The 70,399-nt window shown below is 50.0% G+C and overlaps 2 protein-coding genes across 5 annotated transcripts in view; one reads left to right on the top strand and one right to left on the bottom strand.

Annotated features, from left to right (window-relative positions):
• The first annotated feature begins 26,186 nt into the window (after window positions 1-26,186).
• GOSR2 (golgi SNAP receptor complex member 2) lies at window positions 26,187-46,587 on the top strand. Of its 4 annotated transcripts, none has more exons than XM_029212756.1 (6): window positions 26,187-26,279; window positions 34,701-34,765; window positions 36,380-36,488; window positions 37,494-37,626; window positions 40,106-40,246; window positions 43,362-43,667. In XM_029212756.1, the coding sequence occupies exons 1-6, from the start codon at window positions 26,251-26,253 to the stop codon at window positions 43,521-43,523; spliced, it is 639 nt and encodes a 212-aa protein (XP_029068589.1). In that variant the 5' UTR covers window positions 26,187-26,250; the 3' UTR covers window positions 43,524-43,667. The 4 variants fall into 4 exon arrangements, with proteins under 4 accessions (XP_029068589.1, XP_029068591.1, XP_029068592.1 ...); XM_029212758.1 differs by having other exon boundaries at window positions 26,258-26,279; window positions 34,705-34,765; window positions 43,362-46,587; XM_029212759.1 differs by lacking the exon at window positions 26,187-26,279 and adding an exon at window positions 26,345-26,362 and having other exon boundaries at window positions 43,362-46,587.
• A 22,720-nt stretch (window positions 46,588-69,307) lies between these two features.
• Window positions 69,308-70,399, bottom strand: part of RPRML (reprimo like) — a 1,118-nt gene continuing 26 nt past the window's right edge. Inside the window, exon 1 of the mRNA XM_029213039.1 lies at window positions 69,308-70,399. This exon is cut by the window's right edge and continues 26 nt beyond it. Coding sequence (XP_029068872.1) covers window positions 69,815-70,180 — 366 coding nt within the window. The 5' untranslated portion in view covers window positions 70,181-70,399 and the 3' untranslated portion in view covers window positions 69,308-69,814.

Genomic DNA, 70,399 nt, shown 5'->3' with positions numbered 1-70,399 from the left:
TGCCTTCTAGAATCTTCTCCAATTCCTGGGTTTCTTCTCTGATGACTTAGCTCTGAGCAGGGGGGAGAAGCCATGCCTTCTCCTGATGGAATTCCTGTAGCAGGTGGGGAAGGCGTTTAGAGTAGCACTCGTGGGGGGTCAGGAAGGGAGATTTCCATTCTTGCAATCATGAGACAGCCTTGCTCCAGCCTCCCTGACCCGCCTTCCACCTTAGAGGCTCAGCAGTGCCTCAGCCTCCCTCTTTGCTGCCCCTGTGGGCCCCTCACCCCTGCCAGCCCCGCTCTGTCCTTGCTGGGTTCCCGGAGCTGTGGAACATGACTGTGGTGACCCCAAGTCCTGCAGCTCCTCAGATGGGCCCAAGGTTGATGACTGCCCAATGATCCCCTACGTCCGGTTTCCTTTGGGGAGATGCGGTCACCGTCCGGCCAGCAAGCACGTCCTGCCTAAGCTCTGCTCTAGAAGAAAGGCCAGAGGGATGACCTGTGGTCGGAGTGGGGACATTCTGGAGGGACAGTGGCAGTGGGGTCCCCTGCCTACCCCAACCCTCCCCTTTCACTTATTTTATTTTTAAAAAAGAAGTTTATTTACTTTATTTTTGGCTGCGTTGGGTCTTCGTTGCTGCACGCGGGCTTTCTCTAGTTGTGGCGAGTGGGGGCTACTCTTCGTTGCGGTGCTCGGGCTTCTCATCGCGGAGGCTTCTCTTGCTGTGGGGCACGGGCTCTAGGCACGTGGGCTTCAGAAGTTGTGGCTCGCGGGCCCTAGAGTGCAGGCTCAGTAGTTGTGGCGCACGGGCTTAGTTGCTCCGCGGCATGTGGGAATCTTCCCGATGAGGGATCGAACCTGTGTTCCCTGCATTTGCAGGCGGACTGTTAACCACTGCGCCACCAGGGAAGCCCCGACCCTCCCCCCCTTTCATTTCCCACTCTTTACTTACACATCTCACACCTGGTCCCTTCATGGAAATGCTCACTCAGCGAACACTGACTGGCCACCTAAAGAGTGTGCCAGGAACGTGCCGGGGTGCCGTGGTGACAAGACTTAGGCCCGGCCTTCACGGAGTCACAGACAAAGAGACAGACAAGGAGTGAGATCCCTAGTGGTTAAGCACTGTGACAGGCGCCCGACTACACCGAAACCCTTGCGCCATCTCCATGTATTATCTCATTTAACTGATATGGCAACTCTAGGGGTACATACAACCACGACCCCATTTTATGGAGGAGGAAACTAAAGCTCAGAGAGGCTCCCTGCCACGCCCAAAGCCCTACAATAAATAGCAGGGCTGAAAATTAAACGGCCTCTTCATGCATCTTCTCCCACAGTGTAGAGCACAGTTTGCGCTAAGGCCTGGACACCAGGGAGCAGGCGGCATGGGGGAATTGCAAGGATTCAGCCTGGCCGGTGGCATCTTCCTGCCTCTCCCTCGGGCCGCCTGCTTCTCATCTTCCTCTCCTTCCCTCTCCCTCTCTCTCCTCCCTGCATACCTGCAGAGCTGAGGCTGACAGCCTCTTGGGTGTCTTATCCCCTCTACTCCCATCCGTCCTCGAGTCCTCAGGGGCTGTGGGGCCCACATTCCTCCCTGGCTCTCTCGGGCCCATTAGAGTGTTTACGCTGGAGCCATCCCAGGGGAGCAGAGCCCGGGCACTCCCACCCCGCCCCCCACCATGGAGAGCAGACAGTTGCGAGGTGGTGGCTGGTCAGAGCCGCAGGAGAACCTGACCCAGTGTCCGAATTCCTGCCCCCCTGTCCGAACAAATCCCGGGTGGCCAACGGTAGCCCCTGGGGTCCCCGCACCCCTTCCCGCACAGCCCCTCCCCTGGCTGACAGGCCCTAATCTCAGCTGTCTTCGTGCAGCCAGCCCTCCAAGCCTGGGGTCACCTGACGCCGACACATTTTAATTCAGAAGCTGATTTCTGCTTGTTGGCAACATGTCATTTCTGAAATTGCTTTCTCTGCCCAGAGGCAGGAGATGTCAGAGCTGTGCAGGTGTTACAGTGGTACCGCCCCCCACCCCGCACCCAACCCCCCCAAGTTCAGGAAGGATTAAGGGGCGTGGGGGGCACACATTAGATCCTCAAGCTCTGCTTCTCATATTTCCCCAAGGGCCAGGGGGGCCAGGGATGGGGGATGATGGGAACAGCCTCTGCTTTCCTCTCCGCCCAAAGACAGAGGCCCAGACTTGGGGGAATGAAGTTGCTGCCACTGCTGATACTGACAATATCAACAGCAGATCATTCTGAGCATGTGCTATACAGGGGCCAGGCACCCTTCAAAGTGCCTCTCACGCACTGTCATATTTGAATCTCACGACTACCCTCTAAGTCGGCGGCGTCCCTACTTTACAGCTGAGAAAATGGAGGTTCAGAGAGGTTAGATCACTTCCTTGAGGTCACACAACAAGCACGTAGCAGAGCTCAGACTCAAACCCAGTGAGGGCAACAGCTGGACTGGGATTTGGAGGTCTGGGAAGAGCTGGGCCACAGAGCCGGGGAGGACTTGGGGCCTGATTTCTCCTTTGCTTGCTTCATGGCTTGACCTAAATATCTTCAGTGAAATCTGCCTGCTCCCCTAACTTTCCCACTCCTGCAACCCCCCAAAGAGTTATTTGCTCCTTCTTTAAATTTTCATAGCATTTTGCATATACCTGTATCTTGATTAGCAATTATCACAACACTGGCATCCTTCGTTTTACTGGATGAATGAAGGAAAAGATGAACAAATGAATTTATGACTCTTGCTCTCTGTCCTGTTGCCCCTTCTCCATTTCCCTCCCCAGCAGCACCTTACCATAACAGGCTTCCTGGAACCGTGTCCCTCCCTGACACACTGACTCCTCTCTAGCCACGCTCCCTGCTCTTTTCTCTTCTCCCTTTCCTTCCCCTCACTCCCTCTTTCCTCCCCTACCCAATCCCCAGAATCCCTGACTGCCTCAACAACCAGGAACAAGGCCCTGCAGAAGCCTGAACCTGGAGTTTCCACAAGATGCGGGCTGCTTGCTGAATCCCCAGGCAGGGGATGAGCTAATCTAGCTGGAAAGCAGCCCACTGGTCCCCTGGTAAAGATGGTGCATGGGCCAACCCACCTTCCCCAACGTGGTCCTCACCACTCAGCTCTACCTGCTTCCCCAGGATGAATTTCTCCCTCCTGCCTCTCCCTCCAGCTCTTCAGAGGACCTATAGCTGTGTGTGCTTGACCCTTGACCGGGGCCAGAGCTAGGAACATGGCCAGATTGGCTGACGAGGAGAAAACTGTCCTGACCCACATCAAGCATTTGTTCCCTTGGTATCAAATATTAGCTTTAATCAAAAGACTTTCACAGCTATCATTTCATTTAGTGCTGGCATAAAACAGCATCAGCTGGAAGGGGTAAAGACAGAGAAGACGTAAAAGATCCATAGAACTTCAGACCTAATGGGTCCCTTCCCATTTTACAGAAGAGGAGACTGAGGCCCAAGGTAAGCAGCCACAGCAGCAATAACATCCTGGGGCTACAACACTGGGACCGGGATTGGGCAGGACCAGGGAGACTTCTGAAATATGATGATGCCCTGTTTCCTGAAACATGGCTCTTTGTTCTGTGATAACCTATCAAGGGGTACTATTTCTGTTCCAATTAAAAAATTGAACTTAAAAAATGAAATCATTTCACAGGACGGTCAAAAGTCCAAGGAGGGACAGGTGGCCTCTAAAAGTCAGATAAACAGGGAATTCCCTGGAGGTCCAGTGGTTAGGGACTCCGTGCTCTCACTGCCGAGAGCCCGGCTTCGATCCCTGGTCTGGGAACTAAAATCCCGTAAGCCGCACGGCGAGGCCCAAAAACAAAAGTCAGATAAACAGAATCCCTGGGTGAGCACTGTCTTGGGAGTTAGAGCCAAGCAGCCAAGTTAACTTTCTTCTCTGAGCCTCATTCATGAAAACAAAGCAAAACAACAAAAAAGTCTGTATAGATATCTCTCAGAGAGAAAGAGCGATTATATACATAGAACTTCTACTATATGCCAGGCACTGTGCTGGGCCCTGGGAACGAAGCAGTTAACAAGACAGGCCTAGCCCCTGGTCCTAAAGGACAGAAGACAGATAAACAAGTCATCACTGTTTGGTGTGATGAAACTGACAGCCCTGGGCCTCAGGCGGCTGAACTCAGTGGCTGGGGAACAGGAGTAGGAGAGCAGGACGACTTTCCACGGTATCCCTTGTTGTGGCTTTTGGATTTCGAATCATGTGAATGCATTGCTTACCCCCAAATAAATAAAACTAAAAACGGAATAAAAATAAAGTGTAATGAGGGTTAACAAAGGGTAAGAACAGGCTGCTGATGGGACCCCTGAGTCGGGGTTGTGAGCAGACCTGGCCAAGGGGAAGTGAGACAAGGCTTCCCAAAGGAGTGATAGCCCAGCTCCAGCCTGAAGCTTAATGGGGTCTTGGCCAGGTGAGGAGTTTGAGAGGGAGGGGGATGCAGGTGTCAGCGGGAAGGTTACGGCATGGGGTGATAAAAACAAACTTGCAGGGTCATTAGGAGCATTAGAGGGCGTCTCTAGAAAGTGACTGGCACGCAGGACGTGCTTAATGCATGGTAGCCACTGCTATTATTATTCCCCAATTATAGTTGCTACCGTTGGCAGGGGCTAGGGAGAGGGGCCCTCATGCTGCCGCTGACTCTGACATATTCCTGGGCATCTAGGGGTCCCATGGTGGCAGGAACTCCTGGCACTGCTGCAGCATGTTACGGTTTACATGCACCCAGCCCTGGGGCAGGAAGGCAGAGAGAAGGCCTAAACTCAGGGCACATGGTGCAGGGGGAGGCCTTGGATCTTCTGGAATCCGCCCCGACTAAGACACAGCACCCAAACAAGCCCAGACTGTCTGACGCAGGGGACAGCTGCCCAGGTTGTTTCATTTCACGTCACAGACCAAGAAACCTCCCCAGGCTGGGAAGAGAAGGGACGGAATCCCCTCCCAGCCTCAGGCTCAAGGCGGTACATAGCATAGCAAATGAGAACCAGTGCTATGAGCACGGATAACGCGCTAACAACCATCCTCCCAGGAGCGAGGTACTAAGATTACTACCCCCATTTTCCAGATGAGGACGCTGAGGCCTGCAAGGGTTAAGGAGCCTTCATGAGGTCACATGATCAGGCTTTGACCCCGCCCCCCCCCCCGGCGGCCTCTTAGCCCCTTACAGGCCCTGAAGCAGAGCTCCCATATCTCAAATGTTCTCTGCTTGTCTGCTTAGCGCGTCCCTGCCACAGGAGGAAGACCATTTCCTCCAACTCAGTGAGCCCACTAAGCATGACTGAAACCTTCTTTGTGTCCTGGATGTAGAACCCATGATGACATCAATAAAATTGTGAACATCTGATTCCCGGGGAGGCCAGATGGTCAGGAGCTGACTCCATCTAGAGGCAGGATGGCGGGGGTGGGGGTGGGGGGTGGTACGCTGCTCATTTAGAGGTGTTCCCTTCCGAATCAGGCCCCGTGGGGCAGGACGGCCTCAGCCCAACAGGAAGTGTGTCCCTCAGGAGGGGGCTCAGCATGTCTCCCCCGGTGGCTGGGGGCCAGAGAGGAAGAGCCTTGACCCCAGGGAAGCCACGCTGGTGACCATGTCCCCTCTTTCCACGGTAGAAAGTGGGAGTCACATCTTGACCCACCGCTTCGACATGGCCTTGTCAGAGTTCAGCCACCCGTCACTGGTCATGGCCTCCAGCCCCTGATTGGCTACATGGACCTCTGACCTCTGACTCCTAAGGGCTAATGAAGACCTCTGACCTCTGTGTTCCTGGTCCCTCCTCTCCCTGGCACTCACTTGGCCCGCATCATTCAGGCCTGGGTGGTGGTTATGAGTGCGTGTCCTTTCTTCTGTTCCAGACCCTGGGCAGAAGGGTCCCACACAGCTAGCATCTCACTGACTCCTGAGCTCGGCCTTTGACATTTGACCTTTAGACGGAAGAAGAAGGCCTCTGTGAGCAGCCAGACGCCAGCCTTGCGATTAGGATGGGTGTTCTTTATTGATGATGGACCTCCCTGTTCCATCATTTTTACACTGTCAAAACAGGGCAGTAATACTAACACCTACATCGTGAGGATTACATGCGTTGATATGAGAGCTTGGAACGGAGTCTGGCTCATTGCAGCTCTAAAGAAGCAATAGCTGCTATTATTATTATTATCATCGTCACCACCATTGCTATTGCTAAGGCTGTGCCCCAGTCTCCTGGGCAGCCCCTCTCACACCTCCTCAGCCCCGCTGGAGTCTCCATCCCTGCGGTCCTGCCTGTGTCTGCTGTCTGTCTTTTGTCCCCGTTCCTCCTCTCTCTCCCCTCCCCTCGCTGCTATCCCGCTGCTCCCGCAGCCCTTGGCTGGCTAATAACACTACTGTCAACTCAGATTAGAGCCCGTTACGTCCCTTCATCTCGGCTTAACATTTTTGTGGTTTCCCAGCTCTGCCTAAAGTGCTCCACGAGAGGCAAGGGCTGCCCAGCTGGAGGAAGCTTTGGGAGGAAGAATGCAGGTCTGTGAGTTGCCCAGGTGGGCTTTCCCAGATTCCTGCCGATCAGAGATGCGGCTGGAGTTGGCAGGGGTTGGGGGTGGGGTGCCCAGGAGGAGCGACTCCTCTGTGGTCTGCGCTCAGGACACCAGGGAACTGGATGTCTTAGAATCTTGGCCCCATTGCCCTGGGGTAGACTCCCAGCCCAGTGTCCCGTGACAGATAGAACCACACTGAGGACTGTGTCTTGGTCACTCAGTCTGAGAAGTGTCCCAGAGTTGCGAAATTCTGCACCTGGGAGGTTCCCAGCAAAACCACTGGGCCCGGCCCTCACTCTGGGGTCCAGCTCCTTCGGCCACTGGTGTGGCTTCTCCGCTCAGACCTTCTCAGACCTCACCACTGCCTTCCTCAGGCCCAAGCTCCGGGGGTCTGACCGGCCACAGGGAACACTAGGGAGGTTCCCAGGAAGTGACAAAAGTGGGCACAGAGGAATGGGAGGGGGCTGAGCATGATGAGGAGGATAAGAGGACAAACAACCACTCTGGTGAGTGCTTTCAGAGCCTGCAGTCTGGCCACGGCCCTTAATTCCCACAACCGCCCCTTGGGGTAGACACTCCTGTCACAGCTGTACAGGTGAGGAAACAGAGGCACAGAGATAGGAAGTGCCTTGCCCAAGGTCACACGGCTAGAAGGGGAAAAGCAGAATGGGAACTCAGGTTGGTCGGTCTCCATTGCAGAGCATCTGACGACGAGAGACAGAAGGAGGGCCCCCAGTGGAGTCCGGGGCTCTCTGTGGCTAGGCCCAGCCCCTAGCAGATCTGGGTGCAGAGCCCTGACCTTCCATGTCTGGGCTGTCCCTGCTCTGTGACTCAGGTGTGACATGTTCACGATCACAGCTGGCTTTTGTGTAGGGCGTTCCCACTTACAAAGCATCTCCCATGGCCCTTCTTCCTTTGTTGGCCCCGCCCCCCCCACCGTAGTTCGCAGGGTAGATGGAGGCTTATCGTCCCCTTTCGCAGATGAGGAAACCAAGGCTCAGAGAGGTGAGGACCACCTTGCCAAGGTCACAGGTGGAAGGTGACTGAACCAGAACTCAATCCAATGTGCAGAGTGGAGACACTGCGCTCTGATTTCCCCACCCTCTGCAGAGTTCCCAGCTGTGCTGCCCCAAGAGCTGAGAGGCTTCCCGTGGGTACCCGAGCAAGGGTGGGATCTCATCTGGGGCCCTCAAACCTTCTCCTGTCCCAGTCCGTCAGTCCAGTCGGGAAGACCTCAGCTTGCATGTAGAGAACACCAGGGGGAAAATTGCCAGGAAATAGCTCCCATTCCACTCATCCCAACAGCCTTCCCGCTGGAAACGTCCTCACAGGTGGCCCCATCTCGCCCTGCCACCAGGTCCCAGTCCTTCTTTGTGCTCTGCTCCCATGGGCCAGAGGGCCGCTCTCTGCAGGGGCTTCAGGGACCCCAGAGCTTTCTTGGCTCTAAATGAAATGGTCTCTGTTTTTAGTGAAGGTTCATTCCAGTCCTCAGGGTTTCTTGGTAGGTGGACATTTCACACCCCTGCTTGAAAACCTTGGCTGTTTATCTCCAGGCGAGCACCTCAGCCCTTCCCCGCCCTCCCAGTCCAGGCCTCTGGGCCCTGCTCAAAGTGCCCCACACCCCATTCAGCTGAGCCACTTCACCTCTCCCTGAATGTGGCCCATTTTCCCACCTCTGTTCCTTTGCCATCCAGTCCTGCTGAGAATGACTCTCCTACCTGTGTCCACCTGACTCAGTCCTGCTCGGCCCTAAAGACTCAATTATAAACTTCCAACGCTCCCCAGAGTGAATCACTCTCTCCTCTTAGCCCCCCACCCCCCACCATCAGACTTCTTTTCCATTTGCACCAATCACCCTTCACTGTGAGCAACTGTGTGTCCACCTCTCTCTTTCTCTCCCCCACTGGACTGTGAGCTCCTTGTAAACAAGGCCTGACTCTCATCCATCTCAATCCCTGAAAAAGTTCTTCCCTTTCTTCCTTCCTTCTTCTCTCCCTCTGTCTTCCCCTCTGTCCTTCAATACACATTTTTCAGTCTTGCAATGTGCCAAGCCAGGTGCTGGGGGTTCAGAGGTGAACAAAAAGACACAGTCCTAGTAGTCATGGAGTTTACAGTTTAGTGGAGGCTGTAGATAGATAATCAAATACGCATACAATTAATCAAAAGATTGATTATCAAATACGCATACAATTAATCAAAAGATTGATTAGCACTGTGGTAAGTGGTCTGTTGAAGACGCATGCAGGGTTATATGGGCCAGGACTACCTGAGCTTTCTTAAGAAGCACCTGATGGTGAAGAGCAGGTTGCCACCTTCAAATCTTTCCTAGCACTCCAGCATCCTGTTGGTTTGACGCAGAACATCCGTGTGGCCGGTGTAGTTTCAGCTTGTGGTCCTTTATGAACCCCAGATCCTTTCTATTTATTCTTGCTCAGACTCATTCATTCCCCTCACCTGGCATTTCTAGGGGATCTACTAGCCCGGTCTAGACTAGGTCAGTGGGACAGTGTATGGGAAATGCTGGGAAGGCCAGGGCCTCTTTGACTTGGACCGGTCTTGACCTACACATCATTTGTGGGATTTGCTCACCACGCGTAGAGGTGAGAACAGCATCAAATTTGAAGTTGAGGTTAGAAGCCTGAAGAAATCAAACTGGAGATGCTCTGGCTTCTAGAGGCTGGGAAAAGAGAAAGAAGCAAGGAGGCTAATTCATTCTCCTGGGCAAGGGCATCTCCTCAGAGCCCAGTTGGCCAAACAGGGCTGTGGATCCCTAGTGGAGCCAGATAATGGACATCATGCTTCCAGGGTCTCCGTGGGGGCGGAGATGGCTTAGTGGACATCTTTGTCAAGACACACATAGTGAAGACTAGCACAGCTGGATTGGCACAGCTGGCTGCCTCGACACCACCTGCCTATAGTCCGTCTGCCTGTGGCACTCAGCAACCCACTCCCCACTCGTGCCTTGGTTTGTCCTGGTGACTCCAGACCATGGTTCTCACCTACATCCATTCTTCATGGCCAGTGAATTGGCTCCGAAGATTTGCAGAATGCTCCAAATGATCATTATGCTTCTTAGGTGCAAACTTTTTATCATCCACACAAGAAACAAATGCTCACTGAACACCCATGGTGTTCAAAACACTGTTGGGTTCAGTGGCATAATGAAGTCACCCTGGCCTTGATTACTCTAAGCTAATAACCCCAGTTCCCTTAGCCTCAATACTTTAGGTATAAAGAGGAGAATTAAAGATGTAGCCCCCATCCTCAAGGGACTTACAACCCCATGGGACTAACCACATGGCTGCCTGATTGCTGAGTCCCTTTACTTCTCTGGGCCTTGGGTTCCTGCTCTGTAATAACGAGGAGGGTCAGACTCCCTGACCCTGAGTCCTTGCCAGGCTCATATAATTCCAATGTAGGTTCTACACTTAAGGTCACTGGGTGATGTGCAGGAATCATTTAAGTCCCCCTAAGACAGGGGCCAGGAAACCTACCAATTGGATAATTAGGCTTGCCCCGACCCCTCATCCCTTGAGGAAGCAGATGTGGACCTCAGCTGCACTCCCCGCAGGGGCGGAAGCGCCGGGCGCCGCGGGGGTCCCCTGGTGGAATGTGGCCATGGTGGGCGCTGGGACGGAGGGCTCGGCTGACAGATCTAAGGCTGCCGCCTGCCACCAGGTCTCCATAGGGCGGCCTCCCTCCTGTGGAATGACGAGCCCCACTCCCCCCTACCTGGCGTTTAATCTTTAATGCAGTCCCAGCTGCCCTGGGGCAGGACCCATCAACCCACCCGCTCTGATAAAAGCGATAATTAGCTCTTTTTCAAGTTTTCACTTCTCCCCCACCTTCCACTCTGATGTGTGAGCATTGGGAGAATTCCAGCTAATGGGCCTGCCCTCAGCCAATTCTCGGGCCCATGCAGGCCGGAATGCGCGGGGTCATTAGCCGGGCCTCCCGGGCAGGGGCCTGAGCTCGGACGTGCTTGCCTGCCCGCTCTGGGGCGTCCCAGCCACCCGGGAGAGGGCCCGGCCTCGGCAGAACAGACCTGCCCAGACCTGCTGGATCCCACCTTCCTCAGCAGCAGCCCCTTCCTGTACCTCGACAGAGCCCACTGGGAGGTAGCCTCAGGCTCCCACGGGGCCAGGCCGAGAGGGCACGGGACCATCCGTCCCCAGGCATTGCCCTGCTTCCAGGGCAGGGAGCCCAGCCTGGGTTCAGCTGCCGGTCAGTGCGGGGACTGCTGGTTGGGATCCCCCCGGCTCCGCCCCGTCAGTGGCTTATAATAACTAACTTGTGCGCGGGGCCTGTCCCTTACGAAGTGCTTCCAGATCGCTCAGCTCAGAAGCAGCCGCGGCCGGCCGAGGGCTTAACCATGCAGGCTCAGGAGCTGCACCCCAGGAGCATGGGGCAATTCTGGCCAAGCTCCTTTTCTCTTCTTCTCCAACCAGCCCAGGTTAATGCCCGCAGACTCATTGGTCACCTAGTGCCAGAGGCTGCCAGCACCTAGAGCCATGGGGCCTCCATCACTAATGCCACAGGGTCACCAGCACCCAGATTGCCCATGGCTACCAACATCTAGAGCCACCACCTCCTAGGGTCATAAACAGGGCCACCGATGCCTAGAATCAGAGGTTACCATTAGCCAGGGCCACCTTCACCTGGAAACCCAGGGCTAAATTTGCCTGGTGCTGCTGACACCTGGAGCCACTTAGACCCACAGGACACAGGCACCTGGAGCCCCAGAAGGGCTCACCCAGGGCGGCCGTAAACTAGATCTTTCGAGTCATCATGTTGAGTCACCAATGTGTCGCGCATCCTTGGACACATGCTGGACCGAGGAACTTCGTAGTAAGCTCCTGATGGCGCTTAGTGAACGGTTTTCCTCAGATAGGCTCTGGGAATATTTCCCTTCACTGACTCTGCTCGGCAATGAAATATCCCAGACACTCCTGGGCCACTTCTTCCACTGCCTGAACCGAAGGGCTCCTCGCCTACTTGGGTCCTGGATTCTCACTGTGAACTTTCCAGAGGGAAAAAAGAGGTAGCATGTGTCACATAGGTGGATCCTGCACACCCAGTGTCCATCCCTGAGTGGGGCCTGTTCAGCAAGGGAGAGAGTGCATGGCCTCCTAACGTGGTCCCCTCTTTTTCCAGAAAGTTCTTTGGGGAGTAGGATCAAAGGACTTCCTGGAGGAGGCAGCATTAATGCCCCAGGGACAGAGCAGAACATTATCGGGGACTGGTCACTGGGACCAGGACCTCTCTAAATCATACCCTCTCCATCCCACCCATCCCAGGGCCAGCCCTTCTCCACACTTTTCAGCCCTGGACAGTGCTGTGACCTTGCCGAGATACCCCAGGGAAGATGTGGGAAAGGACTTTTCTCTTTCCAACTCCCCACCCACCCCCAGCCAACAAATACCCAGCTTCAAAATATCACAAATGTACACAGAAAGAGTTTCAAGCTCTTAGCTGAAATCTTAGTGATTTTGATTTTAATGTACATTTTAATCCCGCTCCTAGGCATATATCCGGAGAAAACCATAATTCAAAAGGATGCATGCACCCCAATGTTCATTGCATCACTATTCAGAACAGCTAGGCCACGGAAACAACCTAAATGTCCATCGACAGAGGAGTGGATAAAGAAGATGTGGTCCATATATACAATGGAAAGAAGATGTGGTCCATATATACAATGGAATATTACTCAGCCATAAAAAGGAATTGCAGAGACGTGCATGGACCTAGAGATTGTCATATAGAGTGAAGTAAGTCAGAAAGAGAAAAACAAATATCGTTTGTTTGTGGAGTCTAGAAAAATGGTACAGGTGAACTTGGCTGTTCTCATGAAACCTGGCCTCATCTCTGGTCCACCAGGGCCTTCAGCCACCGCATGGTGTATGAGCAGGGCACAGGTGAGAACCGTGGGGAAAACAGGATTGGGGGAGAGTTAGCGATTAGGGCAAAGAGGAAAGTAAGAAGGCAGGTGGAGTGGAGAGACAACCAAACAAAAATAAAAGTCATGCTGGGGGTTCTTGCCTTGCAGAACCTCAAAATTCAGGAGGCTCTAGTCAACCATATATTTCAACAGTAATACAAGAGCACCTAGCATCCTTCATGCATTGTAACACTCCTACATTGCTGGTGGGAACATAAAATGGTGCAGCTGCTTTGGAAAGCACTCTGAATATTCCTCAAAATGTTAAACATAGGGTTATCATATGACTCAGCAATTACACTCCTGGGTGTTTACCCAAGAGAACTGAAACATATGTCTATGCAGAAACTTACATAGGAATGTTCTAAGCAGCATTATTCGTAAGAGTGGAAAGCTGGAAACAACTCAGAGTCCACCAACTGGTGAATGGATAAATGAATGTGGTCATTAGGCCATCAGAAAAAGAAGTACCAGGACTTCCCTGGTGGTGCAGTGGTAAAGAATCTGCCTGCCAATGCAGGGGACATGGGTTCAATCCCTCGTCCGGGAAGATCCCACGTGCTGCGGAGCAACTGAGCCCGTGCGCCACAACTACTGAGCCTGCACTCTAGAGCCTGTGCTCCGCAACAAGAGAAGCCACAATGTGAAGCCCGCGCGCTGCAACGAAGACCCGATGCAGTCAAAAATAAATTTACTAAAAAAAAAATGTACCAATGCGTGCTATAACATGGTGAGCCTTGAAAATATCCTACTGAATAGAAGAAACCAATCACAAAACACCATCTATTGAATGATTCCATTTATATGAAATGGATAGAACAGAAAAACCCATAGAGGCAGAAAATAGAGTAGTGGTTGCCTAGGACTAGGGAGAGGAGGGAATGGCAATGATTGCTAATGTACAACCTCAACTCCACCTTCTACTAGTTCAAGGACCTTGAACAAGTCTCTTGACCTTCATGAGCCTCAGAGTTCTCATCTGTAAAATGGGCACACTGATCTGTGTGTTACACACACAGCACAGTGCCTGGAGTGTGTAGGCATCATTATCATTAGAGATGCTTCCTTCACACTGTCTTCCCATCATTTTCTATTTCTCAAGCCTCCTGAAGTGCAATCACCCTTAGAGGAGAAGGAGAAGCATTTACGAGAAAGTCTTCCACCTGCTTCTCTCTGTCAACTCACTCCTGCGTGATCAGCATTGCAGGGTGGGGAGACTATAGTTGTAGCTAATCTCTGTCAGGCACTTTGGAAGGAGGTTTACATTTATTCTTTGTTGTTGTTGTTGTTCATTTCATCCCAGAAAAGTGGCCTGGGCTGGAACATCATTAATTAATTCATTGTTGACCACTATCTACAGGCCAAGCTCTGTGTTCCAGGATAGGGTTGGGACCAAGACAGCCCAGGGTCTGGCCCTCATAGGGCTTCTATTCTAGTGGGGGTGGTGATGATAAATAATAAAGAAGTAAATCTATAAAGAACGTATTTTCTGATCAGCTATAATGCCATTAAAGTAAATCAAACAAAGGTGGAAGGGACTTCCTTATCTAGGTGTTCAAGGAAGCTTTCTCTGAAAAGCTGGCTTCTGAGCTAAGATTAGGAGGAGGGCATTTGAGGGAGAGGGAACAAGCCTGGCACATTTAAAGAACAGCAAGAAGGCCAGGGTGGCTGTAGCTAAGGCAGCAAGTGGGAGTGAGCAAGGGGAGGTCCCGGAGTAGGCATAGGTCCTGCTACACACAGCGAGCAAGTCTGCATCAGGGACTTGATTTTTGTATTTAGTGTGCTTGGCTGCCACAGGAAGGTTCTCTTAGATTTGCTGTGACAGGGAACCAAAAGGGAACAGTAGCCTCCCAAGGACTATATCTAGCATGGTGTCTCTTTATGCTTATGGCAATGAGGTGAAGGTTGAGTCATTCACAACAAATCTTTGGGTTTTCTCCACAATGTCCAGCTGCCATGCACTGTCTCTGGGCTGGATGGAGCAAAATATTTTACCACTGAGATTCCTTTCGGTGCTTGCTACAGACGCAACTGGATAAGCAGCCTCCCTCCCTGAATGCTGTCCCATAAGCATCTTCCTTCTGGATGGGCCACATAGAGCACATGAGGTTAGATGTCGCTTTTCCTTTGCTTTAGATCAAGTCCAGTCTTTGGCTGTGAGTTGTTTATGAAGAAATGGAGGTTCAAAGATGCCGACTTGTGCAAACCTTGTCAGAAATGAATGGTGGTGTCTGTACTGGGGAGGGGGCAATGCACCAGAACAGGCATGCTTCTCATGTAGATGTAGGATTTAGAGTAATTCAGTGGACACCTAGATTGTGTGTGTGTGTGTGTGTGTGTGTGCGCGCGTGTGTGCGTGTGTGTGTTGTAAGACTGAGATGGGGAGAAAGAACACCATGGCAGGAAGTTTTCACATGGCCAAGTTTTAACAACAAACAAAGAGCAGTTTGTGGCCAAGCAGTCAGTCTAGAGGGAAAAACAAACAGATCAGGGGGCTGAGAAAGGCAGGGATGGGTTTCCCAAGCTGCTCACGGGGTGGGGGAAGAAACACAAAACGCTGGGGTTTTTCTTCTGGTTACCAACAGGTACTATGAGTAGCCAGCTTCTCCTTCTTCTCAGTAAAGAGAACCCCAGTTCTGGTGGGATAGCCATCCTCCCTAAGGAAGGGATCTCCACTTCAGGGGTAAACCCTGATTCACCTAACCCTTTTCAGAGATTAACTTGAGTTTGGGCAGGTGATGAAATGCCAGCCAATGAGAGTTGAAGGCAATGTCTGCTGGGGTTTGTGGGAAAGGTCTCCTCTCTCTTAAAAAGGGATGCAAGAAGAAACTGTTCCTCTTACACTTCAGTAGTTTACAGTATTGGCCTGCAGTACATGGACGTGTGGCAGCCACTTTGACAACATGAGGTGAGCTGGCAGGCACTTGGAGGGTAGGCAGGTGGAAAATTTAAAAAAAATCTAAATTCTCAGTGACACCATTGAGTCCCTAAATTGACCAATCACAGAGCCTCCTTCCTCTGGCCCTCTTGCCATGTGAGATAAGTTTTCCTTGTTGTTTGAGCCATTTCAGGCAGGGCTCCCAGGTACTTCTATCCTAATCAATGTTGTCTTCCTCACTGGAAAACAATTTGAAAGTAAGGACCATGGCCTCCTCTCTTCTGGATCTCCAGCACCCATCGCGAAGCCTGGCTTATCGTGGTTGCTGAGCAGAGGGATGGATGGATAGACAGACGGATGGATAGAGCTCACCATCTCCCACAGCATCTTTGTTCTAGCATTTGCTCTTCTAGTTTGCATTTTATCCTTGATCAAGTTCAGAGGGCCCTGAAGAAGCATAAAGTCTCAAACTCGGGAGACCTGCATGAAGCCTCCACGTGAACACAGGGCTGAGCTGCGCCTGGGCCTGCCAGGAAAACCATGATCTTCCCAGCAAAGATCTCAGAAAGAGCCCCTTGCCCAGAGCTGCCTCTCCCCTGGAGATAAGGCACTCGTGTCTCCTTGGGGGTCCCCTCCCAGTGTGCAGAGCAGGAAATGCCCACCCCTACCACAAAGGAACCAGCTCTGGAATCTTGGAGCTGGTCTCTATGTGTCCCAAAGCCACTGTTGCTACATTGGATAAAGGGGAACCACAGTGGTCCTAGTGAGATGACCTTCTTAGATAGCCTGCATCCCAGCATCCAAAGGTCCCCTGTGAAGATGATGCTTGGAATAACCCACCCCCAGCCAGAGTGGGCAGCAGCAAGAAGACACAGTTTTCTCTTTCTGCTGAGTCATGAGCTGATCCCTTTTGGACATGTTACACATGTTTGAGAGAGCAAGCTCTGGTGCAGGGTGACGTCTGTGACTATGGGAGAGAAGGAAATCCACGGTCCTATCTAAGGATTGACCCATGACCTTGACCTCTTGGGCAATGAACACTGACAGCTAAGCCATCACTCCCAACAGCCCATTTTGCATCCGGACAGTGGGGCCTTGCAGCCTGGGACAGCCCAGTGGAATGTCAAGCAGACAGCCAAGTCGACAACTGGTTGCTTCATCCCACAGCCCCGGGACTGTGCGTATGTGTGCGTGTGGCGATTGGGCATTGTGTGCCTGTGAGTGTGTACCCAGCCCTGCAGACCAGGGTCCTCCAAGGGGCCTGCCCCAGTGTGAAGGAAAGACCCCGCCCAGCAATGACGAAGTGGCTAGGACATCTTTCCACAGCATCTGGGAGGAATGGGCAGGGCCGGATGTGGGCCACTGACCTTCTCCCTTCCTCCCAGAGAGGAAGCTCCTCCCGCAGCCACCTTTGTGCTGACCACTGGGCGGTCACCAGTGTGTCCCCTGCCTGATGGTCTCTTCCTGAGCCGTGAGAAGCAGTTTGTCTAGCCCAGCCCAGCCCCCACTCGCGAGAAAACCAGCGCAGGGAAGGAGCTGCAGGCCCTGGCTTCTGACCAGTGCTCACGGGTGGGGTGGGAGGCAAGGACCAGTGACCAAGCCAAGGCGTTCACCCTGCCTCTTCTGGAGCTCAACTCCCTCCCCATCCTATAAGAAAATAGATACAGGGTCAGAAGGGACTTCCCTGAACAGGACAGTTTCTGCAAAAAGCCTGCACGGGGACCAGCAGATGGATGGTGCGCACCTCTGGGCAGGGAAGGTGGTCAATAAATTTCATTTGACAAAACACTCCTGTAGCTTGTATCATGTGCCCTTTATAATTCTTACCTTATTTAAATCCCACAACAACCCTAGAAAGAAGGTGCCATCATTATGCCCATTTTACAAATGAGGAGGCTGAGGCACAGAGAAGTTAAGCAACTGGCCTGAGATTGCCCAGCTAGTAAGTGGCAGAGACCGGATTTGAACTCAGACTGCAGAGTTATGCTCTAAACTGATATGCAACCCTACTTCCCAAAGGTATAAAAATAAGAGCACTGCCTGAACACCATGTGTGTGCTGGGCGCTATCACGGGGTCTTGCCTGGAGCCCACCACTCAGGAGCCCAGCATATAACTATGCCACAGTTACACTGAAGTTAGGGCAATTAGTGTGATTGGAGCTATATTGTGAAGGTATCTAGGGAAGTAGGAGGGCGGGAGACAGAAGCATGAATTCCACCTGATGGCAGCACCCACTATGTATTGTGCCAGGTACTTTCAAATACGTGATTTCATCGAATCCTTGCAAAAATCTCATAAGGAAAATGGTCAGAGTAGTCAAGTGACTTATTCAAAGATGTATAGCTAGCCACTGGCCCAAGCCACATCTCTCTGATAGCAAGGCCAGATGTCTTTCCACTATACTAGGAGTGTATACTAGGAGCACACCAATTAAGGAAATGGAGCTCAGAGAATTCAAGTAGCATGCCAAGGTCAAAGGGCAACAAGGGGGGCTGAGTCAGGATTCAAACACAGGCCTCTCTGATGCCTCAATGAGCAACTGCCAAGGCTTGGGGCTCTTCTTGGCCCTGCTGTAGTCAGGACTGCAGTCCCCCAGTCGGGGCTCCCTTGGGAGGGAAGGAGAGATGGGAAGTCCATGCTCTTGTCCTACCTGGCAGGGAGGGCCTGGCCGTGGACGTAAGCACTCAGCACATCTGAGGCCGGCTGACCCCTGGTGCTTCAGGAGGGCGAACCAGGTTCAGGTGATGGACCGGGTGGGGAGGATAAGCGGCCCTCTGCTCTTATCTGAGGGACCCTTCCCACTCTCCAGCCCCACTCTCCAGCCCCAGCTCTTGGCATAAACAAGCCTTTGGAGACCCCCCCAGTGCAAGCCAGCTCTCCTGATTTTAGAAAAAGAAAAGATAGTCAAGATTGCCTCTCAATTTGTGTGCTATTTTCTTAAAAGCAGGGGCAGACAAAAAGGCCCCACCAATTTCTATTTTGCCCTGGGCCCCTAACCACAGCTCCAGCTGCTGGGTGGCGTATAGGAGATTTGTCCCTGCACCGTGAGTAAGCAGGACGGGGCGGGGCCGGGGGGGCGGCCCAGCCTGGGTTGCCGACCCCCTAATCCCCCACCAATGGAATGTGCTTGATTCCGGGAGGCTAAGGTTTGGGGGGTTGGGGGGTGCTGCAGAAGGCCCCTTTAAAAAGCCAAATGTTCAGGCAGGCCTGTGGCCCTACTGTTTGACGGTTCTTGATGGATGAGCCCACGACCCTCCTGTCGAGCCTCCTCGTCCCCCCTCCTCACGTGCCCCCCTCACTCTGTGAGGTCTGGCTTGTGCAAGGAAGCCTGTCAGTGTTGGGACACGTTGGCCGCATGGCCTGCAGCAGGACGGAGGCCTCTGAGAGATGCCTGCTGTCTGGCCCTTGCCTCAGAGGGCTCCTCTAGCCCCAGGCCTCGGGGTTTTGGGTGCTTCCCTTTCAAAGCTGCAAAATTATCGCCATTAATGCAGCTTGTCTCCTGGAGCGCACTGAAAGTAGGGCGAGGAGGCCCTGGCTACTGAAGACCTGGGCTTGATCTGGCTCTTTGGGGCCAGCGTGGTGGCTGTTGGGTGGGGGTTTTGCCCATGCGAGGTGTGGGCTATTAGGACCACCCTGGGACGGCGGCGAGCTCAGCTGTGGACCTCTGTGGCGATGTGGCTCCTGCCCGGGCCCCACTGAAGGGACCGTATTGGAGCCTGACAGGGCAGGGAACAGGGCGAGCAGCAAGCAAAGCACCTGGGCTCAGTCCCTGCGCCACCCTGAGAGTGAGTTCCTCCTGACATTTTGTGACCTGGGTACCTGGCTTGCCTCATCCCGCTCTGAAGCCCCCTTCGCCTCCAACAGGAAGACTGCCTTGACTGCCTTCATACCCTAACTCTGAGACTCTTTGGATCTAAGTGGACCTCAGAGGAGCGCACACGGAGGGGCTCTTCAGTCTGGAGAACTGGGGACACAATCTGTGCATCAGCACGTGCCAGGCCTGGGATGTTCCCACTGCAGGGGATGCGGGTTCGATCCCTGGTCAGGGAACTAAGATCCCGCATGCTGCATGGTGTGGCGCAGCTAAAAAAAAAAAAAAAAAGGAATAATATATTTTATTTAACCCAAGACATCCAAAAATGTATCGTTTCAACATGAATCCATGTAAAAAAGTATTGAGGTATTTGACGTTATTTTGTACTAAGCTTTTGAAAGCCGGTGGATATCTCACACTTACAACACAAGCCGATTTGCACTGGCCACACTTCAAGTGCCCAATAGCCACATGTGGCTAACAGCTAGTGAGCGTATTGGACAGGGCAGCCCTAGACCAGGTGGCTTAGGCTATGGTGACAGCACCTTCATTTCAAGGGGAGAAAAAAACAGGCCGCACCAAGGTATGGCAGGTTTAGGAGTTTTGGAGAGGGGCTTAGAGATTCCTTCTTGGAAACTTTTCAGTCTGGGTGGGCCTACTCCACCTCCTGGCAGATTAAAGGCTATTTCAATGGGGGAGGCTGGTTCCCAGGCCTGTACTTCCAGAATCCTTGCCTGCGGACCTTGACCTGTGTGTGTCACCCAAGAGATAGTGTGAGGTAGGGAGCTGAGCCCTGCACTGGAGTCAGGACATGCAGGTTCCAGCCCCAGCTGGGCTTTGAACTCTGTGTGATATGGATAGGTCACACCCCTCTTGGGGCCTCAGTTTCTCTCTAGGTAGATGAGCAGGTTGAATGGTCATCAGTTCATTGGTTATCAAGGGCATGGGAGGAAAATTCCTCAATACTCCTGCTTGCCACCAGAATCCCTGAGGACTTATTGAATGGTGGAGATGAAAGGGGATGACACAGAGGCTCCTGTATGCTCAGGGCAAGCCCTATGGGCTGTAGAATAGAGGGCTTCTAGGTTGGTACTCTTGGCCAGGTCCCACAAAGTTGCCACCAGCCAAAAACAATCCCCGCCTCCATATTGGCCTGCCATGGCTCACATCAACTCATGGATGTACAATGATCCCTCCAGTGAGCCAGATCCTCAAAGCAGCACTGCTCAAGGGGCTCACGTGGCAGGTTAACACTTTCTCCTGACTTGTAGATGGATGGAGTCCTGAGGACCTCCCCTTAAGCTCACTGCCTCTCTAGCCTAGATTTGTTGAGCAGATTCTTTGAAAGACGCAGACAGGTCTTTGTCCTCAAGAAGCTGATCATCTAATGTGGAGACTGGTTATACATGGAAAGCCAACATGCCTAGGAAGTGAATGCTAAGGAACAGAGAATGATAAAGACAAGAGGGTGGAGAGGGTGCGACAGGATGGGTGGTAAGGAAGCCAGCTGGACGAGGGGTTGGGATCTGAGCCAACTTGGAAGAGGGGACAAATCTCTACAAGGAGCCAGCCCAGGCGCACAGGTACGAGAACACACAGTGTGTTTAGACACCTCAAGTAGGATCCGTGACTCAAGGCCATGGTCGGGCAGGGGAGCAGAGGCTCCAGCTTTGGGAGTGAGAAGTGAGCCAGTTCTGGAAAGGTGAGTTTCAGGCCAAGGAAGCAGTAGCAGGGAGACACTGATGGTTCCTGAGCAGGAGACATGCATAAGGTGGTATGTTATGTATGTGAATCTGAAGGCAATATTCCTGCAGAGGCAGGTGGCTGAGGAGGTGAAAACTAGAGGCCACAAATTCACTCAGGAGGTCCCATGACAATCACTGTGAAATTAACACTCAAATCACTTGCAAATCCCTTCACATTTAATCCTCCTTCAACCTGGTGAAATACCGAGAGTGGATATTAGTGTCCCCATCTGACAGAAAAAGAAACTTAGGCTCAGAGGAACTGATTGATTTGGCCAAGGGGACCAAGCTGGAAAATCAGACTCAGGCCCCCTGTATCAAACTCTGAACTCTTTCTATCCCACGCTCAGGGGTCCAGGAAAATGGGGGCCCGAAAGGAGGAGACAGAGATGACCAAGGAAGGCTCCCTGGAGGGGTGAAGTATATTCAGAGAAAAGCTGAACTCACTTGATCTAAGCATCCCTTGGAAGTCTTCACACTTAAACACTGATGTGGTGCATCTGGTCCAACTGACACTGAAGTGCCCAGACTGGGAGTCAGCAAGGCCTGAGTTCAGGTCTCAGCTGGTCACTCACCCACTGTTTACTGTGGACACTTAACCTCTCTGAACCTCAGTTTTGTCATCTATAGATTAAGACACCTGCCACACAGGGGGTTGTAAGGAATGAATGAGATCATTAGAGCCCAGAGAGACGGAGCTCCCGGTCAGTCCCTCAAGTCTAAATTAAGCCAACCCTTGGCTCCATGTGCTGACGCCCAAGCCTCCTTCTCCCCTCCAACTACCAGCCTCCTGCTACCTCTGCCTTCCTCAGACTACCTCTCTTTCCACAGATGCCTCCACATATGCCCTGCTCCAGGTGGCCCCAAAGAGCAGGGGCCTCAGAAGGCATTTCTCCAGTCTGGCAGAGGGCTTCCTAGAAACTGTGCTGAGCCCCACAAGTGCCTAATGACCATGGAAATCACTTAGCAAGGGGAAAGGCAGACCTCTGCCCTGGCTCCGCTCACAGGTGATGGGGTTAATCGGGAATTCTCTTTCCCTCCCTCAGGGCTGCTGGTGGGGGTCCAGCTCCCCGATGACCTGCGGACACATTAGTCCGTGATAAGTGGGGCTTTCCAGCCCCTTTTATCCTGTTTACAATACACTGGCTCTCCTCGGACCAAACCCTGCTCCCCGACCTTGCTCCTGGCTGTTATGGCTACATGAGACAATTTGCTGATGGACTCTCTGTGGAGGGCAGCTTCCCTGGAGACCTCTCCCCACCTCCCACAGCACCCGGGGCAACATCTCCTCCACCTGGTGGGTCCTGGAAGGGGCCCCAGATGCTTGCTGTGCTCAGTTCATTGCAGCCTCTGAATTCAGAAATGTCATCCTTTCTGTCTGCTCAGCTTTAATCGAAGGGGTTAGGGAGAAAACCCAGAGGCGGTGAGATTATGTTTCTCCGGCTTTGGGGGCGGGGGTGACTAGGGTTTTGTTGCTGTCCAAAGCAGAAACCATCAGAGGTGTTTTATTTATCTGTGCAAGGACCTCGGAGTCAAAGAGGCAGGATGACAGAGCAGCTACCTGGAGGGCGGTGTGTGACTGCAGCCTGGACCTCGTTCCCCTCACCCACAGTCACCTTAGGCAAGCAAGTTAATCTCTGACGCTCAGGATGCTTGTCTAGGAAACCAGGATGGTGATGCCTGTCCTGCCTCTGACCGGGTGGTTATGAGCACAGGATGAGAAACTGTTGTGAAATCGCTTAAAGAGGAGACATTTTGTTTAGCGCTCTGCGCTGATTTCAAGTGACAAGGCTTTCAACAAGAATGGCTCTTCTGATGCAGGCAGTTTTTAATTGCCTAAAAGTCAACTTTCAAATAATTCTGGGCTTCTGAAATGGCAGGCAGGTGGAACACTTAGGAGAGTGAGTTGATTAAATGGAGTCCATTTCAAGGCAACAAGATATTTAACAAGCACCTACCTTATACCAGTCACTGAGCTGGATGCTAGGAAGATACAGGGATGAAAGACACACCTCCTGCCCTTGGGCTGGTGGACAGAGAATTGGGATACTTGTGATAAGTCCTGAGAAGGGGCACCAGGTGCCAGAGGAGCACAGGGGAGGAGCTCAGATCCAGCCTCAGTGTCAGAGGCCCTCCCCAAGGGAGGTGAAACCAGAGCTGAGACTTGAATGAGTTCATCAGGCTTGAGGCAGAGGGAAGGGTGTTTGAAGCACAGGGAACAGTGCATGCAAAGGCCAGAGGACACAAAGGCCCTTGAGAGAAGAACTCCAATTACTCTAGTTAGGATGGGGGAAGAGGCCAGAGATGTGGCCAGTAAGGAGAGCTCTGTCTGCCAAGATAAGAATTTGTTACTGTGTTCTTTAGGCACCAGGGAGCTATCAAAAGGCTGAACATTGAAGAGAATGATTGGAAAGGGGAGGGAGTGGTTGAGGAATGATGAGGGCCTCTCTCTCTCAGGTTTGGTAGGGGAAGTGGGACATATTCACAGCTGGTACCAATTGTGCAAGGTGCTGCACGAGCATTGACACAGGTGGGATAGACAATAGGGGGAGGGGGGCTTAGGAGGCAACAGAATCAGAAGGTGCACTGGGAGGGCGGTAGACACCAGGGCAGGGGCAGTATAGGGAGCAGTGATGGTTTGGTAGAAGGGATAACAGAATTGTTCTATTCCATCTGATTGAGTTGACCAGAGAGACACAACAGATTAATGGCTTCAGAGAGAAGAATTAAGTTCCTCAAATTGGACACATCAAAAATACTCTTCAGGGACTTCCCTGGTGGTGCAGTGGTTGAGAGTCTACCTGCCAACATGGGGGACATGGGTTTGAGCCCTGGTCCGGGAGGATCCCACATGCCGCAGAGTGGCTGGGCCCGTGTGCCACGGCTACTGAAGCCTGCGTGCCTGGAGCCCAGGCTCCGCAGCAGGAGAGGCCAACGCAATGAGAGGCCCGTGCACCGCAGCGAGGAGTAGCGCCCGCTCGCCACAACTAGAGAAAGCCTGTGTGCAGCAGCGAAGACCCAACGCAGCCAAAAATAAAAATAAACAAATTAAAAAAAATGCTCTTCAGAGTATTGAAGTTTATCCTACCACAAAGGGAAGAAACAGGCGGAATATGGATTAGTTTACCAAATCCTGGAACAGTAGAACTTTGGGACACCTCTTAAAGTTCAGATAAAAGGAGAGGGCATAAAGTCATCATATTGATTTTCCTGAAATCAGTGGAAACTTGATTCCATTACCCAAGGCTCAAAGCCCTCCAGATGTTCCACAAGGTGGAGGCAAAGCATCTTTCCTGTTTGTGTTTATTCCTCTACTGCAGAAACCCTCTGCTCTAGCCAAGAGGAACCACACCGACTGCCTGGGACTACCTACAGCTTCTGAAAATTTCTCCCTCTGCTTGCCAAGAACTCCCTGTGCCCTGCATCTCCATACATCTTAATCCTTCTTGTACTTCAAGGTTTAGCTGAAATCTCATCTCTTCTGGAAAGCCTTCCTTCATCACCAAATTGAAAGGGATCTCTTCCTTCCCTATGTTATGACAGAAACTAATTGTCTTTACTACTCATTACACATTCATCCATTGTCTTGCACTGTTACCTTTTCATAATCCCTGTACCCTGTCTAACTAGCTGATAAGCTTTTTGAGGTCGGGTATCTCTTGCTGCAAAATGAACTACCCCAAAATTTAGTGGCTTAAAATATCACCCACTTTACTGTACCTCTTGATTTCCTGGACAGGAATTCAGGCACAGGCTCAGTTGGGCAATTCTTTTGTTCCATGTGGAGTCTACAGAGGTCACTTGGTGGGAGTCAGCTGACGGACAGACTAGTATTGAGGGTACAAGATGGCTTCACTTACAAGTCTGGTGCCTTGGCTGGAAGAGTGGGCTCAGCTAGGCATGTTGACTAGAACACATATAGACATGGCCTTTCCAGCATGATGGCTTCAAGGTAGTCAAACTTCTTCCAAGGTGACTCAGGATCACCAGAGTGAGTGCTCCTTTAGAGGGCTGAGTAGAAGCTGCAAGGCTTCTTATGACTTGGCCTTGGAAGCCCTAGAATTTCACTCTTGCTACATTCCGTTGCTCAAGCAAGTCACTAAGGCCAGCTCAGATTAAAAAAGAATGGAATTAGACTCCACCTTTTAATCGGAACAGTAGCAAAGAATACGAAACCATCTTTATTCTACCACACAAGATTGTCCTAAGACCTAGGCAAGCCAAGTCCCTGGCCCAGGTCCCGGGCCTCAGGGTGTCCCACGCTTTGGAGTGCTATTTTAAATTTTTTCTAAGTCCTCCTTAAGTGGCTGGGATCATTCTAGTCTGTTTCTCTAGGGCTGTGTCTTACTTCTATTCCTCCGCCCCCCCCCCCGAGTATCTGTGCCTGGTAATAGCAGGTACTCATTAATAAATATTAGAATAAGTGCAAAAATAATGTTAGGGAAAGAAGGTACATGGGTGGACAGTCCCTTGGGGCACAAAACTGGGTGGGATCCAGGATACAGGAAAATAGAAGCATCAACTTGTCAAAGGAAGAGGAACATCTCCTCCCTTGGGAGGAATGGTAGATAAGCCTGGGAGGATGGAAACGGATTAGGTCTACGTGGAGAGGCAAGTGTCCAAATCCTTGAAGCCCTAACTCAAACGCCAACTCCTACATTGTCTTTCCTGAATCTCTCACTGGAGCCGACTCCAGCTCGCTCAACCTCTTCAGACTTTCTACCTTGTAGATGTTTATTTGTACACACATCTTATTTCCTTTCCTATACCAAGACCTCTTTGAGGGCAAGAAGAACCGGTTTCCTCCACAGAACATGTGATACATGGTAACTACTCATTCACTCTGGGTTTATTAGACGGATAAATGGGGTGGGGGACGAGACAGGAGATGCTTGCACCAGAGACTCCAGCGAAGAGTGAAATCTTCAGACCCACAACAAACAGTTTGAAGCGAAGCCAAGCAGGAATCTTCCCACACTTCCTCCCGCAAAGATGAACTGCTGTCCTCTGGTCTCCAAACTTGCTCTGAGGACCCCACGTCGGTACCTTGCGACTGCCCTTACCAATGCCTAACTCAATGCTGGAGACGGCCTCCGGCCAAAACCTAGGCTTCCTCGTCCCCCGTCTGAGGCAGAACCTCTGACTCCACTTAGCCTTCTTCTCAGGCCCCTTTACTCGTTTCCCTTCTCCTTTCTCGCAGTCACCACCAGTAGGGCGCGCGTTGGGGCAGCCCTAGCCGGCAGGTAAGGGAGGGTCCTGAGACCGGAAGCCGGAAGCCGGAAGCCGGAAGTGGGGCTGTGAGTACGTGTTCTGTGGAAGCCAGCGCGGGACCCGGCGGGGCCGGCAACATGGAGCCGCTGTACCAGCAAACGCACAAGTGAGGGACGAGTCGGGCACGGGCTGGGGCAAAGCCAGGCTGGGCGAGGCCTGCCCCCTGGCTGGGGCCTCGGGCGTCCGCCGGTATGGAGGCCGAGTCCTTCCGTCCGGGCGCTTCAGGGGGGAGCAGCTCGGAAGTGCTCAGTCTTTGGCGGGATGCCCAGGTAGCGGAGGCCGGAGGGTCCGACCTGGTGCCCGAGGACATTGGGCCGAATGCCTCCGGGGACCTTGGAGGCCATGACTGCCCGCTGGGTAGACTAGGTGAAGGGGAAGTCGCACTTTGTCCAGCACCTGCCAACTCTATGGTCCGATTTGGTAGAGCTGGTGCGGACTCAGGGCCCCGGCACAGAGGAGTTTACTAGTTGGAGAGTCAGGACGTGTACGAAAAAAGGTCTAATGTGTGGCACAATGAGGTGGAAGGTAAATGAGCAGTACCAGCAGGATCTAGTTAAGTAATTTAGAAGGATCCATCACTGGGATAAGGTCGTCAGAAAAGGTTTAATTAATAGCTCACAGCTCCTAAATGATGTTAGTCCCTACTCTTTGACTCAAAACTTGTTGCTTCTACACTGTGATTTTTTTCTTTTATTCTGATTTTGGTTTATACTAAAGACTATTTTTATAATACAAAGAAATTGCTCAGATAGCATTCAGTATTATACGGTACTTGTTATTCATATCTGGTTACAGGTTACCTTTAAGGAAATTGAATTTTGGTTTAGCGTCTCATAACTTAAATTCCTTGGTAGTGTCCTTTATTCATATTGTCCTGCATTTTTGGAACTTGCTGAAATGTGTAATTGAATATGGAAACAAGATCATACCTATCGTATTTGCGGGGATGATTTATCTTTCATTGTGGTCAGACATGCATTAACGTAAAAATTTACCATTTTAAAGTTAACCATTTAATTTTTAATTGTTACCAGTATCATTTAGTTTACCATTTAAAATTATAATCATTTCTTTTTTATATTTTATTTATTTATGTATGTATGTATGGCTGCATTGGGTCCTCGTTGCTGCACACGGGCTTTCTCTAGTTGTGGTGAGTGGGGCTACTCTTCGTTGTGGTGTGCGGGCTTCTCCTTGCGGTGGCTTCTTTTTGTTGCGGAGCTCGGGCTTTAGGTGTGCGGGCTTCAGTAGTTGTGGCACACGGGCTCAGTAGTTGTGGCTCGGGGGCTCTAGAGCACAGGCTCAGTAGTTGTGGCACATGGGCTTAGTTGTTCCGCAGCATGTGGGATCTTCCCCAACCAAGGCTCAAACCCATGTCCCCTGCATTGGCAGGCGGGTTCTTAACCACTGCGCCACCAGGGAAGTCCCTATAATCATTTCTAAGTGTACAGTTCAGTGACATTAAGTACATTCACAGTGTCGTGTAACCATCAACATTATCCATTTCAAGAACTTTTTCATTATCCCAATCAGAAACTCATGTACCCATTAAGCAGTACCTCCCCATTCTTCCCCAAGCCCCTGGTAACCTGTTCTGCTTTCTGTTTCTGAATTTGCCAATTCTGTATATCTCATATAAGTTGAATAATATAATATTTGGCTTATTTCATTTAGCGTAATGTTTCCAAGGTTCATGTATGTCATAGTGTGTATCAGAACATCGTTCCTTTTTATGGCTGAATAATATTCTTTTGTGGATACACACACGCACACACACACACACACACCACGTTTCGTTATCCATTCATCTACTGATGGACACTTGGGTTGTTTCCACCTTCTGGCTGTTGTCAATAATACTGCTGAGAACATTGGTATACAAATATCTGTTTGAGTCTCTGTTTTCAATTTTTTTGGAGTGTATGCCTATACCTATCCTATTCTAACAACTTTCAAATATATGCTGTAGTTTTGTGCTGATGAAAACACTTAAAATCACACCTCCAGGGCCTGGGAAAGAAAGAAAATGGGGACCCACCTCTCTAATGAATTCACAACAAAAGCAATACTTTGGAGCATTAGAATAAGAGGAAGATGATCCAGTTATTGTTTCATTTTCTAAGTTTATGTTTCATTAAGTTACTGTTTCATTTTATACTTTTCTTTCTTTTTACTTTATTGATTAAGTGTTTGGTTTGGGTGGGTGAAAATGTAGAGCCTACTTTGTAATAGTATTGAAATGACAGAATTGGTCTTACACTGGGGAGCCCTATTCTCATATAATAATTATAGGAAGGAACTTTAAAAACTAGATCTGAGAGTCAGTTGGAAAAGGAATGAAACAGGAAATTATGCTCATGTTATTAAGAAAGGGCAGATCTTTTATAATAATAAGGCTCAATGGACTGAGTAGTGCTTTGAAGTTGATCTGTGATGTACAGTCTCATCTGGTTAGTTAATTTGGTTAAAGGATGTTGCTAAGGAGGCCACGACCCAGTTTATTTTTAAGAATAATTTTGTTCACAGAGTCTCAGACTACCTGTTATCATTGCAGCAGGTAGCTGATCACATAGTAAACTAGGAAGCTCAATTCTATGTAAACTTAGAGGAGCAATACTCAACGGTGTCCCAAACAAGATTTGTGGAGTGTAGATGAACTGCTTACCTCTGCAGGCCTCCAGTGATTTACCCTCAAACTCTGGAGACCCTTAGAGTCTATAGCAGAGCTTGCCAACTCTTTCTGTCAAGAGCCAGATAGTAAATACTACAGGCCTTACAGGCCGTACGGTCTCTGTAGCAGCTGCTCAACTCTGCTATTATAGTGGGCAAGCAGCTGTAAGACAATATGTAAACAAATGGATGTGACTGTATTCCAATAAAACTTTATTACAAAAACAGACAAGGGGCAAGATCTGGCCAAGCACTGCTAGGCCTTCTACTATGCAGTGGTTCATTCATTCATTTATTTAGCACCTGCTTTGTGTCAGGCACCATTCCCAGTGCTAACTGTACAGCCCTGCCCTTAGGGAGTTTACCTTGTTTCTCGCTGCAGTATATTCTGATCTGCCTCCTTTCCCCTCAAGGACTGAACCAGGACTGCGGATTCTGGTTCTAGACCTCTTCACCTTGTTTTCCTCATCTGTGAAATGAAGGTTTGGGGCTGATTAAACTGTAAGGCTCCTTTCAGCTCCATAATACTGGTGATTGAGTGTCTTTAACAGGAAACACACAGAATCCTGTGCGCATCAGCAGTTAACTTTTGCAGCTGCAGAAATTAGTGATTGCAGCTGAACGGACACAACAGTAACTGAAAGTATTAATTTTACTGGAACTTTGAACCCAATTTGTAGTTATCTCTTGCCACGTCCCTGAAAGTACATTGAAATTAGATCAACATTTTAAAGTGTGTATCTTGAAAACGCCTGAACTACCTGAACAATGAATGAAAAGAAAAAAGATGAAAAACAGGTTAAACATTTTGCACTTAAATAATACTGTGTTAGGATGAACTTTATAGAGGAGCTAATAGCCAGGCTTCTATTTTTGAGATCCCAGTGCTTGGAAAGGTGCCCATATTTGTCCAGGATCATTCAGTGCCCTGGACCTTATTATCACTAGAGATTCTGATTCAATAGGTTTGGAGCACAAGAAGCTCTATTTTTAACAAGCTCTCCAGGTGATTTTGATGAACAGCTGGGTTTAAAGACTGCTACCTTATCTCAAAACCAGCTTTTCCTTTTTTTGATTTTCCCTTCTGATGAGAGGCTAAATATAGTAGAGGCAAAGTGGGTGAGTGAAAATGCCCAGATGGTTCCCACTACTTTTAAGCAAAGCTGAGTAAAAACAACAAACTTCTGTATGGTGCTGTATGGGTTACACAGCAGTTCCATATTGCATTTGGATCTACGCTTTAAATAATTATGATTATCAGTACCCCGTTTTACAGTTGAGAACACCGAGGCACCAAGGAATTAAATGACTTGTTCAGTGTCCCTCAGCTACTGCACAGTGGCACTAGAACGTCATCTCAGATCTTTTTACTCCAAAACCCTGTTTCCTGCTCAAGTTGGTCAGAGGCAGCATGGGTGCAAAGTGGGTGTATATGATGGGGCTGGGGTAGTTCCATGGACTTTTAAAAAACAATTCTGTTTTAAAATTCTTCCTAGATCTTCTACAGACTTTTTTTTTTTTTTTTTTTTTAATCAGCAACAGTGACCCTTGCTTATTTGCTACTAGGTCTCTGCTTGGTTATGTTTTCACCCAAGCCCACCATGGACCCCATGCTAGGCAGGGCTAGGACTTCTGATTTCTAGTGTCCACACTCCCAAGTCATGCTTGTGTAGCAGCTGTTCCGTATTGGCTTCAAATGTGTGTCCGAATTCCCAGTTCAGTATAAAACAGATCTGCCACTCGGCACGGCAGTTCCCACCATGCCATTCATGCTTGCTTTGTTGTTTTGCATTTATTTCCTCTCGGGCATGACATGTAGAGATTGTATCGCTTTATTGGCTCTAACTTTTTCAGTTCATTCATAGCAAATAGAGATTGGATGGAAAAAGTCAGTAACGTTTCCCTGCAATTTAAAGTTTATCCATTGTAGCTTAGAAAGCTGTAAAAGCCAGCTGAAGAGTGGTTATAGGGTTTTGTGGGTATGGGCATCATCTCTCCTGCTGTCATCGTAGAATTTCGGAATTGAAAGTGACTGGCAGGATCTTCCATTCCAACTCACTTTGGTTGGGAAGACCCTTTATAAACTCAAGGTAGTTCATGTACTCTGTGTTTAAACATGCCGGAGCTCTTTTTTTCCCCCTATTCTTGAAGAGAGAGTTTGTAATTGTTCTCATTTTTCCTGGGGTTGAGCTGAAATCTGTCATCTTGAAATTTGTACCTTTTGGTTCTGGGTCTCCCTTGAGGAGCAGAAACAGAGAACAAGCCCACTCCTCTTTCTGTATGTCATCTCCAGCTACTTGAAGAGCCCCAGCTGCCCCATTTTAGTTTAGTTTTTTCTTTTCTTTTCTCAGAGGATCATTATCACTAGCTCTTTTGACCATTCCTCTTCATAACTTGACTTCTAAACTCTTTTCCAGCCGTCCTGTTCATCTTCCATTGGGAGAAACCTTTAATTGGTAGGGTTCCTTTAGCAGATGGCTCCCAAAGTTGAATGCCAGTCTATATTGTGCATTTGACTTTTTTTTTTAACCTCAAGTCAAAATGTGTGGGGTTTTTTCTTTAACATCTTTATTGGAGTATAATTGCTTTACAGTGATGTGTTAGTTTCTGCTGTATAACAAAGTGAATCAGTTATACATGTACATATGTTCCCATATCTCCTCCCTCTTGCGTCTCCCTCCCTCCCACCCTCCCTATCCCACCCCTCTAGGTGGTCACAAACCACCGAGCTGATCTCCCTGTGCTATGTGGCTGCTTCCCACTAGCTATCTGTTTTACACAAAATGTGTTTTATCCCTGACAAATTCATCTTACTACTTTAGCCTAAATGAAAAATGTTAATATTTGTTTTGTGGTACAATATCCTAAGCACTCACTAGAGCACAGAATCATGTGCAAATTTCATAATCAAACGTTGATTTTTAAAAGTTAATTAATTAATTAATTTATTTTTGGCTGTGTTGGGTCTTTGTTTCTGTGCGAGGGCTTTCTCTAGTTGCGGCGTGTGGGGGCCACTCTTCATCGTGGTGCGCGGGCCTCTCACTGTCATGGCCTCTCTTGTTGCGGAGCACAGGCTCCAGACGCGCAGGCTCAGTAGCTGTGGCTCACGGGCCCAGCTGCTCCGAGGCATGTGGGATCCTCCCAGACTAGGGCCCGAACCCGTGTCCCCTGCATTGGCAGGCAGACTCTCAACCACTGCGCCACCAGGGAAGCCCTCAAACGTTGATTTTTAAAAAACGCTGAGCAAAACACAGAGCCAAAGGCAGTCCTTTGGTGGAACCTGGAAGTCTTCCCAGGATCCCTTGGGGGATGAGGGATTAGCTGGAGGAAACCATTAGGGACCATGGGGACCATGGTTTTGCCTGCTATGAGTCCCTCATCTTTAAAGTTTAAAATATTTGTCAATCTAATGGGAGAAATATGATGTCATTGTTTATTATTTTTTAAAATAAATTTATTTATTTTGTTTATTTTTGATGGTGTTGGGTCTTTGTTGCTGCGCGCGGGCTTTTCTCTAGTTGCGCGAGAGCTACTCTTCGTTGCGGTGCACGGGTTTCTCATTGCAGTGGCTTTTCTTGTTGCAGAGCGCGGGCTTCAGTAGTTGTGGCACATGGGCTTAGCTGCTCTGTGGCATGTGGGATCTTCCTGGACCAGGGCTCGAACCCGTGTCCCCCGCATTGACAGGTGGATTCTTAACCACTGCACCACCATGATGTCATTGTTTTTAATTTGCATTTTCCTGATTACTAGAAGAGAGTCTCTTCATATATTTATTGGCCATTTGGGTTTCCTTTTCTGTCAGTTGCCCTTTGCCCATTTTAAAAATTGCTTTGTTTGACTTTTCCTATTGATTTGTAGCAGTTCCTTATACATTCTGAATACTATTCCCTTGTTCCCTGCTGCAGGTATCTTCCAGTCTCTGCCTGTCTTTTTTTTTGTAAATTGTGCCTTTGGTGTAAAAAGGGTTTTGTTTTAATGTAGCCAGATCTATCAGTCTTTTCTTTTGTGGTTTGTGGGGTTTTGGGGGTAGTTTTGGTTTTTGTCTTGTTTAAGAAATCCTTCTTTAACCTGAAGTCATAATATGCATGCCTATATTTTCTTCGGAAAGTTCTAAAGCCTCACTTTTTACATTTAGGCTTTAAACCATCTTGAGTTTATCTTTGTGTACTATTGCATGAGGTGTCTTTTTTCCATGTGGATAACGAGCTGAGCCATCAGCACTTATCGTAGTCCATTCTTTTCCCACTGCCATTAGAAGTTTACCTCACTGCCCACATCCAGGCCTTCAGGGAAGTCCTAGTTCTCTTTTCCATCTCAGCATTGCCATCCAGTCCTCTCTGGCTGTTTTCACAGTTGCCCTGATCCAGATGTTGGTTTCTTCAAGCTGCCTTTCTACATCTGCCTCCATATCTCCACATGCCTCCATTCTGAAGCATCCAGACTTGCCTTCCTGAAGTAGCAGGTTCTAGGAGTGATTTCCTGGTGCCTCTCAGGACCATGGGTCTTGCCCAGGAGCGCTCTGAGAGTCGTTAGAGAGCTGCTCTTGCTTCTGGGGCCATGGGTCATGTTTAGAGGCCACAGGGACACCCTGGAAAAGACTAGAGGCAAGTTCAAATGAAATTTGGGCTCCTGGCTCACATTGGTAAATTTGGGGTCACAGTTTGTGGTGCTCACGGTGGAGGATGGTTGCTGACCTTTCCCTCAAGGGTTGGTGATGATGGAAGAGCTCACAGGTCCCTCTCATGTGGCTCTCACGTGGAGAGACCAGAGGCACCAGGAGGCGGTTGTTGGAGTAGGATAAACAGTATCCCCAGGACTGATCACAGAGGACGGCTCGGAAGGGCTCAGCGGGTAGGTGACCTTGCCCAATCCCCGGGGAGCCTCCAAAAGATGCTCTGGGGCCTGATGTCCGGGACCATGCCAGAGGTTCTGGGTGCAGTGTTGGCGTTTCCAAGTGAGATGGCAGTCTCCTCATATTGCCAGGGAAAGATGTTGACCAAACAGGAGATCCGTATCTTTCAGGGCCTTCCTCTAATGGTTTCCTCCAGCTAATCCCTCATCCCCTTCTTCCCTCTGACCCCAACCCTCAGGCGGGCCAGCCTGCTGGTAACGCACGTGATGTGCCTTGCAGGCCTTTTTGCATGTCATTTTCTCCACATCTTCCTTCACCAAATCACGTCTGTCTTCTTCAAAATGATGTTGAGAACTCCCTTCACCCACAAAGCTTTCCCCAGCTCACTCTTCTGTTCATTGCCTTTGCTTAGCACTGCTGCGTGTAGCTCCTCAGCTTTCTTTTTGTTTACACTTCTATGTGTTAGTGTTCTCTTAAATCTTCTTGGGACTTTGCATGTCTATCTGGCCTGTCCTTCCTAATTACACTGTTTCTCAAGGACAAGGATTATATCTCTCTTGCCCTTTGACTCTCCCTAGTACAGACCAGTGCTCAGCACATTGGGTCAAAGAACAGAGAGTGGGATTGGCTGCGTCCAGATCGAGGTCTATCACTTGGTGTGTGACCTTGAACAAGTTACATAACCTTTCTGGGCTTCGGTTGTCTTATTTACAAAATGAGGATGATAATAGTACTTTCCTCATAGGGTTATTGACTTTGCAGAATGTGTCAGATGCAGTAAGCACTCACTAAATGCTGCCTGTCAGTATTATTATTAATATTAATGTTAAAATGTTAGAAACCGTGCCAAAACATGTGACCTGAAGTGCCACATACAAATTTTACAGTTCAGCGATACTGTCAATTTAAATCAGTTAGATGTTGGCATTAGAAAATTTGTCTTTCCTGACCGAAGCGCTGTTGATTACTCCTGTCTCACTCATTTCCTCCCTCTTCCTTTGATAGGCAGGTCCACGAGATCCAGTCTCACATGGGACGCCTGGAGACGGCCGACAAGCAGTCTCTGCACTGTGAGTAATTAACTATGGAGACCAGAGTCCTTTCTCTGATGACACGGTGCTAATGGGCTGGGTTTCCTGACTGCGTTTCTGCCTCAGGGGCTTAATGATTCAGCATGGAATGAGTTCTGTTGTTAGGGTGGACAGAAAAACCCTATGGCAAAGTCACTGATTTCCCTGATTGTGCCCTTCGGAATCCCACAAGTCTTATCCCCCATTACCCCTCCACTCAACCTGACATGGCCCTATGGGAATGGAAGTCCTCTCCTCCATCTGTCTTAATCTCATTACCTAGTCTGTAGAGGAATGTGGTCCATAAAAATTCAGAGATGTTTAACTGGAATTGGCCATTTCTTCTGAGCTGAGAACTGTGGCTTTTTAGGCGGATTATTCAGAAACGATGAGCAGTATTAATTGGTTTAGTTCCCACACCGTGATTTCCTTTTAGAAGAGTGCTGCTTTCTGTGTTTTCGTTTCTTCTCTGTTGAAAGAAAAGGTCATTTTTCTGAGTCGGTCACACAGGCATTGCTGATCCCCCACCCACTGCAGATGCGGTCCCCTCCTCTCACTCCTGGCTGGCGCCGTGCCCATTTCTCCTGTTTTCTCACGTCCGCTTTCTGCAGCTCCAAAAGCACCTGGTCTCTTGGTCTTGTGCCACACCTTGTTCTGAGCCGTGCTCGTTAGCTGTGGGCTCCCCTAGGAAGGTGACATTTCTGTCTCTGCTGTCGTTTCTGTTTCGGGCAGGAGGCAGTCTGGACGCCTTCTTCTGCGCAGTTCAGCTGCTTCTGTCCGTTCACTTTGTTTGCCTTCCCAGCAATCTCGTTGGTACATGATTAGAAATGGAAAAGTGGTCATTTTGACTGTTTATCGAAAGGGATAAGGTAAATGACTGTATTTATCATATCGTTACCTCTGTGGATTCTTTCCTGTTGATATTCGGTCTATTCTGGGGACTCCAACATCAGTCTGCCCATTCTTAAGGGAACTCTTCTCTATGTTTTACATACTAAATCTTTCCCTTTGAGCTTTCTTTTTTTTTTTTTAACCTCATTATGTTCTGTGGGGAGTTCAGTTGGCAGTCTTTCTACGAGATATTTATAACCCATGTCTGAAAATAATCTCAAATGAAAAGAGGCCTCACTTTGTATCAGAAAATATTACATTTTGCTTAAAATATTTATTTGGACAATCTTTAAATGTTCATTTTATTTTCTAAAGGCAGGAAATTTATTTCTACAGATGTATCTTCAGCTTTTTAAAAAATTGGCATTGTTATGGCATTAACAGCTATATATATATATATATTTTTGAAACGTTTACAGTCACTTACTATAATTTGAATTTTTTCCCCATCATTAGTGTATGCATTTTTCTCCTTTTGAAATACATATTTTTGAGTCCATTTGATATAGAAAAAAGATACGTTTGATTTCTTCCAATTTAAGTTCACTGTTATTATTATTCTTCCAGCAGTTATTCTTTGACTCTGTTTGCCTTCCCAGCAATCTCGTTGGTACATGATTAGAAATGGAAAAGAGGTCATTTTAACTGTTTATCGAAAGGGATAAGGTAAATGACTGTATTTATTATTTTTCCAGTAATTATTCTTTTTTCTCTTTTATGCAGTAGTAGAAAACGAAATCCAAGCAAGCATAGACCAGGTATTCAGCCATCTAGAGCGTCTGGAGATCTTGTCCAGCAAGGAGCCTCCTAACAAAAGACAGAATGCCAAACTGTGAGTACTCTGACACCCCAGGCCTATCACAGCAGGCCTTTCTCCCAGGGGAGGCCATCACATATTCTGAAAATCCCATTTATACATTGAAAAACTGAGACTATGAAAAGATAAAGTCCCATAAAGAGCACAATTCTGTTTGATTGGTACCCCCTCGGAGTAAAAAGCCTGTGTTGTATAACACGGGGAATAGAGCCAGTGTTTTATGATAACTGTGAATGGAGTATAACCTTTAAAACTTGTGAATCACCATATTGTATACCTGTAACTTATATCATATTGTATATCAACTATACTTCAATTTTTTTAAAAAAAGGAATAAAAAGCCTGTCAGGTTAGTGGCTCAGAAGCCTCATGTCTCCTTTTCTCGTTGGTGTCATTTAGAAATTTTGCCCCCAGTACTGTTTTTCTGACCAGACCCATGGCCACTTGAAACCTAATGCTACCGGGGAGTTTCAGTCTGCTCTTTGGTTCCCACTACATTCTTGGGTTGAAATACCTTGCTCTTAATCACTCCAGTCGGTGTATTTATAATGAAATACTGATCTAATGTTTGATACACCCCCATGAAATTAAAATGAAATCACCCTCACCATCTCTACCCCAGCCCCTGCTCCCAAAAGTTTTATGAAACTTCGTTGATGCTTTACTCCAAAGATGCCCTTGGGCTTCTTCCAGGAGAGTGATATAACCCCTAGAAGGTCAGGAAGAGGTCATCAAACCTGCTTCCTGTCACCTGTTCCCTGTCATGCATCCAGAATCAGAGGCCAGCAGATACTTAAGTAAAGCTGCTGGAATCTCATGTGCTACCACCCTGCTCTAACCACAAGCTCCTTCTTTACTTTCAACATCATTGATCAAAATCAGATTACTTGTGGGGGATGGATGGCATGGAGTAGTGTAGGGGGAAGTAAGGAAATGTCTTTTTTCCTGAAGACAAAGCCTGGCTACCTCCAATCATTGCTGCTCTGGACTCCTGGAATTTAATCTCTCTGTCAATTCTAGTCGTGTCGACCAGTTAAAGTATGATGTCCAGCACCTGCAGACTGCTCTGCGAAACTTCCAGCATCAGCGATACGCAAATGAGCAGCAGGAAAGACAGCGAGAAGAGCTTCTGTCCCGCACCTTCACCACTAATGTAAGCCAGGCTCCTGGGTGGGATCTGCGGGAACTCGACAGCCTGTGGGAGCTGCAGCTCAGGGCTCTGAGCGGCGGTCTTTTAGGGGGTGTCAGAAGCAGACTGATCGGACAGGAGGAGAGCAACCGGAAGTGACGGCAGACTTTGTGCGTTGCCACAGAGACTAGACCTAAGCAGGGAATCTCTTTCTCTGTCACAAAAACCTGAAGAGGAAGCAGTTAAATTGAGGGAACGAGCAGAGGTGAAAATTACCTGGTTTGACTGGTCCGATGCAGAGAGGTGGACATTCACATGGTGGAAATGTTTTCCTGACCAGATCGAGACAGGTGATTAGAGCTCAGGCTGTTTGCAGTGAGGGCAGCGTTTCAAAGCTGCCTTCAGGCAGTTGCCATGGAGGGGGGGGTTGTGGTGTGTGTGGGGTGTGTGTGTGTGTGTGTGTGGTTCCAGTGTCAGATGCATTAAAATGTTTTTGCCCCTAGTCTGAGCGGCAGTTTGGAGGGATTTGTTAACAGATATTTCATTTTAGCGGGATTGCTTGACTCGAGCCTGTTTGAAAGTGGCCTCTTGGTTTGCACGTTGGATTTCTTAGAACACCCTTGTCCGTGTCCTTTGGTCTCAAGAGGATCATTTCCCACACATGGCTGTAGAACATACTGGCCTTTGTCGTGTCCTGCATAATGTATTCCACCAAATTAGGTGGGTCTTGGTGTGGGGGGGGGGGAGAGTTGCTTGTTTGTTTTGTTTGTTTTTACAGAGAGTTTCATTTTCTAAAGAGATCTTAGCTTTCTAAGCCTATCATCAGAATTCAGATCAGCTCCCGCTTTGCAGACGTTTAACTCTCTTTGCTGTGTCCACACTTGGAATAATGTCCCCAGGTGCTTCATAATGTGCCTATGTAGTTTGGTTTCTCTAGCGCAAGCAGTCAGGTAACCGTGATTAACACTTCAGAAGTTCGATGAACATGTGTTGGTGGTATAATGGTAAGCAGAGCTGCCTTTCAAAAGAGTAGAGAACTGTACAACACATGAAAAGGTGGTGGCATTGGTTATTCCAGCCTTTTTAGGCCATGGATGATGGCTCAGAATTATTTTGTTTCTTACCAGCCTAGTGTGATGCTGTGCATACACTGGGCCCTTAATAAAAACTGATTGGCCGAATGAACTTCTTCCTGGTCTTTCTACGATCGGGAGGTATAATACATTTTTCTGAGAGATAACAGCCCATCAACTATACCTTTTCAGATGGGAGGGTAAGAAAGATTTGTATATAAAAGGCATTCAATAAATATTTGTCAGATAAATGAAAAGAAGTCTCTAATTGATTCAAACACTGGAGCCTTGACCCACAGAGCATCAGCTTATGCAGAATGCTGTTTAAGGTACCGAGAGTAAAGCGTGTGTAAATTAAAAACCATGACTCCTACCTCTGAGAAACTCCCGTGTTAGGGTGGGGGGACGTATACCTGAATGAAAAATGATTGTGAACTTGAGCAGCCAAGAAAAGGTGCTTTAACCTCTTCATGATGATGGAAAGTGGCAAAAGTGGCACCGCTTGGCAGAAGAGTTTGTAATGGTCAGGAGGTGGGAGAGAAGACAGTGCTGTGGCTGGTCGTGCCCTGCTTCTGTGTCCTTCCCACTTGCCGTGTAAAAGTGGAGCCCTGGGATTGGTCTTGCTTTTCTCCCTACAGGATGGTTAAGAGGGCAGGCTCTGCACCCAGCACTGGGATTCGTGCCCCGCTGGACGTCTTACCAGCTCTGCGTACTCTTGAACAAGTCATTCCACCTCTCTGGGTTTCCGTTTCTTCATCTAAAACAGGGATAATATCATAACTACTGTGTAAGGGTAGAGTGAGGGTTAAGTGAGCTTAGGGTAAAGAGCATGCAGAGTGGAAAGCACTTGATCAGTATTAGTTTTTTCTCCCTTTGTTTCTTTATAGACTTTTCTTCCCTGCTCAGGTGGATAGACCCATCCTCAACACCGTTAGGCCTTTAATAGAAAACAGTCTCTTCTCTCCTTGGTCAGTCTGTCTAATTGGAGGGATAAGCTGTAGATAAAATAGCCAGAGGACAAAAGCAAACCTTTAACACTGCACTGAGGGAAAGCCAAGTAAAGGAACATTTGGAATAAGCTAGTTAGCAAGGAGTCAGAGAAAGCCTTTAGGAGAAGCCCAGCAAGGTCTTAGAAGAATAGAGTTTTTCCTAAGTTGGGGGAATGATATGGAGGCAGGGATGAACAAGACTTGTGTGGTGGAACCCACTTGCAGAGTGATAAGTCTGAGAATTCCTTTTCCTCTGAGTGAACAGAGGCCACCCCAGATCTTTGCTTTTTCTTCTCTGTTAAGTTCCTCTGATTCTCGCACCATTCCCTCTGGCTGTTTTTCCGGCGTGACCTTGGCCAGGAGGCAGAGCGGTCAGATGTGGTGGGGCCCCTGGAGCTGACCAGCAAGCAGAGTAACCAAACGCCTGCGTTTCTTTCACAGGACTCCGACACCACCATACCAATGGATGAATCACTGCAGTTCAACTCCTCCCTCCAGAAAATTCACCACGGCATGGATGACCTCATTGGAGGCGGGCACAGTATTCTGGAGGGACTGAGGGCCCAGAGACTGACCATGAAGGTGGGGGCCCTCTTGGGGGACAGGGAGAAGGCCTTTTGTTTTGGCTTTATCCAAAAGTGTGGGACCTGCGTTTACCTTTTGATCGCATACCCCTAAATTGTGATACTGTGATAGACAGAGCCTTTGAGTTTGGGTTCCTTTCTGTTGGAATTGAATTATTATGAGTCCAAAAGGAGCCAGATTCCCTTTGCGAGTAGGTGTTTCTTGTGTTTGCAATGAACCATAATGTGGCATCTCTTGGTATCCAGGTCTTTTTCCATTTCCTGAACTTAATGTAAAGTGACTGCTGCTATGAGAGGAAGCAGTAATGGACTGGGAAATTCTGTTACAGAATCCGCTCTCGCAAGAAGGAAGACGCAGCTGTACTTGGCCTCTCGCTCTCTTTCGGTTTTCCTGTGTGGCGCCCCCAACCCACCCCGCGCCCACAGGTGGACGGCCTTATAGCCGAGACCTCTGTACTGCAGCAACTGAAGGGGGTCTTAGGGCTGCCTTGGTTGACTAGCAGCGGGTGCCTTCTAGAGCACAGGCTGGTGATCCCCAGTGACTCTTCACTCTCTCTTTAGCAACAGGTATTCCTAGAAGCCCTGCCCCATTGGCTGAGACTCAAAACCCCTGGGAGTGGTTTACAGAAACATTACACAGCCTCTGATGTCAGTCATGATGTTTCAGCCTCAGCCCTTTTCCTGTGTCAACCCTGATGGATAATGGGGTGTGGGCTGTGTCTGTTATCAGGGTGTGGTCCCCAGTGGACGAAGCCCTCCCAGCCACTGAGCTGTGAGAAGCAGTCACTCGGAAGCGTGAGCTTTATCTTAGTTTTTGTTGGACCGTGTTGAGCCTGTCAGCTCTATGGGACTTCTGTGCATTTCTGAGCAGCGCCTGCCACCTTTACCCAGGAGAAGGACAGGCGAGCTGCGAGTGACACTTATCTCTTGCTGATGGCCACAGCGCTTCAGATGGTCTGGAAGCGTGGTCTCTGACAGCTCCGTGGGTGCCCCCCTTTCAGAACAGCCACCTGCAGTAATCTAAACTGATACATGATGGTTAATCCGCCCTTTCTTTAGAAAACTGCTGGCCTCCTTCCCATATCTCAGAAAAACAGTAAAACCCTTTTAGGACGAGACTCACCATGTCACACTCAAGTTGACCCGCTGCGGGTCAGAGCTTATTGTTAAAGCGCATGTCAGCTTCTTCCCGAAGTCTGGTGTCACTGAGGAGTCCAAGCAACTTCTGCCCCAACACTGCCCCCAGAGGTGAAGCGCCGGGAAGTCTGGTGGGCGGTCAGGGGCTGGAATGAGAGGTTTCTAATTCCGTTTCCTCTGCACGCCTGCTATACCTGTCTTTTGCCTCTTGGTTCCCTCCACCTGCCTCCTACCCCACTTCTGTCAGGGAAGTTTCTGCCCAAACCATTTAAAAGGAACATAGGAGGGAGCGTGAAGGAACCGGGCCTTGATTTGGGGTGGAAAATGAATAACATTTTTGAAATTTATGTTAATTTTCAAGTGATTTTCGAAGCTTGGTACTTGAACTTCACAGAGTGATGAAATAATCTGCTCTTTCAGAGCTAAGCGGAGTCTTTAGTGACAGTCTAGTTTATACCACCATTGTTATGGGAAAAACATGTCTCTGGTCTCTGGCAGAGATAAAGTTTGACCTGAGAGATCTCTCTCCGTGAGGCTTGTATATCATTGTCTGGGCAGAGCGTGGGTCTTGAACTCCTGTCCGTGATGCCTTGTGTTCTCACCTCTCTTGCACCTTCTCTCAGTTGCTCGTTACTGTGTTCACTTAAAAAATGGTTGCAGAACACTAGGTTAGATGCCGTCATACAGATGCAGTCGGTGATGTGTGTAAGTTAAGTTGTGGTCTGCCCAGCTTTCATTTATATTTGTTACTTCATATGAAATTGAATGTGCTTAAAAATGAAAATTAGAAAGCAGAGAGGAAGGGTGGCCTGGGTGGTTTGGGCTGTTGGTTTAGGAATAAAATACCCTTTTGGGTGGTGGGTGGTGACATTCATATAAGGAGTTGTAGGTCCTTGGGTTGGTGTCTGCCAGTTGTGTTTCTGTGGTTCCATCTTGCCCCCTTCAAACTCTCTTATGAACGTGGACACAGACCCATACGTTGTACTCAGCAGAATCCCTGCGGTTTCTGCTCTACAGAGTACACAGGCTGAGAGCAAGCATTTTAGAGCCAGGGAGCAGAGAGAAGTTTTTTGATGTTGCCTTTTTTTCAATATAAAATATTCTAATTTAAAACTTTTTTTAATGGAGGTATAATGTGCATACGGTGAGGTATACAGATCTTATTTGTACAGATCATTGAATTTTGACAAATACATACATCCGTCTTTGTAACTCACACTGCTGTCAAGGTAGAGACCGTTTTCACCACCCCTGAAAGATCCCTTGTGCCCTTTCCCAGTCAGTCTACCCCTGCTCCCTCCGCCTGCCCCAGGCAACCACTGTTCTGATTGATTTCACCATTTATTAGTTTTGACTGTTATTGAACTTAATGTAAATGTATTCACATTACGATTTTGTGTGTGACTTCTTCCTCTCAGGAGTGTTTTCCAGGCTCATTCATATTGTTACATGTTGTAATCAGGTCCTTTTTATCGCCCAGCAGCATCCCGTTGTGCACAGAACACTGTTAATCCGTCCTCTGGTTGATACACACCTGGATTGTTTCCAGTTTGGGGGCATTCTTCTGTTTTCTTCTAGAAGCTTTATTATAGTTTTAGCGTTTTTGTTTAATTCTATGAACGAGTTAATTTTTATGTATAATATGAATCAAAGGTCTTTTTTAACACATATGTATTATATACAGACATATATGTGCGTGTGTGTATATGATACATACATGTGATACTCATTATACACCATTTGTTCCAGCACATTTGTGGAAGACTTTCCTTTCCCCCTTGCTTTGCTCTACAACCTTGACCAAAAGTCATTTGGCCATAGGAGCGTGATCTGTTTCTGGTGGCTGCTGCTTCTTGTATGCTTTAGGCATGACCAAGAGACTGTCTGTTGGTAAAGCCCCATCTCATGATGACATTCACCCATCCTTGGTAGAAGGAGTTGATCTTTGTTTCTCTTCCGCTTCTTGTCTGTCCCAGGGGACCCAGAAGAAGCTCCTCGACATTGCCAATATGCTCGGCTTGTCCAACACAGTGATGCGGCTCATCGAGAAGCGAGCTTTCCAGGACAAGTACTTCATGATCGGTGGGATGCTGCTCACCTGTGTGGTCATGTTCCTTGTGGTGCAGTACCTGACCTGAGCCAGCCAGGCCCCGTGGCTGAACAACGGTCCCACGGCGTGAGAGTGTGTGTGAGTGTGAGTGTGCAAAGAGAGGGAGGCCCGGAGGCTGCCTTCTGAAATGTGTGCCCATCTTAACTGTGAAGACCACTCAGAAGTAATTGTGACCTGCAACCTGGTGGGAGTTTCAAACCTCTGTTTTTTGTGACGTCTTGGACGGGAAACTCGTGGTACCAAGATGTAGTGCTTAGGAAATGAACGAAGTGTCTGTTCTCTCTCATGCTCACTGTCACTCTCACTGGGGGAGGAAGTGATGCAAGGGTAAGGGAGGACCAGGGAGAGGGGAGGGAGAGAATGGCCTTGGTGGTTTTTGTCCTCATAGCTGATGTGCACCCAGGAAGGCTTTCACGGTGAGCTTGCAGACAGGACTGTCCACTCTTTGCCATCCACTGGCCTTTCTGGCTCCTAGTAGATAGTCTAGAGCAGAAGCAAAGAGAGGAGGGGAAAGAGGCCTTCTTTTCCTGCACCCACTACAGTAGGTGGGTTCACATGCTCTTGCTACTAGCCACCTTCCCCCACACCCCTCCAAAAAATAATGACATGCCAATGACTGACTGCTAATACTCGTCGTCCTTCCCCGGAAGCAGCTACCTAGAGGAAACAGAGGCATTGGCGCTGTTGCTGATAGCAAGATTTTCCACATCACGGATGTTGGGTGTTTCTCCTTTCTAAAGTAAGGCCACTGTTAACTCCCTGGGAACGGTCAGTCTTGAAACTGAAGACCCTAGTCACCGATATTTTTCCCAGTAGTTAATGGTTGGCTTTTAAGACTGCAGCCTGGCACCCGTGTCCAGGCTTTGGTGGGCGTTTGCCCCTTATCAGGTAGCTGTGAGCAGAGGTTAGTGATTTGTCTTTTACAGTCTCATCTCTAGTTTTAGTGTCTCTAATTAATAATTGGCTCTCTTCCCTTCCTTGAGATATATTAGCAACTGCCAGCCAAGCCTCCGTTCTGCCCAGCCAGTGTGGGCACATGTCACCCTGGAGACGTCTCTGGTGTGTATGTCCTTGTAAGACTCTGTTTTCAGGGACCAGGACCTTTCTCCTTCTCGGACCAACCCTAGATTAAGGTTGTACCGGTACCCGGCGTATTGTGGGATTTATTGTAAAGCCAGTCTGTTCAAGAATACTAATCACTGAAAGTACCAGAAAGACCTGGTTAGCCTATTTTTTCATCTGTCACAGGCCCTACCAGCCCTAGGCTCAGTATGGCAAGACATAAATAACACTCACAGTTTCCCAGAGGAACTGTAAACCTGGTCAGTATTAACCCCACCTTTGACTGTCTTGCCCTACCTACTTCCCGTCTTTGTTTCTTGTCATTTGGACTATCTTCTGTCATCTTTCTCTTTTCTGTGTGTTTTCTCTTCCACCTTCCTTCTTTACCACCCCCCCCCAATCTGTTTCTGTAGCAGTATTGGTCTTTGTAGGCACATCTGTGGCGTAGATCCCTTTTGGGGGAATGATTCTTAATTGTCACAGGTTTTGTTTTTTTGGTTTTTTTTGCTGTACGCGGGACTCTCACTGTTGTGGCCTCTCCCGCTGCGGAGCACAGGCTCCGGACGCGCAGGCTCAGCGGCCATGGCTCACGGGCCCAGCCGCTCCGTGGCATGTGGTATCCTCCCGGACCGGGGCACGAACCCGCGTCCCCTGCATCGGCAGGCAGACTCTCAACCACTGCGCCACCAGGGAAGCCCTGTCACAGATTTTTAACATGAGTTTCCTGGGTACTGATTTCACACTTTTGGTAGGATCTCTGTTGCTCTTACTTGTCTGGGCTAAACAGGGGCCCTGGGTTTCCAAGGAAAGGGGAATCTTTGATCCCTTCATAAAAGGATTGAAGGCTCTGCCAGAGTGAAAACATTGGCCTGGTGGATGGACAGAGGGGTGGAAGCATCTTCAGACTAGCTCTGACTTTGGGGAGGCCCAGTTGGAAATTTCCATCATACCCAGCACCCCTGCCATCCCAGGGACCCAGCACAGGTCTCTTAGCAGTGCATGAAATGGGTTTTTAAACTGCACAGACTTGGCTCTGAGCCTGGGCACCTGAGGATCCTGCCAGACAGTGCACTTTGGAAGAAGATGTACAAGGAGCAGCTAAGCCATTTGGACTTGAACTCTGGGGAGGCAGAAACTCCCCCCACCCTCTGCCCTCTGTTGGCTGATGTGACACCTATTTGTAATGTACACCAGTCTGTTTCCACACTTGCCTTTCTAGTGATTGTTGGCCTCGACGAACCGGAAGTAAGGCCTTCCTTCGTGCTGCACCTTCAGAGCCATTCTCCCTACTTTGTAATAAAAATAGAGGGGGCAGTTCGTGGGTCTTCACCACCTGGAGCTAAGGAACAGCAGCCACAGTATGTCTGGAGACCCTGGGGCACCTCGTGTCATCGTGTGCTTGCCCTTCCCTGTCACACATTGGCTTTCAATGCTCTGTGAGCAACACACTTTGTCTCCACAGTCCTCAGAGTATAGGGCAGGGTCTCCAGGCCAGGGAAGGAGCACCCTCTAGTGGAGTTGGGGTGAATTCTCAGGTGCAAGAATCTCCAGGAGCTGCCTCTGCGACCTTGTACAGGATTTTGGTGTACCTATTGTGGTTTAAGACAGGTGGGTTGTCAAGGAACTTGGAGAATCTTCATTCCGTGGATGTGTACTCCAGGTGTGATAACCTTAAGAAAAGCTGAACTCCACGAGCAAGTAAGTAGGAGAGTCTTCATTTTATAGAAAGCTTCGCTGCTGGGATTTTTCCTGTCCTTTACCCTGATGAGTTTAAATGGGTTTGATTTGCAAATTTGGCTTTACACTCATTGTTTTTGAAACACATCAGTTGAATAAAGTTGCTGTTTATTTTATTTAGAAAATTACATTTTGTAAAGGAATTTGACATTCATCGTCATAACCAATGACCCTTTTTTTCTCTCAGGCCAGAGATTCTGAAACACTGTTCCGAGACGAGGGGTGGGTTGGCTGCCTCAGCAGTAGCTGGGAAACTTTTTAAAAATTATGGATTCCTCCGGCCTACCCCAGACCTTCTGCATTAGAATATTTTTTAAGTCTCTAAGGTAATTCTGATGTGTGTCTTTTATTTATTTTCCACATTTATTTAGGTATTTTATATTTGGCTGAGTTGGGTCTTTGTTGCTGCATGCGGGCTTTCTCTAGTTGCGGCGAGCGAGGGCTACTCTTTGTTGTGGTGCACGGGCTTCTCATTGTGGTGGCTTCTCGTTGCGGAGCACGGGCTCTAGGTGCGTGGGCTTCAGTAGTTGCGGCACGAGGGTTCTCTAGTTGTTGCTTGCGGGCTCTAGAGCACAGGCTTAGTAGTTGTAGCACACGGGCTTAGTTGCTCTGCAGCATGTGGGATCTTCCTGGACCAGGGCTCGAACCCTTGTCCCCTGCATTAGCAGGCAGATTCTTAACCACTGCGCCACCAGGGAAGCGGTAGACAGAGGCTTTTGTTTTTTTGTTTTTGTTTTTTGGGTTTTTTTTGCGGTACGCGGGCCTCTCACTATTGTGGCCTCTTCTGTTGCGGAGCACAGGCTCCGGACGCGCAGGCTCAGCGGCCATGGCTCACGGGCCCAGCCGCTCCGTGGCGTGTGGGATCTTCCCAGACCGGGGCACGAACCCGTGTCCCCTGCATCGGCAGGCGGACTCCCAACCACTGCGCCACCAGGGAAGCCCCAGAGGCTTTTGTTTTAATCAAAGACTATAGCATTTGAAAACATGCGAACTAAAGCGTATATGAGTGAAGAGCAAAACTTATCGAGTCCAAAATAAAGTCTTAATTTGTTTATAACTTATTCCAGGAAAGATTTGAGGAGACTTAGAGGAAATAACTAAGACAGTGAAATATAAAGAAGTGAGAACCAAGAACAAGTCAGTAGAATGTCAGTGCCAAGAAAAAGACACATGCAAGTCATGAAGCCCCACAAAAACACTCTGGGGAATCCCTGATTAGGTCTGGAGCCAAAGCAAAGAGAGAAGCATGATCTGTTACTGTCTGTTGAAGGGTAGGATGTCATATTTGCTCAGAGGAGAGCCCAGACCTTGACTACTGCTAGCTTGCCTGTGGCCCTTACTGGAAGTCAGGCATGGTTAGTTTCCCGGGTCTTCCCTCTAATCGTCACAAACCCTCTGAGTTAGGCTGTGTGTCATTTCCTTTGTGCAGATGAAGGGATGGAGCTTTAGTGACTTTTCTCAAGGCCCCACAGGGAGTCCTGGAGGAACCAACCCCTCCTCTGTCCGGCTTCATAGCCCAGGCTGATAAACACTGCACCCGTGCTCGGGACGAGATGCAGGAGACCAAGGCAGCTTTCTGGGATTGGGTAAAGGGCAGTAACGCATTTGGTGCACCTTACATGGCAGGTTCTCTGCTCTGAAGTATTTTCCTTATTTGAAGGGGGAGAGAGAATTTGAGGAGGAGCTTCTGGAGTGGCGAATGGAAGGTGTACTCAGATCTTGCCACTAGGGGGCGACATAACCCTTTCTGGCTGGTCTGCCCAGAACTCGGCTCTGCCTTAGGGCTGGTGTACTTGGAAGAGGAGGAAACACTTGCAGATTTAGTTTGCTTCAGATCCAGAAATTCCCTGCCGAGTAGCGGCTTTGGGCTCCCTTCGAGCTCCCTGGAGCTCTCAGGGTATGGCCCCAAATGCCTTCTGAAATCCTAGTTCATTGTGGTTTCTAGGGCTCCCCTCCCCTTTCAGTCTTTCCCTCAGCACACGGGCATATTGCAAACAAGGGTGGAAAGTGTTCCGCGGTGTGATGTCAGTTCCTTCTCCCCTTTTTGTGTCCTTTCGTGTCATGTGACACATGGGAGAGGAGGGAAGTGGCATGGCGGTGAGGGGACTGTGCAGGTCCTTGGCCCGCTCAGGTGCGGTTGGCAAGCCCCCCCACCATAGAACCTCCTTGATGAGCAGGCCCCCCCTCATCCCCACGTCCCGCTAGCAGAGGTCTCCCAGCCTTGGCTCCACATCGGGATTCCCTCCAGAGCTTTTAAAGATACCTGTGTGTGGGTCTTACCCTGATCCACTCTGATATAGTTGGCTTGGGTTGCAGCCTGGATATGGGGAGTTTTAAGGGTTGCCCAGGCATTTGTAATGTGTAGACAAGGGTGAGAGAGACTGGTCTAGCACAGGAGGGTTCTACCCAAGGCAAGGCGGGGGACCACTTCCCCAGACCAGCTGGGGATGGGGTAGAAGCTTACTTCTCCCATGTGGTTTGGGAAGGGGCCAGATCCTTCCTGGCCTGTGGACCCCCTCATTGACTGATGCCTCTGTGTCTGCTGAGGACGGTACCTTAGTGTGACAGGCCAGCCTGTGCCCCTCCAGTGCACCTCCTGGCCCTCCCTACCACCCCTGCCCGGTTCTCCATCCTCCCTGGACTGCTTGGCCTTCTGGGAACATGCCATGCCCTTTTGTACATCTGCAACATACCTGTAGCACCACACAGTCCCTGGGGAATGGTAGTTGTTGAGGTGTCCTCACTGCAGGGACCTTTCTTGTGCATCCTGTGCACACAGTAGGCGCCCCACAGGTATTGGGCTGTGGCCTGTAGGAGGGCACTTGAGCCCGGCCCAGGCAGCTGACAGACTTCTGAGAATGGAGGCCATGGACCAGCTGCGTTGCTGTGACTAGGCCAGGAGGGAGCCGGAAGGGTGAAGGCCACTGGTGGCACTGGCCTTGTGCTTGTAGGCCCTCAACAGCAGCGATCGTCACTGTGAAAGCAGGCGAGGCACGGGAGGGAAAACGCGCCAACCAGCACTGTTTGGGGAGAGACAAGGGGGCAGCTAATTCGTTCTGGCTTTAAAGCTGAAAGTCCTGAATCCTGGTGACCTCCTCAGGCTGGAGTAAACCAGGGTGGTTGGTCACCCTGTGGACACTAAAGACTGTGACTGATTCAGGGCACCCAGGAAGAGGGGACTGTGGCTGTGGAGGCTGTCTCCCTGGCCTAGCAGTTCTGTTGGTGGTGTCTCGCCAGCCCCTCCTCCTGGAGAGCTGACATAGACTTGCCCAGGCCCAGCAGGGAAGCCTTCCACCTCCTCAGCCTTGGGTACCCAGCTACCAGAGCCCTGGCATATGCCCAGCACCGTGTTAGCTGTTTCAGGGCAGACAGAGGGGTTGGGAGCAGCCTCTGCCCTCTGCGGCTAGCAGTAATTAAAGAGGCACAACGCAGCAGTAAAAGCCCTGAATCTAGGATGCGGACGCCTGGTCTCAAGTCGCAGCCCTGCTGGCAGCAGCCACGTGGCAGGCACCTCTCTGAACCTAAGCTCGCTCCTCTTAGAATGGGAGTAACACCTGTCTTTGTCCCTTCCCAGGGTGGACATGGGGCCCAAATAACCTAGTGTTTGTAGCAGACTCCAGAGGTCTGAAGAAGTGCTTCTCAGCCTAGGCCACTTACGGGGGAGCTTTAAAAAGTCTTGATTCTGGATCTTGCCCCCAGAGGATCTGAGCTACTTGATCAGGGGTTTGGCCTGGATTTCAGGATTTTTTTTTTTTTTAACCTTCCAAGAGATTCTCACGTGCAGCCAAGGTTGAGAACCTCTGCTCTAAATGCCTTCCAGGTGTGATAGGTTATTCCTGTTTAACTGGAAAGGCAAGAACTAGTCGCATGAACCAAGCAGAGGACAAAGTAGCATGCAGAATCTCCCAAGGTGGAGGGACAGCAGTTTAGAGTGGCTGTCTCAGTGGGGCATTAACTAGGATGGGCTTTCTGGGAGAGAGCGCGGTGATGGCTGTGAGATGCTTGAAGGAGAGGAAGAGTCGTGGGAGAAGTTGAAGGGGAGGTGGCTGGCATGGGGGAGTTAACAAGCTCTAATCAGCCTCTTAAGTGTCAAAGGCGGCGAGGGAGAGCCGCTGGGAGGGCTGACTGCCGTCGTCTGCTTGGCTCCCAGCCCATCGGAGAAGTGGTTGATGCTCAGGGTCTCAAGAAGCCTGAAATGGAGCTGAAGCCTTGGTGGGCTGTCGCTCATCAGGGGCGAGCAGGTGTGGGCTGTGCAGGAGACGGTTCCACTCCCCCTTCCCCTTTCCAGCCTGGGCCACGGCCCCCCCTTCTTTCAACCAAGACATCTGGGGCAAGGCCTAGCCTCTGGCTCTGCTCACCTCCTGGCACCTGTCGGCATGCTCTGCTAAGAGTTCCTCATGCTAGGGCCTGTGCAGGGACAGGGGCAACGGGTCGGAGAGCTGGGACCTCTGTAGGAGCAGAGCGTAATCATCGCTGTCCCCTGCACCTGTCCATGTTGTTGTGAATATCAAAAGATAAAATTCTGAACGCTCCTGGATGTTGTGTGAGTTCTTGTTGCTGCATGCATATGTGGGCGCAAAAGTCAGTGTCCAGGAAACCATTTCTTTCTTCTCCCTCCTTCACCGCTGTGGCAGGGAGCAGCCTCTCTTACCGCGGCCCACAGGCCTTGGGAGACCCTTGGCAGGCAGCCCCCGGGGCAGAATTCCAGATTGGGAACCTTGGTCACCTCCTCGAATGAGAAAGCATCTTGAAACAAATTTTCTGAGATCATTCATTTGGAGGGAACAGCGCTCAATTAAAGATGTAGAAGGGCTGGGATATTCACTTAAGGAAAAAAAAAGCTCACCCCTAGTACTGTACCCTTTTAACATAAGAAGTCGATTTAATACCTACAGGAGGTGTCACAGGGCAGGGTAGATACGCAAGACGAGAGCTTATCGAGATGGGGACGGAGTGGTGTTGGAGTGCTTCCTGGAGGAGGGAGGACAGGGGCCGGGTGGAGAATAGGTCAGTGGCCGAGGATGGTACTGACTGATGTCCTCGCAGGACATCCCTCCCTGGGGAGGGGTGCTGCTTTGAAGGGGAGGAGTATGAGCTCAGTTCTCAGCTGGCCGGGTTTCAGAGCGGCCTGTGGAAAGAGTGGGAAAGTATTGGGTAGGAAGCTGGCGCTGGGGGTGGAGGAAGGCCCTGCTGTGAACGCAGATGTAAGGATCCTTAGTTGTTGTCCTGAAACCGGAGCAGTGGGAAGGATCCCTGTGCACACCCTGAGCTCTGTGGACTCAGGAAGGAGGAGGGGGGATGCTCCTAAGCCAGCCTCGCCATGAGGGTCTGGGTTAAAGCCTGCTCTCTGGTGTAAGTGTACAGGAGGGAGGGTTTACTGGGGCTCCGGGTAGCCAGTCTTTCTCAGGAGCCCCTGGGTCTGAACTCCTCAGACATGGAGCAGCCACCAAACGGGCACAGGTTGTGGAGGCAGCGGCTGGCACTGCCACATACCCGGAGAGCTCACCACAGCTCATTTGTGACATGCTGATGAGACTTGGTGGAGAAGCTGTTAGTCTAACGTGTGGTGTGGACAAGTTCAGCTCTCCTGGGAGGACCTGGCCACCAAGGACCTTGACGTGATCTTGTGAGATGCAGCTAGCACGACGAGGGTGGTGGGATGGTATTTGTGATGGGGTTGGCAGACATGGCTTAGCCACTTCTTAGCAAGATAACCTTGGGCTTAATTGTCCAAACCTGTTTCCTCATCTGTGTGACGGGAATAATAATAGCTACCTCATAAGGGTGGCTTATGTGCCCATATTTGAGGTCTTGGCAGTCAATGGAAGTGATTTGTTAAGAGGCAGAAAAGTTTAAGTGGTTGGAATCAAGCAGGCCTGGGTATGCAGCCCATCTCTGTCATTATTGTGTTACCTCAAGCAAGTCATATCACCTATCCCAAGACTCTGCTCTCTTGGGATCTCTTAGGGATAAATTATGCCCATCCCAATGGGAGGCTGGGAGCCAGTGAACACTGCAGTGTATATAAAGTGCTTCTGCACAGCCTGGGACGTAAGAAGATGGTAGCCGAAGGTTTTTTTTAAATTGTTAATTAGTATTGTATAAGACCTAGGTCTGGTACATTCTCGTTCAGCTGACGTGGCTGTTAGTCAAGGACCCGATATCCCTAAAGAAAGTACAGCAGACATTCACAGTTAGACTTTATTTGTGAACAGGTATGATGTCGTGGATATAATAATGCATTTGGCATCGGAAGATCTGAATTCAAATCTCTGCTTTATTATTATCACTTGCTTACTGTCTCTCTCAGCCTCAGTGTCCTCAGGTATGAAATGGGGATGGTAATAATGACCTACTTCACAGAACTGTGGTGAGGACAAAACGATCAATTGCATGGACCAGTGAGGATGCTCTGGGCTGCAAGCACAGGCAACTCCAAGTAGCTTAAAGAACCGATGGAGCTGAAGTAGCCTGCAGGGTTGGTTGATTCAGGGCTCAGTGATGTCATCCAGGGCAGCCTTGGGACTGCCTGGGTTCCCTGAGAGCAGGGGAACTCTGGGGAGAGGATGTAGGAGAGGTGAGAGTGATGGTTGAAAGGTTAGACTAGAATTGTCACCTGCTGAAGTTCAGTCATTCAGTCATTCAGTAAATACTAATTGGGCGCCCTCTATGTATCATCATGGGGCTGGTCCTTGTAGTACAAACGTGATTCACGAGGTCCCACCTGCATTACTTTTGCATAACATGTCACCACAAAACATAGGGGCTTAAGATAGCAGTACTCCACTGTTGTATCTCACTGTTTCTAAAGATCTGGAACTAGGACAGGGCTGGGACGGCTCATCTCTGCTCCATAACGTCTGGAGCTTCAGCTGGAAGATTCCAGGGCTGGGGATGGGAATCATCTGGAGGTTCACTCACATAGGAGCTTGGATGTCCGCTGAGCTCCTTGGCTGGACCTGTCCACTGGAGCACCTGCACGAGGCCTCTCCATGCAGCCAGGGCTTCCTCACAGCATGACGGCGAGGTTCCAAGAGTGAGCACCCCAAGGGTAAGAGCCTGGGGGGAGCTGTATCCTATTTATGACCAAGCCTCAGAAGTCACACGGCATCAGTTCTGCCATACTCCTTGGTCTATGGCAGTCACAAGCCCTACACTCCCTTTCGGAGGGAAGAATGTCAGTCACGGGAGCATGCGGGGGGCAGCTGGGAGCTTCAGGAGTGTCTGTCTGCGTGCTCAGACACCCCCAAGCTCAGGAGCAAGATGGCCCCGAGCAGCGAAGGCCAGCGGGATTGGGGGCTGCCGCAGCATCTTACCTGTCTCAGAACCTGCTCAGCAGCCTGAGAAGAGCCGGGACTGGTCTCTGTGGGGGACACCCTGTGCCGTGGTGGGGTAGTGCAGTGGGCTGAGATGTGGGGCTGATGAGATCAAAACTGTCAGGTTCCAAATCCCAGAAGAGAGGAAAAGTGGAGCTGGAAGGGTCTTAGGGACCTTCTGGGAGAGTGACTTGCTAGGGATCACTCAGTCAGTTGTAATAACAGATCTGAAGTCAGAATGGAGGTCCCCTACTCCCAGTCCAGTGCTTCTGCCATTTCACCCCTGCCATGGGCATTCTCACCTTGCCAGCTTGTCCTAATCCTAGCCTGTGGCCCTCGCCCGAGCTACAGTCCCATTGCCTGGCACTGTACCATACTCTTGCCAGGCACAGCTAACTCAGGGTGGCAGGAGCCATGCCAAGTCTTCTCTGATTAGGGGGTATCTCCCCAGGCCCCTCAGATATTGACGTGATCTGGCACGCACATTGCCAGATTGTGATGTCCCTAAGAGAATGCAGACAGAGGTGGACAGAGACCACGAACGTGGCTGAAACGGCGCTTCCAGAGGTGCCCGCTTGCCGCCCACAGTGAAAACCTGGTGGTGGGTGCCATTCTCCCCTCGGGTTACCCATTGGACCATTTTTCATCCTCCCAGAGTCAGTTTCCATGGAAACAGCAAGTTCCTTTCCCATCATTTTCATCCTTAAAGATTCCCACCAGAGCTGTCTGTGCCTGGGCTCCTCGCCCAGCGGCTGCATCAGCCGGCACCAGATCCCAGGTTTAATGGTGAATTGTCACGCTGCCAGGTAGAGCCGCCTGGGATGTGTCTGATAACTGGCATAGCCCTTACTGGGTTAGGAACTTGCTCTCAGTGGCTCCCTCTTGCTCCCATGTCAGAGCCACCTCCCTCCTCTCCCCTGCAATTTGGCATTGGAGGTCTTCCCCGTACCCCTCTGCCCCACCTCCCAGGCCAAGATAATTCTTTTTTTTTTTTTAATTTATTTTTGGCTCCGTTAGGCCTTCGTTGCTGCGTGCGGGCTTTCTCTAGTTGCGGCGAGCGGGAGCTACTCTTCGTTGCGGTGCCCGGGCTTTTCATTGCAGTGGCTTCTCTTGTTGCAGAGCATGGGCTGTAGGTGCGCGGGCTTTAGTAGTTGTGGCACACGGGCCCTAGAGCGTACGGCTTCAGTAGTTGGGGCACGTGAGCTCAGTAGTTGTAGCGCGCAGGCTTCAGTAGTTGTGGCTCGCGGGCTCTAGAGCACAGGCTTAATAGTTGTGGCGCACGGGCTTAGTTGCTCCGCGGCATGTGGGATCTTCCTGGACCAGGGATCAAACCCGTGTCCCCTGCATTGGCAGGCGGATTCTCAGCCACTGCTGCACCAAAGCCAGACAGTGACCCAGGTGGGAAAGGGAAGCCTCCAGTTTTCTGGGGACCAGGTACACTCAGGGAGGACCCCACCCTCACAGCCTCAGGGTGGGCTGTCCACTCCTCCTCCCCTCTCTTTCCCAGCCAGCCCTGTTCCTGGCCTCTGTGTAGCGCTTCTCCCTCTGGGCTTTTGCCTCCCTGCTCCTCCTCTCTAGCCATCACCTCCTTCACAGCCCAACTCCAAGTTCACTCCCACCAGGATGTCTTCCTTTCTAAACCATTTTTCTCAGTGCAGCTCTATTTGGTTCCTGCAGTATAACTTTGTATATATTGTGTCAGGGAGAGGAGGAGATTCCTGAAGCTATTTTTCTTTTTAAAGCTTTTTTTTTTTTCCGGTATATTTTCTTTCAGTACTGGAGAATTCTTGTCGTGGGCGTATGTTGTTTATCTGCCCAGCATCCCCTCTTTGGACTACAAGCCGTTATCCCCTTCTGCTGGTAACATAATCTCTCCTTCCTATGGAAAAATCTGTTCCATGGGATTCAGCTAGGGCTGCCTTCTTCAACGGGGGGAAGCCCCTGAAGCAAGCCTGGCCAATCAGAGGACTCTATCCTTAGGCCCTAGTGGTCGGTTAAGGGATGACCACATGACCATGCAGAGCCAATAAGAATCTTCCTTGGTATTCCTATAGACAGTGCTGGCTGCCCCACCAATGTCCTTTCTCCCTTTGGTTCTCAATAACAAAACCCTAATTTTATTGGAAGCCCAGTTGAAAATACTTGCCTCTGCAGGCTTTCTTGCAGTGGGAGAAGTTATGTCACCCAGTTCTGGTCAACAGGATGTGGGGAGAAGTTGCTGGAAGGGACTTCCGGGAAAGTTTCAAAAGGAACAGACTCAGACTGGCATGGCCCCTTTAGTACTAATTCTAACTGATCACTGCCTCCGTGAGAGCAAGACATCTTAACCTGGAGCTTTTGTTCCAGCCATGTGGAGAGGCTGCCTGAGAACCCTTTCCTACTTAAGCTGGGTTTCTGTGTCTTTCATTGAAGGCTCAGAAGGAAACCCTCTACAAGACCAAAGCCATGCCTTTGTCTGTCTCTGTTCTCTCCTCCGAAGTTATTTACATTATAAGATGCTAGATGCAAAGCTGGCACACAGTAAATATTAACTCAAATAGACCTTGAGCCCCCCAAATTTTTGTCTTGACAGGAGTCAAAGTAGAGCTTGGAAGGACTTGATTTCTGAACCAGACTCATTAAGGAACACACTCATCAATTCTCTGTGGACGTCTCAGGCCAAGCACACCTCCCATGCAGTGCATGGCTTGGAATCCCTTCTCTTCACCAAACCATTCCTTCAGCACTCACCTCCTCCAGGTAGCCTTCCAAACCAGGTCTTAACTTCATCACCATTCCTCGCTTTGTGATTCCTTGCTTTTGCTAACACTTTGGTCCAGCTGTACTTGGTTAGATGTATTATTTGAGCGTAGCTGTGTGTGTGTCATCCCTCTCACCTCACCCCTGGCCAACTGACTAAAGAGCTTTTTAGAACAGGGGCAGTGTCTCCACCATCAGTCTAGGAACCTTCTGGGGGCGGGGACTCTAACCCCCCTGTTAGATCGGGGATCCAGATGCTGCCTCTCCTCACGTCAGACTAGGCGCTGTGCAATCTAGAGTCACCTCTCCGTGCCTCACGTAGCCTCATCGGCAAGGCAGGAAAATGCGGTCTGACTACAGCCCCGCAGAAATGGAGAGCTGGACGAAGGGGGTAAGAGTGGCCCTCCTCATTCACAGGAGGGTCCGTCTTAACCTTCCGGGGAAAGCTGATGAAAAGCCCATAAGGTTAGTCCTGGATCGGAATGCTATTCAGCAACTCCAGAAATATTCTAACTCAGCTCCTGTTCCCTCCTGTGTAGCAGCGTAAACAGAAAGCTCCCCACACAAGGCCAGAATTCTGCCTTATAAGCCTTCTTGCTTCCCTTGTTCCTTGTCTGTTGGGTAACAATGAATCCTTTATTGGGAAGCTTGTCAAATCCACGTAGACACCGAGGGGGTGGCCGTATGTTTTCTGTCTCGTGGCTCCTGTTGGATGGCAGCCCTGGAGTAGCCTGTGTAGCTGACAGTGCTGGTGGGACACAATACCACCCTCCCGCTCTCTTCAGCACGCTACCCTGTCTTTGTACCTCCTGCCCCCATTCCAACACTCAAGCCTTTTCAACAGCAGCTGTGCAGTGAGCCATTGTGGAGGAAGGATGCTAACGTAAGTTCTCGGAGAAGGTGATGGATTCCCAACAAGGGTCAGAGAAAGTCATTCGGGGAGGACAGAGCCTGAGTAAAGCCAGTCTGAGCACGGTGGGTGAGGCTGCTCTCGGAGAGCTGACCTGGAAGTACAGAGGGCAGGGAGCCAAGGTGAGGAGGGGCAAGGTGGAGAGGGCATGAAGGGCTGGCTTGTTTGGTGGGAGAGGAAGGAATTGATGAAAGCCCTTGAATGCAAGTTGAGTCTGTATCTGGTAGAAAAAGCAGTGGGGAGATGAGGACAGATCTTGGATAGGAAAGAGACGTGATAAAAATAGTGCGAGTGATCCAGTCATCTGCATGTGGGAGGCTGAGTGCTCGGGGAAACGGAGGCGAGGTGCTAAGCCTGGATTCTGGGCAGGATTGGTGTGCCTGCTGTTGATTATGGAAGTGGGTTGGAGCTGGGGTCTAGGTGAGTGAGTCCTCATCTTTTAGACAGGCTTCATCTCTTGGAGGAAGGTGCTGGGAGCTCTGGCTTAATTCCCCAAGGGGATGATGGCTCCAGGAATCGGGGCTACTGCTTTGGGGATCTGTTGCTGCCCAAAGTCAGTGGATCTGGGTGATCCCGTTCAACCCATGGAGAGCAGGTCTCCTTGTCCTCAGCTGCACCTGGCTGAGCTCTGCCAGAGGTGTGTGTAACCTTAGAAGTCACGAAGCATCCTGAAGGTGTTTCCATTCCCACGAGGGATAAACACATAGAACAAGAGGAATCATTCTTACTGAAGCCACTGAAGTATGTACTTAAGGATCAATAAGATTACTCTTGCGGATCTATGCTTATTCAACATTCATGCAAGAAATAGTGATTAAGTGTCTGTTATATACAGGCACATTGCTAAATGCTGTATATGTAGCTATGAGTAAGACTGACATGGGCCCTCCCCTGTCAAGCATTTTGTAATTTATAGAAATAGGTGTCTCTGAACTTGTCCAGGACTTTCTTTCCATTGGCAGCAACTGGCCAGAGACCTTGATGAAGACAGGAATGGGGTGCAGGCTACCAAGAAGCTCGGGCCCAGGTAAACCAACTTGCATGGCAAGGGCGCGCCTTCAGCCTCCCCATTTTACCCGCATTCATATCACACACCAAATAAGGAGAAAGATGGGACACATTTGCACAATAGTTCAAGACAGGGTCTCCATGGCAACAATTACCCAAAAATCTACTCCTGACAGCCGCAACAGCAGGAGCTAGCAAAGAAGACTGGGGGTGGGAGATGCGCGTGGGGGCTCAGAGGATGGCTTCCTTTTATTCTTAAACTGAAGGAAGTGCTGATGGCAGGAGCCAAGGCGTCTCAGAGCCTGACTAAGCCAAGACCCATTGGAAGGGGGAGCTGGAAGGAGACTTAAAGATGAGCTACTCTGAGGCCTAGCTGCAGAACACTCCAGGAGGATGTGCCAGCTCAGGGGTGAGGACTGGGCCATCAGGGCATCGTCCCTCCCACCACCCATGTCCGGTGCACAAGAGTTCTCCCTGCCTCCAGAGGTCGTGGGATGGGGACAAGGGGTGGACCCAACTTCCTGGGAAGTCAGGGGCTCTGGGGAGTTTGAGTCTGCCTGAAGACTGAGTCCAGTCCATGAAAACCCCCCACATGGATGTGGGTTGAGAGAACATGGGCTCTAGCCCACTCCATCCCCCAACTTGCTGTATGACCCCTCAGTTTCCCCAACAGTGAAATGTACAACCTACCTTGAAGAACTAGTACAAGGCTGAATGAGTAGTGTGAGATGGGAAATGCTTTACCAAAGTAAATTCCAATGCAAAGACAAGAGGTCTCCATGTGTCCAGGCAGGACAGCTTGACAAAATTAGGTGTGCCCAAGGCTCTCCTCCACAGGCAGAGCCTAGGACAAGTGAGCCAGTGTCAGGAATGCAAGGGGAGACCTAAGTGTGGCCAGAGAGCAGTACCAGGGAGCTGGTGGGAAGGTGGGGGCAGAGGGTGCCTTAGCAGCAGAAGCATCACCTGCTTCCTAGCAGCAGACAGATGGACAGACTGACGGAGAGCAGTCAGCAAAGTGCATGACCTCCAGTCTTTAAATTTTTCAGAAGAGGTTTGGCTCAAAAGGAAAAGTATTCTGCTTTCTTTTTTGGAAAAGCCTAAATCTACCACTACCCCACCCCGACTTCTAAGTTTACTTCTCTTTGTCTGGTAGTGCTCAAGAACCACTGACTGTTTTTCAGATCCTGTAGATCACGACCACACTTAGGTCCCCCATTGCATTCCTGACACTGCATTCAAAACCCTGGAGAAAGGAGAAGTTCTCCATCTTTCTTTGGGGAACTAAGAAAAAAGCCAAGTTGACTCTATCTCTAGAGCAAAGAAGGCTCTGCTGCATTTGGAAATAAAACTTCTCTACCAACCCCCACAGATAGCAATCCCTTTACACTGAATGATGGTGAGAAGGGATTAAGCTAGAGTATTTCCTGAACACTTGTTTTGTTCCAGGCTCTCTCCTTTGCCCTCCCACTCTCCACCCCCAAAACTTTTCTCCTCCCTTTTTATCTCTCTAACCACGGAAAGTCCTTCCATCCCTGGGGGTCCCCAGAAGCCAATCCTCCCACCCTGGAGCTGACTTCCCTCCCTCACCTTCTGGACTGAGCAGGGAAGAGAGAGATGCAAGAGAGGTGCCATCTGAGAAAGGTTGTCTGGGCCCTCAGGCAGGACCTCACAGGGTGGACTTCAGAGTGACCATCATGGTCCAGGCTTCATTAGGGTCCAGACGTTGGGCCAGGACCCTCAACAGTGGCCACAGCCTCTCTGGACTGACCAGACTCAGTGATGAGCAACCAGAGCATCACTTCCTAAACTCAGGATGGAAGGGATGGAGGCTGCCTTTTCAGTCACTGGACTACCCATGCTCACTATTCTGGGGACTCCTTTCTTGGAGTCAGGAGACCAGGGAAGCCAAAATAAAGATCAGAAAGCCACTTGGAGAGCAGAGAACCAGCGCAAGAAGGCAATAGACCTGAGTGATGCAAAGCCCAGACCAGAGTGAGTCACCTCTTCATTCACTATTATATCATCCACTCAACAGACATCTGTGGCGTCCCTGCCATGCAGGTGCTAGCTAGGTACTGGGGACACAGTAGCGGTGGTGGGGGTGGCAGTGGTTGGGGGAGGTATGGAACTCTGTGAGAGACTCTGTTAAGAGAATGAAAAGACAAGGCATAGGCTGGGAAAAAATATTCACAAATCACAATCGGCCAAAAGACTGTATCCAAACTATACAGAAGTCAACAATCAGAAACTAACAACCCAACTTTAAAACTGAGCAAAAGACGCTTCACTCAAGAAGACATGCAGATGACAGATGAGCCCATGAAAAGATTTTCAACACCACCATTCATTAGAAAATAGAAATTTAATTCAGTGAGATATTGCTACACACATACTAGAAAGACACATGTACAAATAAAATACAAAAATTATAATAACCCTGACATTACCAGGTGCTGGTGAGGATGCAGAGCAACTAAAACATTTGCACATTGCTGATGGGAATGCAAAGTGTGACGTCCACTGTGGAAGGCACTTGGGCAGTTTCTTGTAGAGTTAAGTATATACTTTCTATATGACGCAACAATCCCCCTTCTAGGTATTTACCCAAGAGAAATGAAAAATTTTTGTACACATACATACAAAACTGTACACGATTGTGATGGATTTTTCATAATCACCAAAAACTGATACAACCCAAATGTCCTTCAGCTGGAGACAGATAAAAATCAAAAATTAATTTAAAAAATCTGTGATGCATTCATATGATGGAATACTACTCAACGATAAAAAAGAACGGACTATTGGTATGCGCAGCAATGTGGATGCATTAAGCTAAGTGTAAGAAGCCAAACTGGAAAGGCTATATATCTCATGGTTCCATTGATTTGACATTCTGGAAAAGAAAAACCATAAGGACAGAGAACAAGTCAGTGATTGTCAGGGGTTAAAGGAAGGAGGGAGGATTTGACTACAAAGTGGCAGCATGAGGAACTGTGTTTGTCTGGTAGAACTGTTCTGTATCTTGATTGTGTTGGTGATTACACAACTCGAAGCATTTGTCAAAACACCTAGTACCATACACCAGAAATAAGTGAATTTCACTGTATGTAATTTTAAAAATAAACAGACATTTATAACGACTACTTTGGGGGAGAGTTTAAAAAAGAAAGGTGGAAATAAAATACTAGACAAGAGGACTTCCCTGGTGGCGCAGTGGTTGAGAGTCCGCCTGCCGATGCAGGGTACACGAGTTCGTGCCCCGGTCCGGGAAGATCCCACATGCCGCGGAGCGGCTGGGCCCGTGAGCCATGGCCGCTGGGCCTGCGCGTCCGGAGCCTGTGCTCTGCAATGGGAGAGGCCATAACAGTGAGAGGCCCGCGTACCACAAAAAATAAAAAAAATTTTAAAAAGAGGTATGTGTCATTAACCCCCATTTTACAAACGAAGAAACTGAAGCTTGGAAAGCATGTCTTATAGCTGATAAGGAGCAGAAGCAGGACTTGAATTAAGGGCGCTTTTTTTTTTTTTTTTTGCGGTACGCGGGCTTCTCACTGTCGTGGCCTCTCCCCTTGCGGAGCACAGGCTCAGCGGCCATGGCTCACGGGCCCAGCCGCTCCGCGGCATGTGGGATCCTCCCGGACCGGGGCACGAACCCGTGTCCCCTGCATCGGCAGGCGGACTCTCAACCACTGCGCCACCAGGGAAGCCCAAGGGGCCCTTCTTGATTATGGACTCCACACTCCCAAACATCCCATTATGTCAACAAATGGGGGAGTTGAAGGGTGAAAAACATGTTTCAGAGCGAATTGTGGTGTCTGTGTCCCTCCTGGTGTGAACTGCCTTTGAGCTTCCCTCCCTTTGCCTTTTTCATCCTGTGATACTGAGGAGTGAAGCAGATTCTGGAAAGGTAATCAGATAAGTAGGCGGATGATATAAGTTGGAGGTTTTATTATAGTTTTGACACATTGCATGACAAGCACTAATCATCGTCAGTGTTCGGTTGTCACTTGAGAAAGTGTAAATGCCACATCTGCTCACGGCCTGTCTGTTCTTCCAGACAAAAGAACATATGTGCCTAACAAGGGAGTGTGCTTTGTTCATCATCGTCAGTCCTACTAGAGAAGCCTGAGCCTTGGGACAGGTGGGGATGGGCTGAATATGTATGGGCTCTCCTGTCCCCTGTAGCCCAGGCAAGCTTCCCAGGACTATTCTGGCCCATCGGGTGTTAGGGATCATCTTAGTCCCCATCTTAGTCTCATTGATGAGAAAACAAAGGTCCACAGGGAAAGTGTGGCTTCATCAAAAACCCATTGACAGCAAATGTCAGAGTCAGGCTGGGAGCACACCTCTAGATTCCTCCTCCAGTGCTCTCTGAACTCCAAGACCCTCTGGAGTCTCCTCTCCAGCTGCAAGCAGGTCCCTAGACTCCTGATGGAGGCGGCCTGAGTCCGCCAGTCTCCGGGAGTGCTGAGAATAGCCATGATCTATTGAGAAAAGGATGTGGCCCAGGAGCTCAACAGACAGATGTTCAGCACCACAGACAGCTCCGCTGGCCTAATTTACTTGAGAGGCTGGTTGCCCCTCGAGGCAGAGTGTCATGGGAGAGAGAAAAGTACTGGAATGATCTTAGAGACCACCTAGTCCAGCTCCTTGCTTTGTATGGGAGGAAACCCAGGAACAGATAGAATGACTTGTCCGAGGTCACACGGCAGGTCAATACAGAGCCAGAGAGGAGGGCCAGCAGCCCTCTTCCTCACACTTCTTCAGGGCCCTCAGATACCTGATTCCCATGACTTATTAATGGCACAGCCAGAGCTTGAATCAAAGTCTTCAAAATTTAAACCCCTTGCCTTTGGGGATGGCAAGAAAAGAAAAGAAAAAAAGAAGTAAAAAGAAACTGAAAGAGCACCCGGCCCTGATGGGAAGGTCTGTGATTTGGCCCCTAACTTTAAGTGTTTTATTTTTTTTTTTTTTGCGGTACGCGGGCCTCTCACTGTTGTGGCCTCTCCCGTTGCGGAGCACAGGCTCCGGATGCGCAGGCTCAGCGGCCATGACTCACGGGCCCAGCCGCTCCGCGGCATGTGGGATCTTCCCAGACCGGGGCACGAACCCGTGTCCCCTGCATCGGCAGGTGGACTGTCAACCACTGTGCCACCAGGGAAGACCTAGCTTCAAGTCTTTGACAGGAGCTTCCTACTTCCCCAAGGTGATGTGGCATTTTAGAAACAGTTTTGTTTCCATGGCAACCTCATTCCAGGTTTCATCTCCATGGCAATTCATTGGAGTTTTTCACCCTTTTGGTAAGTACACATGTGACTGCCGATACATACATTGCAGAAAAGTTAATATAAAGCCACATTTTTAGAAGTGGAGCATCTCATTATCTAAGTCTGCAGTCCGGAGCATAACAGGCAGGTTCCAGGGGAGACAGGGCCCATGGCATCAAGGACCCAGAGCAGTCTTTGGGGCAGGTATGCCCTCTGACTGCCATTGTAAACCTCTTCTAATCTTTGCAGATCAGTGTATCTTAAGCTCACCATGTCCATAAATAATTTCTCCTTTTCTGTATCATCCCTCGTGCCCTGCTCATGACAAAGCCTCAGAGTTGCCTCTGATGGCAAGAAGTGCTGGGACAAGGAGAGAGGAAGCTGATTCATCTGACTACAACCTCTGCAGTACCCCGGGAGTGACTCTACCTGCTTCCCTTGCCCATGCACCCCAGTTTGGCGCACCCTGGAACAGTTCCCACCTTTTGTGGCAGACCTTGCTTTCCTGATCTGTGAGCTGTGAGTACCCCTTCCGACCTGACCTAATCTGACACCTATTTTCCAGGATATCTTCATGGTTTCTAGTCCACTGAGGGCACCCCTTATGTTTTCCTGCAATGCTATAGATTTTCTTTAATATCTGTCCCAGTGTTTATAATGACTCAGGGCTGGATGGAGTGAGTATATAGTCAACCATCTCGACATAACCCTCTCTTTCCCTCTCTACTTCTAGTGTTTCGGGTAACTTTTCTTGTCAACTTATAGTCTGTTTAATGATGGTGGTGAGTCGTTAATTTCTCTGCATCATCACCAACATCAGCATCATCAGTAGTGGTACTATTTCCTGACTAAGGGGCCACCACCACATTCTGCAACAAAGAAAAGTGAGCAGTGCTCCCCAAAATATCCCCACATCCTGAACAATGAAACAGAAAGGCAAGGCATGGTGTAATTTCAAAATTTCAATCAAAATCATAAAATGTGCCAGCTCTTCACTTTCCAAATATCTTTTGAACTCAGGTAGACTTGAATGTGGACTCTGGTTCCATTGATTCTTAACTGTGGTTTCAGAGGAATGACCTAACAGTCTGAGCCTTGTTCTCTTCAGTGGAGATGAGAACAGTCTCTGCCTTGCAGGAATTATTAGATCTGGGTTATGAAAAAAATAGAAAGGATTATGAGATAAAATATGAAAAGTGCTTCACACCATTCCTGGCATGTGGAAGATCTTCTCTAAATGGCAATATTAGCACCTAAAAAGGGAGTCATTACCATGGAATTTTATTTGCATCTGACTGAACACTTACCCTCCTTGTGTTTTGTTTATTTCATTACATGTCTTTGATCCCTATGATGCATGACGCCCCTTGAAAGCAGAGGCTGTGTCTTCAATTCAACCAAGTTTTGTGATGTTCCTAAACAGAATAAAGCATCGTGCTCGGCACCGCAGAACATACACACACGGAGAAGACAGTTCTGGTCCTCGAGGGTAGTGTAGTGATGGAGCTCTATCACGCCATGGAGCTGCAGGGGTAAGCAGATGCTGCCTCAGGGTAGAGGCCCCACACCCCCGCCCCAGCTGCCATCTCAGAGACCTGGACACTTGCCTGGTTTGGCCTGCCCTGAGCTGGGTTCGGGGATCTGGACATCCTATGTCCCTGGTAAGATCTTGATTGTCAAGAGAGGATCGTGGGCGGCACTCAAGGAATGCTACTCAGAGATCCCACCAAATTCCTTGGTATAAAATGTGTGACCCAGGGCTTCCCTGGTGGCGCAGTGGTTGAGAGTCCGCCTGCCGATGCAGGGGACACGGGTTCGTGCCCCAGTCCAGGAGGATCCCACGTGCCGCGGAGGGTTGGGCCCATGAGCCATGGCCGCTGAGCCTGCGTGTCCGGAGCCTGTGAGAGGCCACAACAGTGAGAGGCCCACGTACCGCCAAAAAAAAAAAAAAAAAATGTGTGACACACACATACCCACCCCCCCACCCTCCCACGCACACCCCCTTCCCCCAACATTGGAATGCTGGATGTGGCCATTTTTTTGTCTGTGCCCACCACTTGTCAGGCTTCACTGTCCCTTCTAAACCTCCCCTAACACTCCAGGCTGCTCTTGGTCTGCTGCTGAGTTGGGGTCTGGGGAGAGTTTGGGCAGAGCGACTCCCAGAAGCCAGACCAGCATGGCTCTGTGTGAACTGGATTCAGATAAACAAGTGGGAAAGTAAGTGGATGTTGTGATGTAAGCCCTTCCTAGTGTCCCCCATTCCAGAGGACCTCTTGCTAGTGAGGGCACAACTGACCCCAGATATTCCATCCCTGACTCAGGAAGGGAAGCAGAGGGTTTGACCTAGTCCCTGAGACCCTCAATACCCGAGGGCTAGTGGTCCTGAGGAGCAGTGCAAGTACCCGGGGCTGCAGGCCGGGCTAGACTCCAGTTCTGCTATCGCCTTGCTCACCCCAGTGCCTGCACGGTACCTGGCCCACAGGAGATTCCCAGTAGACACTCACTGAAAGGATGAACAGGGGCAAGTCCATTAAATGGAAACTTAGTTTCCTCTCCTATAAACAGGCTCATGGGAGAGTGTGTGCTCTTACTCACCGAGCTGTTGTGGACAGCAAACAAGAGCATGTGGAGGGAAGGCTGGAGTCACAGGCAGGGCTGAATCCTAGCTCTGCCCCTTCCTGGCTGGGTGACCTCAGACAACCTCTTAGAGCCTCAGTTACCTCACCTGTAAAATGGGAGCAGTAATGAAACCTTCCTCAGCAAGGTGGGAGCTCAGTGCTCCGCTCATTAGACACGCGATACATTATTTTTGTCCTGATTATGAGAGTGCTTTGAAACCTACAAAATGCTTTGCAAATACGAGTTACTATTTTTCTGTCCAAGATCCCTTTTCAGAGAACCAAATATATCTTGCTGGGGAAGAGTTCACACCCTAAACAAAAATAATGATAATCATAATCATTATCTTTATTGGCTGTTTATCACATGCCAGGCACTATGTCAGCCACTTTATACTCATCGTCTCACGGGAGCTATGGGTACTATGGCTTCCATTCTATAGATGAGGAAACTAAGGCTCAGAGAGATTGAGTTACTTCCCCAGAGTCACAGAGCCAGGAAGCAGGACGGCTAGGATTTCAAAGACCAGCGTCCAGGACTTCTCTTCTGAACCCAGGACTTCCAGAGATTTGGCCCCTGAATCTTGGGCAGCCCTTGTTGGAAGATCTCTCCCTGCACAGGGGTAGGGGGTGAGGAGAGGGCATTGGAGAACCAGGCTCTTTCTTGGTCCAGTGTCCGATGCCCCAGGTTCAGGATTCTGATCTAGTCCTGCTTTTCCCCTGAAGCACTATGCTTCGTGTGCTCGCTCTTTGGTAACTAAGTGTGCCCACCCCTGAGGTTTATATAAGAGAGCTCTGTAAGCACATTGCAGGACATCAGGGCTTCGAAAGAACTAAGATGGACTGCAGAAGAGATGTCACCCTCCACCCTTCCCTGGACCCCACTCACACTTGCTAGTTTCCTGTTTGGGGCTTGAGCCTGGCTTTGTGTGCACCTGCCTGTGTGTGCATACTTGTCCACATGGGTGTGCCAGTCATGGGATGGGGTGCACAAACACACATGTTAGTACATGTCTTCATTGTCCTTTTTCTTCTTTACAGTGAGAAAATCCTGCAAAGCTTCCCCATTAAGGCTTTTCCTTTTTCAGCAAATTCAGGAAACTTAACTCTTGAATCCCCTTCTCTTGCCCCAGTTGCAGATCCATTTTATTAGAGGGAAGTTCTCGTAGTGTTCGCTCCAACTTGGTCAGCCAGAAAACAGTGTCTAAGCTGTGTCCCTGCCAAAACTCCCATTTTTCCTGTCATTTGGGTTTTACGTGAACACCTGCGGCTCTCTGACCTCCATTCTTCAGGCCATCGGGTCAGCCGGGCTCCAGACAGCTGTGCTACACAGAGCCAGATCCCCAGGTTGCCCCAGTTGTTCAAGGCTGCTCTCACCAGATCAAGCTGGGCTACTTACCCAAACCATCAACAGAGCATTCTTCACATTGTGGGTTTAACTCTGCAAGTAGTTTCTGGCCCCTATCCTTTACTGGACTGGCCTAACTGGATGAACTCTCCCAGGTCTGAGATTGGGGTGGTGGGGTGGGTGTGGGTGGGAAGATGACACATCCTAATGATGATGATTCTTTTTTTTTTTTTAATATTTATTTATTAATTTATTTGGTTCCACCGGGTCTTAGTTGCCGCACGCGGGCTCTTTTAGTTGCGGCATGCATGTGGGATCTAGTTCCCCGACCAGGGATGGAACCCGGGCCCCCCCTGCATTGGCAGCACGGAGTCTTAACCACTGGATCACCAGGGAAGTCCCTAATGATGACGACCCTGGTTACACAGGAGGGCTCAGGAGCCAGGAGGATTCTGAATCCTTCATAATCAGTGACCATCGCGGGCTTCCCTGGTGGCGCAGTGGTTGAGAGTCCACCTGCCGATGCAGGGGACACGGGTTCGTGCCCCGGTCCGGGAAGATCCCACAGACCGCGGAGTGGCTGGGCCCATAAGCCATGGCCGCTGAGCCTGCGCGTCTGGAGCCTGTGCTCCACAACGGGAGAGGCCACAACAGTGAGAGGCCCGCGTACCGCAAAAAACAAAAAGAAAAACATAGTCAGTGACCATCTATGCTTTTGTTGAGATGCTGTGCACCCCCCCGCAAACCTCGTAGGGAACTAGTGTTGGAGACATGAGATGGCGCTCATACAAGAGAAGTATACTTCTCTTCCCAAAGCCAAGTAAGGCTTCAGCCACCTTCCTTCTCATTCACCTTCACTTCCACCCACGGCAAAAAAGAGGGGGAGAAATCCACTAGAGCCCTCCCCCCAAATCTTCCAAGCACCAGGGTGCCTGAGTGGGGTTGGCACTAGGGCTAAGGGGGATATACACAAGCTACAAAGACCAGCTTTCTCTCCTCCTGTCCCCCACCCCCCAGTTTCAGTTCTTCCCCAGACCAGACACTTGCAGACAGCAGAGCCACTCACACTCCCCCTTGGCTGTGAGTGCCAAGGTTCTAACTGCTTAACACGGCTTTAAGGAAATTCTGCACCTATAAGAGGTGCCAGGGTTCTGGGCAGCAAGGGGCATCTCATAATGGGAGGTTCCAAATTCCCTGAACACAGCTACATCGGAGGTCATTTGCTCCATTTTAAACATCCTGGGTCCTTCAAACCACAAAGCCCTCTCCCAAGCATACATTCCACCCACCCAAACTCTCCTCCCCATGCTGCAAGGGCACATCTTCAGAATCTGCTCACCTACCCTCTACAAGGGTAGCGTCAAGCAAGCCCTTACATGGGGCTTTGGGCCCTATAATTAAAATTTCCCTCGATCTAGACCGCTGCCCACACATTAATTGAATTTTACTTGCCCACTGTCCTGATGTGTTATTTTTGCTATTTTCTCCGTTTTGGACTCAAGTAACTGATTTTTTTTTTTCCATCTCACGGAATAGATTCAAATTTTCCAGGGATTTAATTGATCTCACCAGCTATCCCGCCAGCCTGCAGGACCTGCCTCCCTGGCCGTCCGCGTAGAAAACAGGACCTTTTTTCCTCTCCGGCTGCAGCTTCCGAGTGGGTCTCAGGAGCCCGCGACCAGCCCCGACAGCTGCCCAGTCCTGAGGCCTGGCGTCCTGTGACCTGCCTAAAGTACTTGCTAGTAGGCTACACACCGCCCACCCCCGCCCACCCGCACCCCCAACATACACACACATCCCACAGGAGTGCGGGCGGAAGCCGCGGGAAGCCCGACGGCTGTAGCTTTATTGCAAGATTTCTTCTCAAATGCGAAATCAAGCCAACAAGCTCAGTGACTCGGATTCGTCAACAGCGGCGCCCCCCCGCACGCTGCTCGGAACTCGCCCCCACTCCATCCCACCTACGTACACACAAAGTTCCCACGCCAGTGACCTCAGCCCCAAGTGCATCCCACAACCTCTCCCACCCTGCCCAGAACTTCCTTTCAAAGTAACAGTTAAGAACCCCCATCCTCTACCCTCCCACCCCGCAACGCTGGACCGCACGCAGGACCGAGTCGGGTGTGGAAGTCCCTTCCCGCGCCGCCGCCTAAGGTCCCGCAGTGGCCCGGGCCCGGGCGCCCGGAGGCACGTCGCTGCCCCTCGCGCTGCCCGCCGAGAGGCGGCGGCAGAGCCCGGGGAGGGGAACCAGGGTCCCGGGCTCCCTTCTCCGTCTTCTTCCAGCCAAGCTGCCGAGGGCGGGCCGAGGCGGCGCTCAGTACAGCCCCAGGATGGCAGCGCCCACGTCCTTGGAAGGCCGGCGCTCCTGCATCAGAAAGTTAATCATGCTCTCCGACTTGATGAGCAGGTTGCAGCCCAGGAAGAAAACGCCGAAGACCACGGTGAGCGACAACACGCAGAGCACGGCAATCTGCGCCACGCGCGACACCCACAGGCTGCGCTCATCCGGAGCCAGCCCCGCGGGGACCCCGTCACTGGCGGACAGCGGCGCGCCCCCGGGGCAGCAGCCCAGCCACGTGCCCAGCCCGTGACTGCGATTTCCCACGGCGGCCCCGCCGCCGCCGCCGCCCAAGCCACCCGCCGCTTCCAGGCCGCTGTGGTTCAGGAAGGTCGCGTTCATCGCCGCTCGGCGCCCGGGGTCTTGGCGCGCGGTCCGGGGCACACCGGGAGGCTCTCCGGCGTCCGCGCTCTCGGAGACGCTCGGGTCCACCTGTGTGCGTGGAGAGCAAGAGGGCGGGGGGCTGCCCGCGCGCCGCACCCCTCGGGCCGCCGGCCCCTGGGCACCTGGCGGGAAGCGGCGGCCGGGAGAAGGCAGCAACAGGCTTCGCCGGAGCTGGAG

Source organism: Monodon monoceros, unplaced genomic scaffold (genome assembly GCF_005190385.1).
Source record: "Monodon monoceros isolate NGI ecotype Baffin Bay Population unplaced genomic scaffold, NGI_Narwhal_1 Super_Scaffold_9, whole genome shotgun sequence".
Lineage (NCBI taxonomy): Eukaryota > Metazoa > Chordata > Mammalia > Artiodactyla > Monodontidae > Monodon > Monodon monoceros.
This window is presented reverse-complemented; position numbering and strand designations above follow the sequence as displayed.

Coding starts and splice junctions, on each gene's coding strand:
- GOSR2 (XM_029212756.1), top strand. CDS start 26,251: ATGGAGCCGCTGTACCAGCAAACGCACAA. Junction 34,766..36,379: donor CGACAAGCAGTCTCTGCACT/GTGAGTAATTAA, acceptor TCTTTTATGCAG/TAGTAGAAAACGAAATCCAA. Junction 40,247..43,361: donor CCCAGAGACTGACCATGAAG/GTGGGGGCCCTC, acceptor TGTCTGTCCCAG/GGGACCCAGAAGAAGCTCCT.